Raw genomic sequence first — 71,886 nt, forward strand, 5'->3', positions numbered from 1 at the left:
TAGAACTTTGCCAATCTTTTTAATTATCTTAGGTTTGACCTAAGGTTTAGCGTTGCTTGACTCATTGACTTGACACGACTCAAGGTATAAACTTGATTCACTGTGATTGACTCGACTCAAAGAGTTTGACACATGTGTTAGACTCAAATCAAAGTGATATGACACGACATGACTAAATGTGTACATGACTCGTGTGTGCATTGTAATGTGATCGTGCGACTCGAAAATGCAAAAAAGCAAAAATTTCCGTCATTTCTGTGGAGGGTACCGACTTTCTCCCGAAAAAGAAAGACGCGAAAAAAGAATCGAAGTTTTCGAATGCATGTTGAATGAGCTTAGTCAAATGTTTTTTGATACTATCTCTCAAGGTTCAATGATTAACCCATCCTAGGCTATCTCAATGGTTGACTCAATGATGAAAGCATTTGGGTAACTTAGGCACGGAGGCTAAGCACTTCATACTTCGTGATGCAATGACAATTATGATTGATGAGCGATTTTGATATGATAAGGCATGCTTCAGCGTTGTGTTAAGATTCCATGACAAAGGGTTCCTAAGGGAAGTATTTGGTCATGTATCTATGATGTGTGTGATAGTGACACTAAAGTTAGGCCACAAGAGCTAAGTGTGTGGATAAATATATTGAAAAGAGTCAAATGGTGGTGACTCTTAGGCTAGGTAAGCTAATGATTTAGGGATCAAGCCCCCAAGTCTAGCTCTAAGTGAAAAGGGATGAGCATAGGAAATCCCTTGATATGATCATGGTGTAAGTGTGTGAATGTGAATATGAATGCATGTTTATTACGGCCGCACCTCGATGTGAGGTTTCCTACGTATCCGTTAGAAATCAGGCCGAACGTAGCTCTAGACGAACCTCGCACAAGTGTGTGTATACCTCAAAAAGGTCTTTTTAAGGGTTGTAACGTGGTTAGGCTAAAGGGTTGAAGAAGAAGTAGATAAAGGCTCAAGACCCTAGATAAGCCCCCAAGGTGTGCAACCTCGCTTATGAATCTTTATATTTTTATGCTTGAGTTTCTACTCTTTTTTAGCTCACTTTTATCTTTTTCTTTAGCATCTATTTTATTTTCATAAGTGTGGGAAATCCCGATCATGCGGTCTATCACTCACTTGGCATTCATGTTTCTCAGGCACAGTACCGAGCACTCGATAAGAGACGCAATCTGAGACGTGTTCATATCAAAGACATTGGAACACTTGCCCTTTTTTACACTTTTATTTATTTTTTATTTTTATTTTATTTTGATCTTTTGAAATCACTCAAGCTTTTTTTAGAATTGCATAAGTTACACACCATCCCTCCCAAGATTAGGTAGATGTAGGTTGAAAAAAGAAAGGTGTATCGTTAGACGAGGCTCAAAGTGGTTTATGAAAAAAAGATGTATAATTGAAGGGTGAAAGGAGATATGACGTGGCTACAAGGGGTGCCTCAAATCATTGGTATACCTTGTGCTTGATTCGACATGGATTTTTATTTTTTTTTTTTTTGTTTTTGTTTTTTTTTTTTTTTTGTTTATTTAATGCAATATAAAAATGATCATATATAAGGAAATAAATGCTCATTTTATTAAAAAGGGAGAAGGAAAAAAAAACTACAAAATTAATCTAAAGGAAAAGAAAAGGTGCCTATGCTAGACTTATTGGGGGAAAGGAAAAAATGAAAAAGAAATAGAAAAAGAGGTCATGAAATCTTGTCATTGAAGCTCGCCTCTGTCATGTGTTGTTTGCTCCGACATCATCCAATCTTCTCGCTAGCTAGAGGCAATGGGATCTTATTTGCCTCTATGAGATCTTGAATGAGGTTTTGAAACCTGTAGCATTCATCAATAGTATGACCGTTTCCTTGATGGTACTTGCAATAGGAGTTGGGATTCCATCTCGATGATCAATTTTCTGGTGTTGGATCCTCGCTAGGGCCGATAGGTTTGATTAATCCTCGATCGTAAAGACGTTCGAAAGCAGCATCATAGGTCATTCCAATGGGTGTGAACTCTCTCCTGGGTTTCCTTTTAGATCCTTTATTGTCCATGGCTAAGACACCATTAAGGTCAAAGGCACTAACATTATTACTAAAGTGGGCTTTTTCGGAAGAAGAAGGATTGTCGTTCTTATTTCCTTTCCAGCCACCGTGGTTACTATTGTTAGTAGCTTTTTGCTTTGCGAGGTCGTCTTCGATTTCAATTCCGATGTCATAAACGGCCTTGAAAGTATTCAAGTTGTGTTGATATTTTAAGTGCTTTGAATACTTTTCTTGGAGATTCTTGATAAACATCCTCACAGACTCCTTTTCGGTGGGGACCTCAATCATCTTGGCGGAAGTTTCCCTCCATTTATTAAAGAAAGAAGTAAAACCTTCATTCTCTTTTTGTCTTAGCATCTAAAGTTGTCTATGGTCGGTTTCAACTTGAATATTGCACTTGTACCTATCAACGAAAGCGTTTACTATCGATTCCCAGGTAGAGGTTTTCTCCTTGTCAAGGGAGAAGAACCATTGTTGGCAAACGGTTTCAAGAGATAGCGGGAACAGAGAGGGGAAAACCTTCTTATCGATACCCTTAATGTTCATTATAGTTTCGAAAGCTCTTAGATGAAAATAAGGGTTATTTGTTGCCTTGAATTTAGGGATGTCAGTGGCGTTGAACTTATGCAGAAGAAGTTCCTTGTCCAGCGAGACCTCTTGTGAACTCATGCCTTGAAATCTGTAGTCACTAGATAGCTTGCTCAAACTCTCTTGCATGAGGCTCATTTGCTGTTGCTTCACGGGATCATCGATCTTGAGTGTGAGTAGCTTCAGTGTCTCAGTCACGGTATCCAATTGGTTCCTAAGCTCATTGACTTCTTCTTGACTTGCCATTATCTTTTTAGCCTTCCTCTTTTGACGAATTGGTTTATCAAAAAGTGAGACTTGAATAAAGAGGTTGTCCTTGATTAATCGCCCTTCTTTCCTCGACCAAGTATTGTGGAAAAGGAATTTGGGGATATTTATTGTTAATTATTTGACTCAAACTTCATTCAACATGCAATGAATGGAGGAAGTGAAGAAAGATTGGAATAGAATGTGAAAAAAGAAAAAGATGATGGAGGTGGAGGGATATGAAGAATTAGGAATAGAATGTACCCCCCAACTCAAATGACGGAAAAGACCGACTCATGCATGAACCTAGGACATGGTCATGGTGACATATAAAAAGTGTGTGCTATGACTAGTGAGTGTATGTGACATGTTAAGACTTGTGTCATGACCATGTGGCTAGACTACGTGACTAGACTCAAACAAAGACTAAATTTAGACTTCACGTATATGCATTAAACTGGGCAGACTGTGGTATTTTAGTCATAACTTTTTATCTGTGACTCTGATTTAGATGAAACCAACGCCAAATTAAAGATAAAACTCGGGGCTACAGATCCATAGGTTGTACGACTCGTAACTTTTCCTAGAACTCCGGCTATGACCAAAACAAGTTGACGCCTGTGCAGTATACGGGAATAAAAATCCGGGTTGACTTAAAGGGACTATGACTCGATTTTAGACATATTTATTAGCTCAAATTAATTAATTAATTAATTTTTTAAAAAAATTCCTTTAGTCATTAATTATTTTATTTAGTCTTAACAAAAGTCAAACAAACGGTTAAAAAACATAGAATATATGCACAACAAATAATGCACAATTAGTCAAGTAGGCACAATATGATGCAATGCGTTTGCAACCTAACCATGGCTCTAGTTCTCTAAAGTTCGGGATATGGGTTAGTCAATAGAGGGTCCATGGTTAATTGTCCGGATGCACCGCGCGGAAGCCTAAACGTGAAGGTTCGGCGCGAGTGGATAGGACACCGCGAGTTTTAGAAAAAACTCGCTTCCATGGTTTGGTGAACTCAACATCTCGGATGTACCCTTTGTTGCATGGAGCGTTCAATCGGGTAGATGGAGCATGAATTCCCAGAGGGTTATGTCCATATGTAGAACACATATGGGTTTCAGAAAACTGAGAAAAAATTCAATCAGGAAGTAGGATCGAGCAAACAATACGAAAACCGGTCGAAATTAGAACGCATATTTCTGGCTCGGTATTGGGGAAGGTTGGTGCCAGCAATCAGAGACTGGCACCAGTTTTTAAATGTAGCGCTTGGCGCCAATGCTGGCATCTGGCGCTACGGCTAAAAGTCTGGCCCCAAGCTCTGGCCCCTGGCGCTACTTCCCACATGCCTCAGCAGCTTTCTGTGCTCGATAAAATTTTCCAGTTTCGTGCGGTGTTATTTCGGTTCTAGTTGTGAAAGATATTTCTCAAATTTCCTACGTGTAAAATCCTATGTTTTTAACTCATTACGGATGGTCTTTCCAATGAGATCTTTTTTGTGCATATGACAGTAATGTTAATCAAAATTACGCACATGAAATACTTAGAACGTTTCGAGTCTCATCCACTCATTCTAAATCATTGCCGAAACAAATTCAGGAAATAAAATAGAAATCCTCCCCAGTGGAGTCGCCAAAAACTGTAGGGAATAGATTTCAAGCATTAATCCCGTAGCTTGAACCCCACTGTGATCATACACTAAAGTACGGTGGCGTCCAAAAGGGAAGAAGATAGAGCAAAAGAGTCGCCAACAAGTTTTTTTAGGAACTTGTAAACCGTTCACGAGGTGAAGGTTACACCCCTTAACGATCCAAGAGATCGTCAACTCCATAAGGTCTAGAACCAAATAAGGGTTCGGGGATGAAGGTACAAATCCAACCTAAAAGAGATTGAACCTGCCCTAATAATAGGCCTCTACTTTATTCTGATCGTATTCATGTGCGCTTCCTGATTAACATGCAATTAATAGGATTAACCCTAAACCTGTTTAATCTATGTTGGTTGAATATTAATGCACAAATAAAACTATTATTGGCGATCACTTGAATTATAATCACATTAACCCTAAACAAGATTATTAATTATCTTATTAAGCATGATTACAAGTACCAATTCCCTTTAAACATGCATAAAAGGCGTGATCAAGCAATAACAATAAATATAACAACATAATAATAAATAGTAATAATAATAATCATAATCACGTTAAAGCATAATAGCAATAGCCAGATCCTAGGCATGATACTAATAAGATTAATAACAAAATCTAGCATGTCACTAAGCAATAAAAATCAAAGCTTTAACCCTAACATGATACTAACATGAATATTAGGAAAGAAAATAGGAAGCTTCGCAGGAATCACAATTGTCATATTTAATATTAAAGTTACCCTAAACATGATACTAGGAAGATCAAAACGCCCTAACATGACACTAGGAATCATAATAAGAACCTAGACATGATTTCTATATCATAATAACAATGAAACCAATTAAAGCACTTACTTGGATGTCTCGTACCTCTTTCTAATAACAAAATACACGCGTTAGTAACTTCAAGGAAAATAATAATCCAACAATTAAATTAAATAATTGAAAGAGATTTGGGACCAAACCCTCAGAAATTAAACCTTTCACATCTAGGGCGAAGGCAACTTCGAATATGGCTAGGTGTTTCTAGATCTAATGAATGCGGAATTTTGTATGTAAAAACAAAGTTTAGAGAAAAAAGAATTGATGAATGATTGATTAAAGAGAACGAATTGAATGAAAACTGATTGTAGGCGAATGCTAATTAAAATTGATTGTTGATCAGAATTGGTGAGAATTGGTGTATGAAAACGGAGTTTTTAATACGTTATTTATAGAGAAATCAGCCAAAAAGATAAAATATCAAAACAGAGCACTTGGCGCACGCAAAACGAGGTTGGCGCACGCAAAACAGAGCTGGCGCCAGAACCAGCTAATTGGCGCCAGGCACCAATGGCTGGCGCCAGGCCTGGTTCCAGGCGCCAATGCCTGGAGTCAGGAGACAGGCCTGTTTTGGACGCGTTTTTGAAAATCAGATAAGTTTGCCGTACTGGAGGATAAAATCGTATATTTTCCTCAAAATGCTATTTGATTTTAATTAAAACTCTGAAAAGTCAACAAAAGTCAATTTATCAATGCTAATTGAATTAGGAATGAAAAGAACCTTCTAGAAGAATCTAGATGACTAAAACCATTCCTAATTTCATTAGGAATGATAAATCATATTAGGCCCTCCCCAAGATCATTGGGCTGTATATAAGGCTCAAACCGGGCCCAGTTTAGTAAATTGGCCATAACTTCCTCAATATTCATCGGAATTGAGCTTATAATATATCGTTGGAAAGCTCTTGACAAGCCCCATCCAACTACACTACTATCTGACCCATATCATGGACCAACCAAACTGGATTGGCTCTTTTCTTAAAATAAGTTTTCAAAAACAGAGAGAAGAGAAAAGAAATTAAAGTTATCCGCAACACTAAACTTTCCACACTTTCGCTTCATTCGATTATGATTCGACGTGAAAGGTACTCATCACCGGGTTTGGTTTTTGGGGAGACACAAATGGGTGTCTACAGTTAGTGTTTCTTGGTGCTTTCCCTATATCTTGGAAGACTAAGAAGTAGGAAACTGTTGCTAAGTCTTCTGCAGAGGCCGAGTTCCGTTCAATGTCTAAAACCACTGATGAGTTGAAGTGGTTGAAGGCTCTACTTATGAGTTTGGGATTCTCGCATCCCCACGCAATGAGTTTATTTTGTGATAGTCAATCTGCATTGTATATTGCGCGGAATCCGTCTTCCATGAGCATACTAAACACATTGAGGTTGATTGTTATTATGTTCGCGATGCGATTCAGGACGGTATTATTAGTCCATCTTATGTGAAGATAACTGATCAACTAGCTGATATATTCACAAAGGCTTTGAGTTAAAGCCAATTCATGTATTTACTTGGCAAGTTGGGCATTTGTGATTTGCATGCTCCAACTTGAGGGGGGTGTTAGGGCCTATATTTAGGGTGTATATACACTACTCATACTCTAATACAAGCTACGGAAAATCATTTCCTGACACATAGCTTTCTATATTTAAAGAAGGTTAGAGTAGTGTAAACTCGTGTGATTAGATTATGTTAGGAATTCGGGACTGAAAACAAGCAATAATAAACAACAATGCTAAAGAACAATAAAAACAACACAAGCAATTTATGGGTAACTTTGTTACCCTTCTCAAAACAATCTTACTATTGTATTTGAGCTACAAAACCACAATTACAAACACTCTTAATGAGCTCACAAGCTCTCTAGTATTTGCACTCACAAGCTACTAACAACTACTCACTTTCTTATGTTTTCACTCAAAACCTTAGAGTAAGTATATGATTCTCCAACTCCTACTTGTGCTATTTATACTATTATGCTAAAACTTATATAACACACTACCAAACTTGGCTTATTCTACAAGCCAACTACAAAGTGTACAAAGCACACTACTACAAAAGCAACCAAGTCAACACTTGGCTTACTCAACATACTATTATTGCTTGTCTTATTCTACAAGCTATCCTACTAGTGTTTGTAGTGAGTCTTGAACACAACAAATCTCCCCCTCAAGACCACTACCAAAACCACTTTTCTCTATGATGAACCTTTCATGAATGTCACCCTCTTTGATGACTTCTTCACTTCAACTTCATGGTTGGATATAGCCTTCCGATTCCACTCTTGCAATTCATACAAGTTCCTTCTATTTCGTGATCCTCTCATGACCACTAAATTTCCTCTACCAATCTTCATTTGTCCATCAATTTCTTTGATGGAAAAACCTCTTGCCTCAAGCCTACCAAGTAAGATCAAGTTCTTACCAAACTTAGGAGCATACCTCACACCTCCAAGATTTCTTTTGAAACCATCATGTGTCACAACCTCCACCTCTCCAATGCCTTCAACTTGCACCTTCTCTTCATTTGGAAGCACCAAAACATCCTCACAAGCTTCAAACTTCTTGAACTTCTTTTTGTCATGGCATACATGGTATGAGCAACCCGTATCCATGATCCATTTGCCTTCATTACAACTCCCCTCTTCTTCTAGCAAGAAGATTTGTTCATCATCATCATCATCTTCCCCATCGCTATGAGCAAAAGATGCCTCCCCTCCTTCTCGGTCTCCTTCATCTTCAATGATTTCAATTTCTTGAGGTCTTCCTTCATGGCCTTGCAAGAAAATTGAGTGTGGCGCTTCTTGTGACAATAGTAACACTCCAAGTCATTAGCTATAGTCTTTCCTTGGTTGAGATTTAGACCTTCCTCGTTGGCCATCCTTGTTCCTCTCTTAAGCTCTACCCTGATAAGAGCCTTCCGCAACTAGCCCAAACTCCGATGACTTCTTCTCACCATCAATTTTGGTCATCAATCTCTCATTTTCTCTTAACACCGCAAAAGCTTGATCAAGAGTAATCTCACTTCTTCCAACTAGCATAGTTTGAACAATTGCTCTATACTTTTTAGGAAGAGATGCTAACAACAACAAAGCTTGCTCTTTATCCGAAATCTTCTCATCGGCATTCAACAATTGACACACTAATTGACTAAACATATTAATGTGATCTTGCATACTTGTATCCTCCTCCTTTATGAGTTGATACAACTCCCGCCTTAGACAAAGCTTGTTTGTCAAAGACTTCGAAGCATACACCGCTTATAGCTTCTCCAACAACGCCTTAGGATTCGTCTCACTAAGGTAGTTGTACTTGATTTCCGGCGCAATCGCAAGTCGGATTGTACTCACTGCCTTCTTCTTCTTTGATGCCCACTTAGCATCCTCCATGTTAGTGGGCTTGTGTTGATCTTAAGTTTTGATGATGACTCAAGGAACCTAAGCAAACCCATAAGGGCTTTACCTTTTGTCTATTAGCTTTGATGTACTTGACAGGTTCTTATATGCAACAAAGTTCTAGAGTCAGAACGGAGCATGGAACAAGGTCTAAGGATAAGCTGTGGATGAGCATAGAAGACAATCAGAAGCCAAGTTCCTTTAGTAAGGAACTGAAGCTTCAGAGTCGAAGCTTCACTGTGTTCCATGGAGTCTATTGTATCTTTATTATTTATTTTAGGCTTCTTGTATATATGTTAAGTACATTGTTAATTGATAGGATTTAAGTGGATTTAATTTCAGTTTATAAAGATTTTATTTTCCTTTCTTTAACAAGATTTAATTTTATTTCGGAAAATTATCTTTTAAGTAAAAATATCTTATTTATTAAAAGATTTTCTGTTCTGATTTTATCCTAACATTTTGGAAAATCTGACTTGGTAAAACTATTTTTAAAATGGCTTTTACTTGGTAAAGGAGGTTGAGAAAATAAAGGAACCACTTCCTTTGTGTGCTTCAGCTTGCTGCCCAAGCACCCACAAACTGCACTTCCTTATTTCATGGAAGTTGTGGTGTAGTGGGAGTTAAGGAAAACGTAAGGTTTTCAACTGCTTTCCTCCTGTATAAATAGGATTAGTTTTCAGTTTTGAAAAATACACTTGAGCATTACGATTCTTAGCTTTTCTAAAAGAGTCAAAAATCCACTTAAGTCCTTGAGTGTCTTTGTACTTAGCATCTTAGAAGTTTTATCTTGAGTTGTATTGGGGTAGAGTTTGGGTAAACTCTAGAGTGTGTAATTGCTTTGAGTGAAGCAAGGAGAAAGAGAGAGATTCGAGAGCTCAACTGATTGAGGGATCAGTTGAGGGGGAACTTAAGTTCGTAGAGGAACTTGAGTTTAGAAGTCTTAATTTGTAATAGGTTGTTTGCCCTATTATTATTAAGAGTTGTGATTAAAATCCCTTGTGGTCGTGGTTTTTCTTCTTGATTAGGGCAAGAAGTTTTCCACGTAAAATCTCTCTTGCACTTTAAAGTTTTTGTTTAAGTTTCTTTAAGAATTCCGCAAAAATTACCCTAGTTCCTCAACAATACAATTCACCCCCCTCTTGTATTGTTCATTCGAGTCAACAGCTTGTCTTCTTCAAGAGCATCATCAAGACCTTGTTGCACCAACAAGTCTTCAACCGAACTTTTCCACACTTGAAAATTCATCTTTCCATCAAACAAAGGAATTGAAAACTTTGACAAATCACCCATTTTTCAATACCTAAGTTTACCACAACTTTCCTACACCTTCTCTACCTCAAAGAATGTGTCTTTGACCTTCAAATCGCCCCCGAAACGACCTCTGGCTCTGATACCAATTTGTTAGGAATTCGGGACCAAAAACAAGCAATAATAAACAACAATGCCAAAGAACAATAAAAACAACACAAGCAATTTATGGGTAACTTTATGACCCTTCTCAAAGACAATATCACTATTGAATTTGAGTTACAAAACCACAATTACAAACACTCTTAATGAGCTCACTAGCTCTCTAGTATTTGCACTTACAAGCTACTAACAACTACTCACTCTCTTATGTTTTCACTCAAAACCTTAGAGTAAGTATATGATTCTCCCACTCCTACTTGTACTATTTATACAAGTAGTATGCTAAAACTTATATAACACACTACCAAACTTGGCTTATTCTACAAGCCAACTACAAAGTGTACAAAGCCCACTACTACAAAAGCAATCAAGTCAACACTTGGCTTACTCAACACACTACTAATTGTTTGTCTTATTCTACAAGCTATCCTACTAGTGTTAGTAGTGAGTCTTGAACACAACAGATTAAATGTTATCAATCAATTAGGTTTCATTACTTTGGTTGTTGCAAAATTCAATTCTAGCATATATAACGTAAACTAAATTGAATGATATTAAATGGTTTTGCTCCATTAAATAACTATCTATGGCGCATAATATTGCGGGTAGGTGTCGAAGTAATCTAATTAGTTTCTTGATGTAATTTCGGTTTAGTCACTTTTGTCAACAAAAAAAAAAAGAAATTTAAATGTTATATCATCATATAAAAGCAACCGTAATATAATGTTTTTCATATTAAATTATAGTTTAAAGGATTGATTAGTTCTCAAGTGGAGTTAGAATGTTTTTGTAAGCCATTGCATCTAATCCCAACTTTTGTTTTGGGTTGCTGGGAGTCGGTCCAGCGTGGAGGTGTTGCTAGTTGGTGGCTGGGTTGTTTTGTTTATATTCTTTTTTTTTTTTTTTTTTTTTAAATAAAAAAGTTTTTAAAAATTTTACTCAATATATGGTGACACATGTACATAGTAGGCCTAGTCACTAACTAATTCATGCACGGAATCCGTTAGTTCGGGACTTGAGAGTGATCAATGATAAAAACCCACTTGAATTTTTATGTGTTGGTAAAATAAAACTTTTTATTTATAGTATGGTGGTTATTTTTAGGTGGTAAAAGTTAAAATTTCCTTAAAAACCCCATTGTCATCAAGTCAGACTCCAAGGCCACCTTAGCATAGGGAAAAGATCTTAGAGTAAGTCCGCAAAACATACAATTTTACTGGAATAATCTCAACATACTATTCACCTTGCATATTGTTACCATTTTATAAATACCTAAGGGATGAAGCAACGACAGAGGCTGACAAATAGGCAAAAGCAGCAACTAGGGGAAAGAGCATAAATTGTTTGGAATTAGCATGTAATGTTACATTGACATTACAATGTGGCAAAACTTGAGGATCTTAGCAAGTTATTTAATGGAGCAAAACCATTTAATACTAATGAAGTTTCACTGCCTTGAAACTAAGGTCTATTTGTCTAAGCAAGGACAGACTAAAGACTTAGGAGCAAAGTACCGACAGAGGCGACAGTCTATTGTGGAAGCCTGTGACAATCAAGCTCGAACTAGACTGTATAATAAATGACCGGTGAGCTTCCAAGACTTTCTACCCTTTCGGATTCTGATTTTGTTCATTGTTGGTATGGACCCTGGCTCAACCTAGAAAGATGAACTCCGCCGTGATTATAGTATGACTTGTTCATCAGGACCCAGAAGATTTCATCCTTAACTAATTCATCTTAATGCCAGATTAAGGGAAATTCATTCTAGCACAATCCAAGCAGTGAGCAGCACTTGTTTAATTTAATGATGCTGCTCTTAACGATCAGGAAATTACTAAGACTATAACTCCGCAATGGAAATACAAGCAGACATTTCTAACAAAACAAATGTGCTTTCAGGTGAACCTCCATAATAGATGTAAAAAAAGACTATGAAGTTTAAGAGAGAACTGAATAGGATTAAGATGGCCTATACGTTTCAAGATCAAGAAACTTTTTAATGAACATATCTTTTGGCTTTTGATCTGCACCATATTTTATCAAATTTGGTCTGTATGAATCACTACTCGAATACAGTAGTAACATTACAGTACAAACGTGTCCAAATGAACTAGACCGCGTAAAATAACAAAAACATATGTGCATTTTGTTTGTAACTAAACAACCAAAAGCTACAAATATGAACATCAGGCAAACAAAGATCTGCCACATTAAATCTAAAACACATGCTGCCATTTTCGGACAGGAAAAAAAACCTCAAAATTTTTCCAGCAGCAATTACATGCTATCTCTATAGGAAAACAAAAGAGCCTGCAGCTGTACTAAATAGAACCAGCTTAACAACAAAAGGAAGGCGGTCCAGTGTTGTTTTAAGTAGAACGTTACTTTGTTAGCTACTTCTGTGGAATTTCATCCACTGTTGTCGATGATGTTTCTTCACTTTTAATCATGGCATTCTTTGCAAGCTCATAACCTGCGAAATTCATTGCACCTAGGGGAGCAACCCAGAAAAACCTTGGTAGTGCTCCTTTAAAGAATCCAAGGGGGCCTTCATGGCGAAGAATAGAAAATGCAATCATTGAAGTTGATACTGGTAGGCCATGAGGCGCCGTCATCATTCTAGTCTTTAGCACATCAAATGGTGTTGTGACAACAGCAGCAATCCCTCCAGATAGTGCCCCGACTGTGATCGTCTCCCATGCCTCTAATTCCCGACCCAGGACATGCTGAGCAAGCTATTGAGTAACAGAAACAATTCAGCATTTGATAAGATATAACAGAAATATATAAGAGTAAATTCTGAATATGACCAAATACTGAGTGATCAGTGTGAAAAGTCCATATGCAACACGGATTTATCATCATATAGTTTGTGATCTGTTCAGGTAAGCTTTGTCACAACATTATCCAATGAGATTTAAAAAGTTCTCTAAATCTTTTCAGCTGTGCACATATAATATTAGTATGTACTACCCATAAGATGCCCATTAACAATTGTGAATGCTTAGCATTTCATATAGATATATAATATTTTAATTGCTTATAGAAGAGGGTAGATACCTTTTTGGACTCTGCATATAGCCCCATGCCAGCTACATATAGCGGAACCTCTCGGCAAAGGGTTACACCTGTCCCACGAAAAAATCCCTTGAGACCATCCTGTTGCCAAGTACCCACAATGGCCTCCCCAACATTGTTAAAAAGCCCAGCCTGTAAACGCTGCTTCAGTACCTCACATGGTATTCTAGTTGCAGTGCCGAGGATTGTGCTACAGAATGATGCTAATGATTGGATCTGAACAAGGGGACATAAGATAGGTCAGAAACCATCCGAAAGAAGATTTCTAAATTTTGTGATGATGTATTGCTGAAAGGCTACTTGCTGACATTTTTCTTGCAAGTACTGTTTTGTGGCATGTGACATCAATCCAAGACATAGGCTACAATTGGATAATATGCATACTTGCAGTCTTGCAATTAGAAAGAATATTAAGTCACAAACAGCAGAACCAAGAGCTGTGAATAGGTAAAAGGGACCACAAGCTGGAACCCTTAATCCTAAATAACAGATGTTTCCAACATCAATGCCCCATTTTCATTGTCAGATGCTTCCCCTGATTTTTTTTTTTTTTTTTTTTTTTTTTTGGGGAAGTTTTGGTAAATAACACCCCTTCAAAACACACTATTTAGAACTGACCACCCCTTTTTTCAATATTAAGAAAATAATCCTAACATATAAAATAAAAAAATAAAAGGTTAGACATCACCACTCTTTCTCTGATTCCGGCCAAATTTCCGACCCGGGGGCCCACAAAACAGCCAGTTTCTTTGTTTTTCAAACCTTGGCCTCCACTTTTTTTTCCTCCCCTTCATTTGAACGACTATGCTCCTCAACAAAACTCCAAATTCACCCATAATTCTCCCAAAATTTCCCTTGTAAAAAACAAATCATGCATCATCAATAATTCAATGTCTCCCAGTAAAATGACACTTAGGAACATAATGGAAGTTGGATACAATTCAAGTTTACCACAAAGTTGGACTGTGTGAAGGAGAGGTCATAAGTCATGAATGTGTAAGTTAGAGATCTTGGAATTGAGAATAGAATAGAGTTAATTATACAAATGAGATAAGTAAGTCCAAAAATTATGCATCATTGATGCATGATATGCAGTCAAGGAGGGGAAAAAGACCAACCTTCCAACAAATCACAAAGGAAAATAATCATACACAAAAAGATGTTGAAGTGCGTGAACGAGAGGAATGTTTGTCATGTTTTTCTTGGAAGTGGTGGACTGGACCATGATAACTCAAGAGTCTCTATTGTCCTTCTTTCACGGTCCAAGATTTGTAGCATCCAAATACTAAATTTAAAGACTTTTATTGCTAAGATGCCTCTCATGCAACCAAAAAAAAAAGTGGTTGTCCATAACTCCATAAGGTTGTTTGTCTCTTATCCTCACATGGTTAGACTCAAACACTGGTTACAGGTTGTAAAGTTAAAATATACACAAAAGGTACCTGGTGACTGAGGTAATACCACAATTACCAATAAACACTCTACGACTCAATTCTGTCATTCAAAGAAAATGTATATATATACACAAATCAACAGAAAATATATCAATTCTATATCCATGATAAGCACACTTCAATAACAAAACATAGCATGACAACTGTTTACTTGGAAATATTAGAGTTAAGTTTAGCCTCCAACTGTATATGGTGGTTGTTAGAAGAAAAAAAAAAATAGTCTATATTGTGCAGCATGTGATGCCTAGGATAACATTAGCACCTGCAGTTCAGGCAGATTTGGAGCGACATTTATTAACACAAGCTTAGTAGCTTCAAACGTTCCAGTTCTTAGTCCATGGCTGCAATACAAGAAGTAAAATCAGAGGATGTAGCAAATAAATGGAAGGGATAAGGGTGACAACTGACAAGCAAGCAGTAGTAACCTAGTAAACTGCCCAAGAATTGCTGGGATGGAACCCCGGTATAAGCCTCGAACTCCAATTTCTGGAACTCTTGATATAACTTCGGGAAAAGAGAAAGATGATGTTTGCACACGAGTCTGAAACCAATAAAACATTGTTAGACACAGTGAGTTCAGCAAAGACAAAATTTCTAAAAAATGTAAAACTAATTTTTTTCCCCCATCTTTAGGTTACAAAAAATTATGACTAGTTAGGAGCAGCCGAGCAGGCAAACTAAAGGAAAGAGAGAGAAGACAACAATTCAAAGTTCAAATATGGATAATTGCCTTTATGGTGTCAACTGGATGTAATAAGGATGTTGAGAGCCCAGAGGCAAGGCCACCCGCTAAAGCAGATCGTAAAACACTACCAGTAGGGATTTCCACAGGTGGTGCAACAGGAACTACAGTTGCAGCTTCAAACCAAACATTCCTGCATAGCACACACGAAGAACATAATGAGTTTCTCCAACTCAATTACACATAATTTTTGGAAAAAAAAAAAAATCAAAAATTGGCTAGGGTAATTCATGGACTCTACTAACTTCAAGTGGGAAATCCCAAAAAACACTCAACCAAAGAAATCGATCAGCAAAAAGTCTTAAACCTAACCTGTTTGAAATAGCAGAATATCAAACCAACTTTTAATCAGCTCCCCAACATACACACACACGCGCACACGCAACCCCCCCCCCCCCCACACACACACACACACCCCACTTTTGAAGCTACGGAATCCTAGACAATTGTTAGAGTAGAGAGAGAGAGAGAGAGAGAGTAAAAAGGGCCCGTGTGACCTGAGAAATATAAAGAGAATTTAATAGGTAAAAAGGAAAGTGATGCATCTAAATTGAAACTTCCAATTATAGAAAGTGATGTATCTAAATTGAAATTTCCAATTATAGAAAGTGATGCATCTAAACAAACGGAGGTAGTAAATAAATAAGGGACAAAAATGTAGATGGCCACATAAAGTCTCTTACAGAGTTACAGCCAATAGATCACATCTATCGTAAAGAAAAATCACATAAGGTATCAGCATATCCATGCTTCCATTATAGTTATTTATGAACAGCTAAAAAAAATAACCAAATCAGATCTCCATATGCAACAAGTAACTACAATAATGAAAGGCTCTCTCACCGTGGATCATCTTGCAAACGATCAGAAGGTAGCAACATCATAAAATTGCGAAAATGACCATAAGATATGGACCCTCCTGTGTCTGCATTCAAAAATCTCATCATAGCATCTGCATTATCCTCATTTGCAGGAAGCCCAGCATTATTTAAAGATGCTAAAATTTCACTTTTCTGAAGTGTGCCAGACTTGCTCAGGCATAAAGAGGTATAAGCACGAAGAATAGTTGCTTCCCTCTGTTCCATCAACGTCGAAAACTGCTTCCAGCCAAAAGATTTTGCAAATAAGTGACTTCTAGCACGTCGCAGAAATTCTCTCGCATATCTGCGTGGTAGTTTTCTTTTCCTCATTGCTATCTCAAGATCTTCTAGGTTTACCTGGCCATCCCCATCCCTGTCCAACTCCTCAAAAAATCTCCTTCCTGTAAAAAGTTCATGAAATTTAGCTTACAATTACAACCCCCCCCCCCCCCACCCCCACCCCAAAAAAAAAAAAAAAAAAAAAAAAAAAAAAAAAAAAAAAAAAAAAAAAAAGAATAGCTGCTCTATTATGGTAGGAAATGCAAATAAGGACTCTGTATAAAACACATAAAACAAATGAAGTTGTGTAATATAAGCAACAATAACCAGAAGAGGCATAATTATTGTTTAGTTATTCAATTATATTACATATTTGCACATAAAAGGGTAGACAGAGCCGCATTATAATAGAAGAAATGATACACTCACAATAGTTATTACTCCTAAGTATACATATACTTTGCTGACTTCTACATACCTTGCTGACTAAAACAATGCCTGAAATATAAACATGCATCACTTGATCTTATGTGGAGACTAAGACCATCATCACTCATGGTATAAAAATTTATACCATCCCTCTCTCTCTCTACCACTTTCTCACTCCTCCACATCATCTATACCACAATACAATATACTTTCTCCAAAATTCATCTAACTCATGGTATAAAAAAAAGTTTACCACCACACTTTCTCTCTCCTATTTGTATTAGTAATACACTTAATTTAATTACAATTATATTTCATTTTATTATTAGAAATAACTAATTAATGTTTGTAAAGTTAATTAAATAAAATAAGCAATTTAGGTAGTAAAAAGCAAATTCGAAAAAGTATATAAAACTATATCAATATGGGTGTCTATGTGTAGGCCTTGAAAAATTATGAACAATGGTAATTTTTTCATAATTTTTTTTACTTTATAATTTTTTCTTAAAATGCAATTGAAAAAAAATAAATAAATAAAAGATACATGATAACCAGACCTGGTTGGTTCATGTTTCACGGGGACCAAAGCAAATGTTTACCAGGGGATGGTATATACCATCAAATGGTATAGTTTTATACCACTATTGTAGTAAAAAATTGCAGGTTTTTGATGAGATTTTACACCGTGGTATAAAAATATACCATGAGTGTTGATGCTTAAGGAGTGATAGAAATACAGGGACTGTTCTTCCATGTCAGTCACTATCTTTTGACAACTATATTAGTATTTTGCTTTCTAACAAGACTGTAAGGTCATTGGTGGACTTGAATTAACTTGTATGCATTACATGCACAAAGGCACAACACTAAATCTTTAAAAAAAGGAAAGAAAAAAGTTACAAAAACATGTTGATTTCTTCATTTGCATACCCAGAAGATCCAGAAAATGAACACATTTCCAACATATTTATGTTACTATACTGACGACACAGATACACCCTCCTTTTTTTTTTGTTTTTTTATGTGCAAGTGTAACACTTTCCTAATTCGGCTGTATTTTTCAAGTGTCTAAATTTATGATATCTCTCTCTCCACCATGATACATGGAGTAAGGCAGCAGGCATATAACTGTTCCTTTTTTCTTATACTGGCCATACTTCCTTTCATTCTATACCCTTTTACTCTCTAAGTTGTTCTTTTTAAGAATTAGGACATCAATACAAAATTTCACAAATGAAGAATAAGAACATTACAACAAAGAAAACTAGAGCCCAACAAAGACATACACATAAAAATTAACCATTGGCATTACACAATTGAGATAGATCGACCAGGAAAGGGCACCAGAGTGCGAAACTCAAAAGAGAACAAGAAGGCAGACCTACCACACAGGGCATCCCAAAAAAAAAAAAAAATAAAAAATAAAAACTCTACTCTGGGAAGAGTCTGCCGAATGCTCTCTTCACATGTCCACAACACCCCCAAATTTAAAGTATACATGCCTACTACCAAAGGACTTTCCTCCTTTTATATCTAGATAATGTTGTGAACTTCCTCTATTATTTTTAGTTGTACCATATTGACTTGGCATATTTCTCTATAAGGTAAAAAAAATATTTTTAAAGTTGACATTGTTAATATATAAATTGAGACGAGTTCAATAAAATCCCACATGGCAATATTTCCCTTAATATAAATAATCAAAGATGGTGAATATAAATAGTGAAAAAAGCCCATATGGTACAGCTACAAAAATCGGAGGAAGTTTAACATGCAGTGCATTACACCACCACCTCAAATAGCCGTTTTTATACATGAAAGATGTTAACTTGCAAGTTGCAACATAAAGTACAGGTAATCTATGACATGCTTATTGGAAGTTAACCATTTCCTCAAATAGTCTTTCCACCAGCTATACACAACATGCTTATTGGAGAAAAGATTTGCTTGGCCTATCAATAACAGCAATTTTATACTAAAATTGAGAACGTCTATAACTGACGTAGTTCCACCAACCCCTCATAAGCCTTTACCCTTTCAAAAACCTTTGATTTCAATAAAAGATTAGTAAGTAGAAATCAGCGAGCATTTTTAGTAGTTCACAAAGTCATTATAACTTATATAAGGTTTGGAGGAGAAGGCATAAAATAAATTCTCATCCAATATGTATGATATGAAATGTCTACAAACGAGTAAGACTACTAGACATCCATTAATTATGTGAGCTCCCTAGTTCTTAATCAAAAAGGAATCCCACAGAGCTACAGAGATGTTTTCAAAGAATTCAGACACAATCTCCTAAAGTCTTGATATCTAGATCTCATTCCTCGAGCCTAAACAGCAACAGGCCTACAGATTAGATCCAAATTCACCAAACAATCTGCCATAGGTTCCACACCCTTTATACAAACCTCATGATTTTCCACCCTCTATAAACTACAATGAGTGGTGCAGAAGGGATACTGAGCAAGCAAGATTGAACAAGTATATCATGGTCCCACCAACAATATGTACGCCCATTTCCACTCACTTAACAAACAATATACTTCCATGACTTCAAAAACCATAGAAGAAGCTTCTACAAGTATTATATCTTAAACAGACCTCACACTGAGAAAGCATTAAGAAACCTCACAATCTACCAAGACAGCAAAAAATTTTGATAGTAATCATAGCTTTCAAATTACATCAATAACGACAACACTGTATTCATTTAGAGTTATCTAGGCATATAGATGAATATGAACTAGATGATTTGAAAAACTACAAAACTAATTTGAAATTCCTCCAAATCATTGGATAGGAACAAATGAGGAATCCCCATGCTTCATATAAATTACAACCCTGATCTGCCCCTTCAAGATCACAAAATTCAAAAAAAAAAAAATCACCACATGCCAATAGAGGCCCACTACCTAGGCAGACAATTCATTGACACCTAAAAAAACAATAGTAGCAGTAATAACACTAATTAAATCGCCTTTACCTAGTTTCACAATCTTCATGATCCATAACCTTGTCCAAGTGATACCAAAGCACTTAAGTGTACTTTCATAGTTTCATATTTGCTCCTTCCCTCATCGAAGAGAGGAAATCACCAAACGAGGCAACAAAACTTGTAAATAAGACCAACTTAAGCATCATCCTTTCTCATTGAGGTAACTAAGATTTTTGTGCAGGTTTGTATGTACTAGATCCAAACATGAAAAATAAGAGCTCATATGCAACTATGCATCTATGACTGTCACATACTATAGTTTAACCCTTCGTACACCGATGGGGAAACAAAAAACAACAAAAAAAAGAAAAGCAAAAGGATTTAACATGTGGCTGATAATTGAAGCAGTAAATAGATAATTTAAACATACCTTCAGCCTCAGTGTACCTGAAGAAGTCTTGCACAGAAAACAACTTTTTCTTGTCAGGAATGTCTTTAGAAGAGCGTCCAAGATGAGGCACCAGCTCGATAAGTTCTGAAATCGAAATGGTTGACAGTGTTGATTTCAAGCGCTCGACATTGGAAAGAGGGATATTAAGCAGCCCACTGGCTAGTTTTTGAGCTGTTAAGCCTCCTGAATCCTCACTATTAGTAGTAGACACACTATCATCCCCATCTTCTTTCACTGGAGATGTAACTCCAACAAGGGTAGATGGTGCTCCACCTACTCTTGCAAACTTTAAATTTCCTAAAAAGACATTCATATCTGCCCTCTTACCCTCTAAGATACTAGTCACTGTCTTCCAGTGATCCAAGTGAGAGGGGAATTGAGGTGGGGGTGATGACGATTCATAAAACCTTTCCTCATTTTGTTTAGCAGCATGATCAAGCTTTTGCAGACTCTGTGTTATCTGATCAAAAATGAGAGCTACCACCAGCTCGAGGCTTAAATGCTTCCCTTCATTGCACTTTGTTTCCTCTCTTGGCAACATCATAACAAACATACCCTTTTTCGGTTCATTTGTCTTAAAGTCACATAAATCTGATGATTTTGACGAACGGACACACGAACCCTTTCCCTCATCACTTGTCTTTGAGCACCGTTTCTTTCCTAATTTAAAAGGCGTGGGAAATGCCTGTGCAAAACCATTGAGAGACGTCGACCATGTCATAGCAAACTGCAAACAGTTCAAGCACGATCCGTCCTTTTTTCCCCACTCCCTTTCTTTTGGCTTTTCCTTTAACACATTGACTTTAGGATCAGCATTGGCACAATTTGGCGAAAACATGCCCAATATACTCTTTATCGGTAGCTTTATCGATGGTCCTTTTCTCTTATCCTCATTAGAACTACAATGGGAAGGGGTACTTTTCTTCTTTGACACAGATGAATGAAGTTTACTGTTCTTACTACTAACACCAGCATTGCTAGAACCATTCAACTGCCCTAAAAGTTCAGCATTTCGATTGCCATTCTTGCCCAACCAAGTTAACTCAAACTCCTTAGTTGCCTTTCTAAAACCCGCTTCTAGCGGCGAAAAAGCATCCTTAACAACTTGAATTGAATTAAGTAATGATTCAACAGGGTCGTTCCCAGACACCATCCCTAAAACCCTAAATCTTTAATCCCCTCTATTAATCCAGAATTCAGAAATTACAAATTCAACAATCACAAGTTACAAACCCTTCACAAATCAATAAATTAATGAACTTCAATCAGTAAATACTTTTCAACATCAACATCCAAATACAAGAAATGAGATCTTCCCAGCAAAAATCAAACAAAATAGCAAAAACCCAATTAATTCCAGCAATGGTCGAAGAAATTAATGCAATTCAATCTCAATGTAACAGACTACTGGGATCCATAAACAAAAAACTTCCATTTTTACCGATAAATAATGCTCTAGAACTGCAAAAACCAACTTCTGTTGACAAATCAACAAAATGGGTACACCTGAAATTCAACAAAAACAAAAGGGTATAGCTTAAATCCAACTATTAATTACAGCAAATTGAAGAACGCAAATTATTACAAATTATTACAAATTATCAATTTTTTTATCTACTGTGTTAAAGGAGAGAGAAAGAGAAGTACTTACTAGATAAAGTTGAAGATATGAGAGAGAATATCTTATGATGATAAGAATTTGGGATTTCCCAGAAATTTTCAGACAAAATCAAACAAGCAAAAACAAGAATTGTGGTGGCTGGGAGTGAGAGAGATTAGCCCTTTTTTGGGCGTTAATTTGTTTTTATTTTTTATTTTTATTTCTTTCTTTTTTTTGAAGGAAATATTATTTTATTTTTTCAATTCTATTTTTCTCCACCTTTCTTTTGCTATTTTTCATGCTGGAATAAATCAAAATAGCAAAAACCCAATTAATTCCAGCATGAAAAATATTTTATATTTATGGATAATTGGATAGACATGAAAGTGTAAACATGAAGAGATGACACGTAGGATTGACATGAAAGTGTAAATATTTTATACGTTTGCAGTTTTTTAATTCTCAGCAGCACTCTAACCTCCATGGCTCCATGTTTATCCATTGTGTGATTGATCCATAATTTGATAAGACATGTAATAACTAAGACAAACTTTTAATAAAAGCGGGTTTTCACTAACTTACTGAAAATCACAGCAAACGAGTGCAAATTGGGCTGCTCAATTTGGGCTCACACGTGTAAATTTAAAAAACCAAAAAATTTCTTATTTTCTCTTTCTTCTTCTCTTTCCTGTTTCTCTTTCTCTGGTTTTTTTTCTCTCTCCTCTCGTTCTCTTCGTCTCTTGCTTTTGGCGTTGCTACTTGAATTTCTCTCTTTTCGATCTTTAATTTCTTCACTTTGAAGTTGATTGTTGCTAATTTCAGGTTTGTTTTCTCAATTTTATTTCATTTTATTCAATTTTGAAGTGTTTCGATTTTTAGGGTTTTGTTGTTTTGGATTTTTGTAGTTTTTGCAATGGTGAAGAAGAAGGTTTCTGGTGATGATAATGTTGCTCTAGGTTAGTGTTTGTTCTCATTTTCGCAATTTTTTTTTTGTACAATTTGTGCTATGTTTGTTTAGTTGTGCGTTTTAATCAGTTGCTTTTGCTTAGATTAGGTTTATTTTGAGAATTGCCTGTTAGGTGTTTGTAAAAATGTTTAAATGAAAAATTGCATGTTCATAGTAGTACAATCAAATTGATGAAAGCATTTTGTGTATGAATTTTAGGTATTTTTCTACTATTTTCGTTTACAGTTTAATATATATAAATTAAATGCTGCATTTGATTTTAGTGTGGCAAACATGGTGGATATGTTTATCTTTTTGTGTTGCTTGGTACAATCTTGTCAAATTTTGTCAAAATTTCTATTGTGATGTTTTTTTTTTTAAATTAATTGGTAGGATCTATCAAAGGTTTTCGTTATAGTAGAGCTCAAAAAGCGGTAAATAAAATGGATGCAGGAAGAAAAAAGATGTTGAAAGGTGAAGGAAGTACATCCAAGGGAAATAAAAGGAAGAGGCAAGAAAAAGAGGATGACGAGTAAGATTTTATGTTTTAGAATATTGTATATTTGCTATACTTATGTGAATGGAATTGTGACTTTTGTAAGAGTATAGGTAACTTTGATTAATAGGACTGTTTTTATGTGATTTTTGTGTCAATATATTAAGTGTTACTTTTGTGAGTATATCTTTCACTTTTGTATTTATCAATGTCACTTTTGTGAGTGCAAGTATCATTTTGTGAAAATTTTGATAGTAATCACTTTTTTGAATATTATATCCATGTAATGAGTGTCATGACTCTCATGAGTATCATTTTTTGTGATTATGATTGTCACTTTTGTGAGAATAAGTATAAAAATTTGTATAAATGTTCATAATTCATGTTTAATTTTATATGATAACTAAAATTTCAGTATATAAGTATGTTATTATCATTTTTGAATGGTAAGCATCTTTTTTTTGTTTTTTCAGGCCTGATAGGAAAATTACATGTCGTTGTAGACCTTCTTCATTAGTTAAGGTTATAAGTGGGCTTTCTCCGACTCAAAAAAAAGATGTAGAAGAGGTTGGATTTGGTGGTTTGTTGTCTTTACGTGTGGAGAGTATGGTTGGAGGTATACTTCCTTGGCTTGTTGAGAGTTTTAATGGATATACTTGTATGTTTTGTGTAGCTGATGGTAAGGAGTTTGTTGTGACTAAGCATGATGTGTGTGATGTTTTTGGTTTGCCTAAGGTAGAAGGTCGTGAGGTTCCTGAAATGAAGGGTAGTTACAAAGGTCAATCTCAAGATGATAGTGCATTGAAAAATAAATGGAGAGCTTCTTTTGATGTTGGTGTTAAGGAGTTGATACCTTTGGCTAGATTAGAAACTAGGATCAAGGAGTTGGTGGATGGAGGTGATGAATTTAAGAGGTTATTTGTTATGCATGCTCTTAGTAGTATGCTTGTTCCTACCGCTAATAGGACTGTTAATTTTAGGTTAGTTAATGCTGTGGATGATGTTGATCAGATTAAAAATCTTGATTGGTGTTCATTTGTTTTGAGAAAGTTGATGAATTCTGTTGTTAGTTACAAAAATTCTGAGGCTAAAGATAGTATTAGTGGATGTTTGTTGTTGCTTAAGATTATGTATTTTCATCGTTTGAATTTCCAAGGTGTAGTAGAGAACTCCACTATTCCTCTTATCCAACACTGGATAGATAAAAAAGTGAGGAACAGGGTGTCCTTGGAGTTGAAGGCTGGTGGATTTGGTCAGGGGGTTTTGAATGAATTGACTTATCCAGTTTCTGCTAAGTGTGTTGATTTGAATGTTAACAACTTAAGTAAGGGAGAAGGTTGTGCGGTTCCTATTGATGATGATAGAAGATGTGTGACTTTCGATTTGCCTGAAGGAGTATTAACTGATTCTGAGATCAAAAGTGATGCAACTGATGTATGTTTTTTTTTTCTTAATAAAACATTTGTTCTTGGTCTCATATAATTGTTTGTTAATGTGTAGGATTTGCATGAAGCGTTTCTTTATATGAAAAGGAACATGGAGCTGTTTTCATCTGTGAATTCCAATTGTTTTAGTTCTTTGCAACGGTTGGTGCATAGTCGTTTTGTTGAACATTCTGTTTCTTTGGATGTTGATTCTATTGAGTTGTCTCAAACACAACAGCTTTTATCTAACCCGCATTATCATAAGCTTATTGATGGCTTAATTGATGAGTTTATAAAAATGAAGTCAGTGGATGAGTTACTTAAAGTTGATGCAAGTACTTCATCAAAGTCTACCCTACAAGATGGTGGAGATGGTGGATGTGGTGGAGATGGTGGTGGTGGAGATGGTGGTGGCAGAGGTGGTTCAGTCAGAAGAACGAATAAAAGTTTGTGTTCTTTGGACTGTGGTGAAATTGGTGGTCAGAGTGTAGTGTTTGTTACGCCATTTATGAAAAGTAATTCTCGTGCTTTTAGTGAAAAATTACCTCGATTATATTTAGAAGCTCTTGATTATTGTCTGGTGGAACACTTATTTAATAATAAGTAAGTTCTTTTTTAATTGTCATATTTTTTGAAACCTTTTTTTTTTCTTTTTCTTTTTGTTTTGATATTAATAATATTGTTTGACCTTGCAGTGAGAATCTTGTTACTTATGGATTGCATTTTCTCATTCCAAGAGAGGATATGGTGTCTTTGGTGCATCCTAATTTGGTTCGTTGGTCAGTAGTTGATTGCTACTGCATTTATCTAAATGAATCATGTTTTTATGATACTTGTGGTCTTAAAAGATTCTTTTTTGGTGCAAGGAAAAGTGTAAGCAACTTTCTGTTTTGAGTTATTTGTTTTCTTACTCTTTTCAATTATTTATTTTTTCCTTTTAGTTTGCTTTTTTGCAAGTATCAGAGGGGAACGAAGATAGTTCTGCTAGTTCTGCTGTCTCGGATTTGCATGAAATTTGGGATGAGTGGGTTACATATGAAAATTCTTGTTGTGATGTTATTGGTGCAGACTTGGTATATATCTTAATTTTTAATATATATTAACTCTGTGATGGATGTGCTTTATTCTAACTTTTGTTCTATTTTTTTCAGGTTTATTTTCCTATTCTTGTTGATGAACATTATGTGATGTTTGTGATTGATCATGGCAATGAATTGGTTCATTATGTTGATAATATCATTTGGAGTCATGACATGATTACATATTTTCAAATTTGACTTTTTATCTGGTATGTTATTGTCTATTTTAAAGTATGTTTCTATATTAATCTTATTTTTTTGTTGTTTTTAATATTCTGTTTTTTTTTTCAGTGTTCTGAATTTGGTGATATTCTTGCACGAAGAAATCATCCAAAGAGTGAAAAAGTCCCTTTTTACAAGTTTAAAATTGCTGATTTAGTGTGGCGGAAGAGTAAGGTTGATAATAATGACTGTGGTGTGTATATGATGTGTCATATGGAGCATTTTGTTGGTGATACATCGTTTTCTGTAGATGAACTTAGAACAGTGAGTGATCTTGAAACTGATCCGAATTAATTCATTTGTTATGTTTATTCTAATGTTTTATACATATTAATGCGCCTTTTCTTTTCTTGTTGTGAGGCTGCTGGGAGGAAATTTTTACGTGCTAAGATTTGTGCAAAACTCGTGTTGTCTGACATGAACGAATCAAGATCTGATGTCTTAGCAGAAGTTGAAAAATTTAATGAGAAGAAGAGCGATCTTGCATATGTTGCTGAAATTGAAGGAAGGAGGAAGGCTGCAGCAGCGGAGAAGAAAAAGAAGAAATCTGAAACTGCTCCTCCTACTGTTGACACTGCTCCAAAATCAAAACGAACTACAAAGGCTACACGGAAGTACACTCCTTCTAAATCTTAGCTAATTTTGGAAGTTGTTATTAGTTAAGTACTTTTGGAAGTTGTAATTAGTTAAGTACTTTTGGAAGTTGAAACTAGTGATAAATATCGACACTTAAACTAGTGTTAATATTTTCAAAATGTTTGTACAAATTTTATTTTATATATATATATATATATATATATATGATTAAATATTGGTAATCTGTTGTTCTTATTTTTATTTATTTATATTTCTGATTATAATTTTATAAGTGTATCATATATCATCATACAGAGATATAGTTGATTTAAATGAAAACTTGAAGTTTAACATATATATTACCATGTTATTAATTTTAAAAACGGACACTTTTGTGATAATTATTGTCACTTTTGTGAATATAAATATCACTTTTGTGAGTGACATATTTCTTTTGTGAATATGCAATACTTTTGTGAGTAAAAAGTAACACTTGTGAGAAGATGCATCACTTTTGTGAGCATTATTGTTACTTTTGCGAGTATTAGTGTTACTTTTCTGTAAATGCATCACTTTTGTAAGTGTTAGTGTCACTTTTGTTAGTAAATTCATCACTTTTGCCAGTATATGCATCACTTTTGCCAGTATATGCATTACTTTTTTAAGTATCAGTGTAATATTATATAAATGTTCATAATTCATAAGCAATTCCATATCACAATTCAAAATTCTGTATGAAAGTCAATAGTAGCATTAAACAAAAATAAAATCACTACAAAAAAGTATTCAATTGTGTTTCATCCAAACTCACTACAAGTTCAAAAAAGTCGCACAGTAGGTGTCTTCGATCCAGACTCTGAATTTGGATCTGGTAATGCTTTTTGCTTTGATTTCTTCCCTTTTTCAAGTGCTCCTTTTGCTCTCTTGCTTCTTCCCTTTGTTACAGCTCTCTTAGGGTCTAATATAGTGGGTATGGTTGTACTTGTTGATGAAGAAGCAGTATTATTGGTACTCTGAGCACTCTCTGCCACATTAGAATTGTCATCACTTGCAGCAACCTCCTCTGTAAAAGCTTCGACCGCAAGTAAGTCTTCCACCATTTTCATACAGTTTTTGAAGTTTTCCTCCATGAATGCTCTTGCCTTTTCATTTTCTTGACTCTTTAAGATTAAGTTATAATATTTTCTCATCATTGTATGTCTCCATGGTGTATATGGGAGTTTTGGATCCTTATTTTCCATTCTATTCCATACTTCAGTTTTTGCAAGCTTTGTCCATCTTTTGCTAATGTACTTCTCTGGAATTCTTGTAATAGAATGTAGATGTAAAATTCTGAGGCAGTGATAGCATAGCCAACTAGAAGCTTCGAAATTCTTGCAAGTGCACCATATAGTTTGGCTCTCATGTATGTAACTTACCTGTTGGGAAGACCATGGCTTTTCTTCTAGCGATACTTCATAAAGAATAATGTTTTCTTCAGTTCTCCCTAGAATTTGTACTGTGGTCGCCATTGAGTAGCCAAATTCCTCTTCAAAGTCTCTAAATAGAGACAATGTGTAAACCTGTACATTAGAGAAATAACTTACTACCAGTCATGTTCCTTTGCATGTATCATTTTTATATTTGCTTATATTGTTTGTTTTCAGTTCTTAGATATATGTAATAAAGGAATATAGAATTACCTGAGCAGCATGCTTTAGCATTCCGGATAGTGGCAATGAAGTAAAGGCTATTGATTTGCTACATGTAAACTCATTATACTTCTCATCACTTCTCCATCTTTTTATGGTTCTTACAAAGATTCTATAGAATTCTGTCAGTGTTGTTGATTTATTAGCTCTGAATCCTACTGCATGGTTCATACTTTCACTTCTTTGTGATGAAAGAATTCCTGCCGAGAAGAAATCTTTACTAAATGCTGGACACCACTTTTCCTTTAGATTGTACACCCTTTGGTACCATGCATGATTAACCAAATCAAATTTTTGTATCATTTCTTTCCATCTTTCTTCAAATTCTGTTTCTGTCACACATCCCTTCAAGCATTTGTTGAATATTTTTTTGAACTCATTATCCCTTTTAAGGGCTCCAAATCGTGTTATAGCATTTTGTTCTAAGTGCCATATGCATAGCCTATGCCTTGTGTCTGGCAATACCTGCATTCAGAATGTGATATGTCACTAAACTTGAACACTTATTCTCACAACAGTGATATTTTTACTCACAAAAGTAACATTTATACTCACAAAAGTGATACTTATATTCATAAAAGTTATGAACACAAAAATGACTTAAAATGAGAGTGGAATCAGTGAATATGATATTGTAATAGAAAAAGAAGTACCTGCTCAATTGCAGTAGCCATAGCTTGGTCTTGGTCAGTGAATATGGAGGTTGGAATTCTATTCTCCATAGATTTTTTAAAGGTTTCAAGCAACCACACAAACGACTCTGTTTTTTCATTGCCTATGAAAGCACATGCAAACATACAATTTTTCCAATGGTTATCTATTCCAACAAAAGGAGCACATATAAGTTTATACCGATTTGTTCTGTATGTTGTATCAAATACAAGAACATCTCCGTATATTTTGTAATCCTCTAACATCATTGCATCTCTCCAAAAAATGTTGGAAATTCTACCTTCTTTGTCGAATTTCACTCTAAAATAGAAGTTAGGATCTTCTTTTTGTTCTTCGATCAGAATATTCACTAATGTCTGAGCATCTCCAGCCTCTATTTGTTCCATTCTTAGTCTTGAGCAGAAATTGAGGTGATCTACAACACTATGCCCCAAGTTTTCTTCTCCATTAGCTTCTGTACACATGTAATTATATGTGTCCATTGTTGAAAGTCCAGCAGATTTCATTGTTTTAATTTTTTGCCTTTTCTATTGTTACTTCTCTCTCAGATCGATGCAAATAATGCCACTGCTTTCTAGTTAGTTCATGATTATGCTGTAACACATGTGACACCACCTTAAATTTTCCATCATCATTCATTTTTGCTCTTAGGCTTGCCTTGCAGTTAGTTCTTGTAATGGAGACTTGTCGTGGTTTTCTTTGTTTTAAATCCTTGTTATCTTCATCAACCATTAGAACCATATTTGTCTTCTTTGCAGCAGTATGTCTTTTTCCTTCCGCAGAACACACATAGTACTTCTCTGTGACTATACGTGTGTGTAAGCGATACCTTGTTGTATGCTTTCTTATTGAAAATCCCACTGTAGAAGCATGTAGACTGTACAAGTCATAAATTTCTTGATAAGTGTCTCTTTCCACTCCAACTAATGATCCTTCCATATCTAAACCAGTGGTATCTATTGGTTTTGGATTTGTATCTGTGCATTAGTAGAATAAGAGATATTTAGCATTTTCTTGTAACAATTGTAACCAAAATCACAATTACAGCATGAACAAAATCACAAGCAAGTACCTAGAGGCATGAGAACATGGGAGCATAGGGTTATTCACTTAAGCATATGCATAAAGAATAAGTTATTTAGTACAGAGGTATATAATACAAGTAACTTCTGTATTAATAAAGGTAACATTTGTAATGATATTAGTAACTTTTGTACCAAGAGACATGCATAAATGCTTTTATAAATAAACATATAGTCAATGTAACTTTTGCCATAATATATGTAACTTTTGCCTTAATATATGTCACATTTATAGAATTTTACCTTCGTCTTCATCTACTGGTTGTCCTTCTTCATCTAGTGTGTTCGGAATAACTTGATCTTCATCTTCTAATGTATTTGAAACACCTTGATTTTCAATATCTGCATTAATTATTGAAAATTAAATCAAAATTTTAAGCAAAAACAAACAATAGGTTAGTATTTTTTTAGATTATTACCTTGTATTTGAATTTCTGGAACTTTTGAGTTTTGAATGTTATCAGCATTAAATTCATCGAAATCATCAACGAAATTCTCTGCTTCACCTTCTCTGAATGTTTGATTGAGGTCGAAACTCCATGTTTTCTCTGGATGTTGCGTTAATGGTGGTCGATTTTCTCTTTGTAATTGCAGAAATTCGCGCATTAGGTTTTCGTAATTGGAAGCTTTGGAGGTTTCCGGCATTGTTGATCGAAAATTGTAGATTTCTCTCTCCTCCATGGTTGCTTGGTGAAGGAGCTTTGAATCTGGAAAATTGGAGTTTTCTCTCTCCTCCATTGTAGCTTGCTGAAGAAGATGTTAGTTATTTTGGAAAAAGGAAAAAAAAAATACTGTTCACACGTGCGAAAAACCGGTTGTTCAGTATTTTACTGCACACCGGTTGTATGTAAAACTTTTTGAATAACTAATAAGGGACTATGGGTCCAACAAAAAGAATTGCGCGGATCTGGTCCACAATAATATTATTTATTGTGGACCCGAGTTCTATACACACGCAAGTACGTAATTGACTTTATATTGAATATAGTGACCATTATTTTTAATATAGTAACCTTATTTTTAACCTAGTAACCTTTATTAAAACTACTACAACGTTTAATAATATTGTGAACTTGAAATACGACACTATTAACCTAATTTTAACATAGTGGCCTTTATTATTTATATTGATTAGTATATAAAATATTTCATTACAAAAATAACCACTTAGGCTAGTGATATTTTTTTTTAATTATATTGACCCTTTTTTTTATTAATAAAACAACCATACTTTCTCTAATGTTAGTGGTCCACAATAAATTAGTGTGAACCAAGTCCATTTAAGAATTTGTAATGGGTCCAATTCGGATTGGTCAGTGTCAATTCGGTTGTTTGAATCAAGTCCGATCAAGTCGGGTTAGATTGAATCTATTTCACATTTAAATCATGCTAAATTATTGTATCTTACAAATCGAGATTTAAATTGAGGTTTATTCAGCTAGGTTTCGTATCATGTCGGTTTGACCAATTTTTGACAACTTTAATTATGACAACCACACAATACTCATTCTATTGTTGTCCAAAAATTGTTTTTTCTACCTTTATTGGTTTCAATGCACATGTTTGATTATATATATATATATATATATATATATATATATATATATATATATACTAGTTTTGTGCCCGTGCGATGCCCGGGTTGTTTATTGAATATTAAGATAAATTTTTAATCTATATGTCAAATTTTAAAACATATCATTGATACAAAATTACTTAAGAATTGATGTGTAATGTAGTAGGACTAATAATAATAATATTGGTGAAAAATATTTTTTGACCATGTCCGAAATGACTCGTGACCCGACCCAATTGACAGGTCTACACACAGTAATAAAATTACATTAGATTGTGAAGTATATTATTTAAATTGATTAGAATATATTATAAATGATGGATGTGGTACATTTTGAACTAATTCCTTCTCTCCAAAAAAATATTATGATACAAAAAAAAATATATGATAATTTATGAGCGTTAAAATCTAATTATTTTTTGAATAAAATTATAATTCAATTTGTACATATGAAATATTGGTATTTTATCGAAAATTTTATCTTAAAATTTAATAGAATTCTAAACTAACTTTTTTATCCTACAAATTTAATTCTATATAACTCTATCATACGTGGCGCGATACTTGGCGAAAAATTGGAACGCCAAGTGTCGGTGTCTCATCACCTGGCTAAAAGTTTAGCTTTATACATTAGTTTTTTGCTCCATTGCCAAAATGTGAGTCAAACTTTAAAAACTTTTACCACAAATTCCCGTTGTTCAATAGAAGGAAATTTAGTCATGTGGGATTTTGTTTGGTTCGTCTCATTGTAAAGTTAATTAATATCAACTTTTTACACTACCTCCGATTTTTTTAGCTACAACTTTAGAATATTTTACGGGTTTTTTCACCATATGCCCCAAAGTTTTTAATTTACTCACCATATACGCTTGAACTTTTTTAAATTCATCATATGCCCTTGAGTTTTCACAAAAATACACCATATACCCTTAATGACTAATGATTGTCAATTTGGTCAATCATTAAAGTTAATTATTAACCGAAGCCACCTTAAGTACATTCCCCAACCCCCGAAACCACCCACATTCTTTTTCCCACCCCCAAAACCACCCTAAATTTCCTTTACTTATCCTCAAAATCAATCATATGGTCGATATGGATATAGTTATAGAGATTTGGACAGGTTTCGGGAGCTGGAAAAAGGAGATGAGTGATTTTGGGATGAGGGGGGGGGGAGATTTAAGGTGATTTCGAGGTACATTTAACTAAATTCCACTTATCTTAATTTTTATTAGGGGTATATAGTGAATTATTATAACAATTTAGGGGTATATGGTGAATTTGAATTTTCATGGGTATATGGTGAATAAACAAAAAACTCAGGATTATATGGTGAAAAAAATTCTCACAAATAATACCCCAAAGTTGCAACTAATAAAAATCGGAGGTAGTAATTTTTACGCATATGAAAATGAAGATATAAACATTTTAACATGTATCTTGGACACCGCACAAAGTCAAATAGGGCAAAAATAAAGTGATAGAGGGAGTACAATATAGTTTAAGTAAAAGATCCTACAAAATTAACATTTTGAAAATTCCTTTCAAGACTAAGGCCCTGTTCTTTTGAGCTTCTGGGTAGGGCAGAGCAGAGTAGGGCAGGGGTCAGCAGAGCTAAACAGATTAAATTTCAGCACAGCAGAGCAGATTTCAGGATAGCAGAGCCGAGCCGAGCTGAGCTGAGAAGAGCAGAGCAGAGCAGATTTCAAGATAGCAGAGTAGATTAAATACTATTATTAATGCTGTTAAATACTACTACTACTATGCTACTGCTACTGCTACTACTATTGCTACTACTGCTGCTACTACTACTGCTACTACTACTGCTGCTACTGCTGCTGTTGCTACTGCTACTACTGCTGCGCCGCTGCTGCTGCTGCTACTCCTGCTCTTACTACTGCTGCTGCTCCTGCTACTGCTACTCCTCCTACTACTACTACTGCTACTCCTACTACTGCTACTAGTACTACTACTACTATTGCTACTACTACTGCTCCTACTACTACTGCTCCTACTCCTACTACAAAAAATAATAATAATATACAAGGTACTACTTGAAAACAACCTCTTTTCTGTTTAAAATCTTAAAATGTATGGAAAGATTTGAAAAATAATTAAATTCAATGAACTAACAATCAATACCCACATAAACAATGTGATTCTAACATCAAATGTTTATAAAAGAAATTGTTATTATTATTATTTATTTATTTGAAAGAATTGTTATAATTATTAGAAATTATTAATTAATAATATTATTAAATATTGATTCTTAATAGTTTGAATTATTAAATATTATTATTGATAATTATTATTATGATTAATTATTATTATGATTAATAAATATTAATTATTATTAATATTAATATTTATTAAAATTATTTTTAATATTAATAAGTATTATAATTATTAATAACAACCATAATAATTAATATTCAATAATAATAATTAATATTGTATTGATGATATAATTTATTAATTATTATTATTTAATATTAATTATTATTGTTGTTATTATTAATTATTATTTGAAAATAGAGCAGAGTAGAGCCGAGTAGAGCAGAACAGAGCCGAGTAGAGAAGATCTCTTTTGAGCACAGCAGAGCAGAGTAGATTCGATTTAAGCAGAGCAGAGCAGTGCAGCTCTAACAACGGGGCCTAAAGGTCTGTTCACATTTACTTAATTTCAGTTCAGTTTCGTTCAATTCAGCTCCTAATTTCCCTCTCTCATAAAATATTCATTTCAGTTCAGTTCAGTTCAGTTCCAATCAGTTCAATTCAGCTCAATTCAGTAAATGTGAACAGACCCCTAAGCCAAAAACATCCTTTATATGTGTATAAATAAATAAATAAATAAATAAATAAATAAATAAATAATAATAATAATAATAACATGATACTCCCTCCCCTTATCTAAGTGTTCCGCTTATGCACCACTTTGACCAATGTTTGCGCTTTATTATACATAAGATTAAATGTGGTCATATCACTATATGAGTACATGTTAATTAAATAATCCGTATTAGGGGTAGCAATCGTAATAATTTATCAGTTTTAAGGGTAGTAATTTTGTAATTTGTAATTGACATGGGTCATTATTTAAGTAATACTCCCACTGTCCTTTTTTTTTTTTTTTTTTTTTTTTTTTGCTCCATTTGAGTTTTTACAACCTTTAAGACGTGTCTTAAAATATATGTAACTCAAATTCTATATGTATAAAAAAATATACATATAAAAATATATAATGCGACGAATCCAACAAGACCCCACTTGGCTATTATCTCTTATAGCCTTATAGATTAATGAGAATTTATGCGCAAAGTTTGTAAAGTTGACCAAACAAAAAAATAAGGACAGAAGGAATAATTGACAATTTTTCAAATAAATAAATAAATAAATAAAATTACTAAATTAGTGAAAACTTTTAGGAAACTAGGGCCGTTGTGCGCGAAGTAATGTAGTGTTGCTAGTGTGTGAGATCGGGAGTGTGACTTCTTTTGGCTAATTTGTAAGTTTATTTAGTTAATTATGAAAAATGTAGATTAATTAGTGAACGTACATGTTGATAAATTGAATTGCATTTAAAATTAGAGTAAGTTTCATGAGTAAGTTTATGCGCACTTGGTTATTAAACATTTAGCAATTATATATGATTAATTTAATAATTTCTAATGACTGAGGATATAAAATGGGTAAAAAAAATGATAATCCTGAAACCAAAAATGTGATTTTTTTTAACTCGTAGTTATAACGGAAAGCCAATATTAGTAATCATACTTTGGATTAAAAATCGGTTAGACCCAATATAAAATAAATAACAGCAACATATATTCATTAAGCCCAAATGATCATGATTAGAAGTACTTTTAGCCCATCACAAAGTGACCCACCTCAAGAATTAAACCTTAGAAACGATCAAGTCTGAAAGGATTTTTTTTTAGCTTAAAAACGAATTGAAAATCTATAATTGATACTTGTATAAAAGAAATGTCATTTCTTGCAAATCAATAATGTCATAAAAGTAATCCTAAGGACATGTTAACTATCTCAGTTAATATTTCATTATAGACAAACTGATTCACTCAGAAACCGTAACTCCAAGAGACCAAGAGTAAACATTAAATTGCTAATTCAATAACTACAATTTAAGTTCTGTCATTAAAAAAATCTACAAGTTAAGTACTCCGTAAATAAATATATATGAGATCAAAGAAAAATTACATAGACATAACTCCCAACAAATACATACAAGTATATCTGTACATGTAACAAACCAAAGTCACCCTTCTTTATTAACTATATATAGAATAAAAAGAGAGTACATATCCTGTATCTATCATACGAATAAATACGATCACTCTATGAATAGATAGAATACTATGACCTCGCACCGTTCACAACATCCCTCATCCCTTGCATGTCACTACATGCAGCTCCTCCATGTGGTGTAAGAGTAGAGACACTGGTCCCCTTCGGTCAAAATTAATATGCTTTCATCATAGTTATGACACCTTAACTCAAATTCATTGCACAAGAAAGAACACAAAATCTCAATCATTAAAATGCATTATAAAAGTATACAACAATATGAATGAGAATCCAGCTTAGTCTTGTCTTCTTCTCTTCCATGATGGTGATTAGTTGTGGCTGATAATGCTCCATTATGCAATTTACCCTTTTGTTTGCAGAAAATTTAGTGCGTATGAGAAAATTATTAAATTAATTAAGAAAGCTAAACTAAATTTACATAGATCGAACAATATTTACTACTCCCCTGGTATGAACAGTATTATATAATTAGGACGTTCTAGTGATTAAGAGTTCACGACTTTTGAAATAAGCACATGTTTTTAGAGAAAGACATAAACCTTTGTTAGTAGAAGTTGTTTTGTTATTATTTTTAGGGGAAAGAATTGGGGAAGGGTTAGGAGCTTTACTAAATCATGTAATCAAGATTTGTCAAATTGAACATTATTTAAATTAAAGAAAAATGTGTACCTGTTAAATTCAGGTTAAGTAGGACATATGAACTTTCGGATAAACAAAATAGAAATGTGATTTTATCGAGGTCAGAGAAAGTATCTTAAATGTTGACACTTAATTCATTTTATATTACTTGCAACTTAAGTCTTTACCATGAATTTTGAGAAAGAAATTAGGAAGGCAAATTGACACTTGTAAAAGAGGTTTCTTGGATTTCTTCATTTACTATCTCATACTCCATATCTCTTTCTCAACATGTGTGGGATAGAGCTTCATAAAGTATTAGAATATAAACTTAAAAAAAATAAAAATGAAAAGGTTAAATACTTGTATTGTCATGCATTTTTTACATTACATATTTAGAAATGAATTTAATGGTTAAACACATCAGTTAGTGTTGCATATAAAACTTAAGATGTTTTTTGGACTCTAGTTACCACGATGATATTAATATAGTATCACACATTTATATACCCATTCAAGATGCATAAAAGTTGTTTAATCCCTCCGTATAAGAATAAGTAGTGCAATAATTTGTCTTATATGTTATTTCGTATTTGGTATGTAAATGTGTATTTTCATAATATCAATTTTATTTATAATTTTCTCCAATAAACAATAAATAATATAGAGTATATCAAGTAATGACTTTTTTTTTAAAAACAAAAACAAAATCTAGTGGATTTTCAGATATATCTTTTTCAAAAAAAAAAAAAAAATTAAAAAAACTAAACACTCCCTCGAAAGAAAGGGCACGCTCCCTCGAAAGAAAGGCGATTCTACCATCGAGTGTGGTTGATCTATTGCTTCCATGGCTGACGATTTGATTGCTCAGTGTTCCAATTTGTCTATCGATGATGAGGAGAAGGACGTTGTGGATGTAGGTGGTGTGAATACAAGTGAACTTGATGCTAGGGTTTCCCTATTACTAGTCGGGAGATTATTATCGAACCGCGGAGTTAACCTAGATGCTTTCAAGAAAACTATGATGAGATCATGGGGATTGAATGAACGTGTGGCAATTCGCTCTATTGGGGCGAACAGATTTGCTTTCCTATTCTTTCATTGGAAAGACAAGGAAAAAATTATGGCTGGCAGACCTTGGTGTTTTGAACAAAACTTGTTGATCCTTAAGGAGATCGAAGGGGATGAACAACCAAATACCGTGACGCTTTTAGGGCAGCTGTGGATGATTGCTCGTGTAGGGATTTGGGTTTCAAAGGCAACATTTATACATGGCAGCGTGGAAACTCGGTGAGTACTATGGTTCGAGAGCGACTCGATAGATTTATTGCAGATGATATGTGGTGTTCGTTATTCCCTTACTCGGAAGTGATACATCTCCCCATATGTCACTCAGATCATGTGCCTATCTTGCTGAAATTTAGTGATAAATTTGAAGAGAAGCGGCAGGGGAGAATTTTTAGATTCGAGGCAATGTGGTTATCGAGTGAGGCTTGCGGTAAGGTCGTCGAAAACGCCTGGAATGACAACAGCACTATGTCTATGAAATACCGAGTTGATCATGTAGCTGGGAAGCTCACAGATTGGGCTGACAAGGAATTCAGGGTGGTCAAAAAAAGAATTAAAAAAGCAGAAACTCGGCTTAGTATGTTACAAGGAGGCAGACTTGATGCGACTCGATTGCAACAATGTAATGAGGTTGTGAACGAAATTGATGTTCTTCGCCGCCTTGAGGAGTCTTATTGGCATCCCCGAGCAAGAGCAAATGAGATGCGCGATGGTGATAAAAATACCAAATATTTTCATCATACGGCTAGTCAAAGAAGGGCTCGAAATCGAATTGTTGGCCTTAATGATAAAAATGGTGTTTGGCAAAGCTCGGAAGCAGGGATTACAAAAACTATTGCAGAGTACTTTGATGAGTTATTTAGTACAGGTTCCCCGACAGATTTTGATGAGGCTTTGGCAGGCATTGAGCACCTTGTCACGGATGAAATGAATGACACCCTAGAGCTTGAGCCAACTGATGAAGAGATAAAAGCGGCACTGTTTCAAATGCACCCAAACAAAGCACCGGGCCCGATGGTATGCATGCTCTCTTTTTTCAAAAATTTTGGGGAATTATGGGTGGTGATGTGGTGCGTTTTGTGAAAAGTTGGTGGAGGGGTGATGTTATGTTAAATGAGGTGAATGCTACTTGTATTGTTCTTATTCCGAAGTGTCAAGATCCGAAGAGTATGACGGAATTCTGACCCATTAGTTTATGCAATGTCTTATATAAAATAATTTCTAAGACTCTTGCTGATAAACTAAAACCTTTGCTGGAATCGGTGGTCTCTATCCAACAGAGTGCTTTTGTTCCGAAGAGGTTAATTTCTGATAATGCTCTTGTTGCTTTTGAGGTTTTTCATGCTATGAAGAGAGGGGTTACAGGTCGGGATGGTACGGCGGCTCTTAAGCTTGATATGAGTAAGGCATACGACATAGTAGAATGGATTTTTCTGGAGAAGGTAATGGCAAAGTTCGGTTTCCGGATTGCTTGGATTAATCGTATAATGCAATGCCTCTCGAGTGTCTCCTTTTCTTTCAAGTACAATGGGATGATTAAGGGGTCCCTTATTCCTTCTCGGGGGTTAAGACAGGGAGATCCAATTTCTCCTTATCTTTTCCTATTGTGTGCTGAGGCTTTCTCTACCCTTATTTCCAAAGCTGTGGCTGAGAAGAGTATTAGTGGGGTTCGGATTTGCAGAGGAGCTCCTAAGATATCACATTTGTTCTTTGCCGACGATAGTGTGATTTTTGCTAAAGCCAATTTGCAAGAATGTTCTAAGGTTGCTGATATAATCAGTACATATGAAAGAGCATCGGGTCAGAAAGTTAATATGAGCAAGACTGAAGTGGCGTTTAGCAAAGGAGTTTCTTCTCACCATAGAGGTTTGATTGTGGGTGCTTTGGGAGTTAGAGAAGTTGATAGACATGAGAAATACTTGGGATTGCCGACTATTATTGGGAGGTCGAAAAAAGTGGTGTTCTCTTGCCTCAAGGAACGAATCTGGAAGAAATTGCACGGATGGAAGGAGAAATTGTTGTCTAGGCCCGGGAAAGAGGTAATGATCAAAGCGGTTGCACACGCCATTCCTACCTATATGATGAGCATTTTTAGAATTGCTGATGGTTTAATTGATGAGATTCATGCGCTCTTAGCTCGATTCAGGTGGGGTTCGATTGGATCAGAAAGGAAAATTCACTGGCATAGCTGGGAGAAATTGTGTATGCCAAAATCGATGGGAGGGCTCAGTTTTAGGGATCTTAAATGTTTTAATCAAGCTTTGTTGGCGAAGCAATGTTGGCGGTTACAAAGGGATGGGAACTCCCTTCTTCATGCGACTTTAAAGGCGAGGTACTATAAAAATTCTGATTTTATAGATGCCTCTCGAGGTCATGACCTGAGTTATAGCTGGAGGAGCATTTGGGGGGCGAAGTCTCTTTTGTTGGACGGGTTAAAATGGAGAGTAGGTAATGGGAGCTCTATTCGGGTGTGGGATGAAGCATGGTGTCAAGGGGAGGTTCAAAATCATGTCCCAACTCCCCTGCCTAATTACGATCCGGAGCTTCGAGTGTGCAATCTCATTGACTATGACAGTGGCTGCTGGGATTTGAACGCTATTTCTGCTCAGTTTAATGCTGTCGACGCTAGAGCAATCCTTGATGTTCCCCTCCCAAAGTTGTGGCAGCAGGACTCTCGTTATTGGTGGCCTACAAAGGACGGGATTTACACTGTTAAATCTGGCTATTGGCTCGGCAGAATGGGTCATCTCCGTATTTGGGAACTTTTCAATGGTAGTGACTCTTCTATGCTTTGGAAGAAGGTCTGGAATTTATCGGGCCCCCCAAGCTTTGTCATTTCATTTGGAGAGCATGTAAAGGGAGTCTTGGTGTGATGGAGGTGCTTTGTAATCGCCACATTCGTCCTTCAAAAGCTTGTAACATTTGCAACAATGGTGACGAGTCAATCATTCATACCCTCTTTCATTGTAAGTTTGCTAATAAAATTTGGGCTCAGAGTACTTTTTTGGGTTTAATTGCTGATGCTCTTGCTAGCTCCTTTGTGGATATGTTTTTATGGGTGGCTGATGGGGATGTGTTGAATTTATTTTGCACATTAATGTGGGCTGCTTGGCATTGCCGCAACAAGGCCATTTTTGGAGGAGAGGAGGTTGCTGATCCTGTTGGTGTGGCAGTAGGATTTGTGAAGTATTGTGTAGATTACTGTCTGTATAATGCACGGGTGACAGTGAGCAGAACAGGGCCGTGCCTGGGATCTTCCAATGGGAGCTGGAAACCACCTGCTGCCCCTGCAGTTAAGGTGAATGTTGATGCCCATATAATGAATGGGGTTGGAGTGAGCTTTGGGGTGGTCATTAGAAACGCTGATGGTGAGTTGTTGGTGGCTGCTGTGAAGCGCCTTGATGTTAGATGGTCAGCAGAACTAGCAGAGGCAGGGGCTGCAGCATATGGAGTGCAAAATTTGGTTATGATGACATTGTCCTTGAGTGTGATGCTATAGGGGTTGTGAATGCTATCAACAGTGAGCATAAGGGGGCTGCACCAGTGTTCCATTTCTATGATGATATTGTTAGTAGTAAAATTTATTTTTCATCCTTTAAATGTTTACATGTGAAGCGAGGGGGCAATGTAGTTGCACATAGTGTAGCTAGGTGGGATACTTCGATCTCATCGGAACGAGTTTGTATGTCGAACTTTCCTCAAAGTCTTGTTGCTTTGACGGAGATTGATTTAATTTAAATAAATCCTCGCTTGCGTGTTTCAAAAAAAAAAAATTATCAAGTATGACTTATTTTTCATACATTAACCGGCACTTCATACATAACAGTTAAACTACTGCACTTATTCCAGAACGAGTAAGGGTATGTTCTGATTCTGAACTGAATTGAACTGATTGAAGCTGAACTGAACTGAATAGAGCTAAAATGAATTGTTTATAACAGAAGGAACTTCATAACAAAATTGAACTAATTGGAACTTAATTGAACTAAATAAAACCGAAAATAAGTTGAATACAACAGACCCCGAGAACTATTTTCTTAAATGAGCCCGGAAGGCCAAGAAAGGGATTTCAGGGCCCCGAAAGAGATCTTAATAATTTTTTGGGGCCACACTACTCACAATTGTCACAAATTTAATTGATGCCCATCAAACAGACATTGGTAGTTTGACAATTGACATTGAACTTTCTAGCACAATACTCGAAAAATAAAATCAAATTTTAGGCCTAATTCTGTTTCCCAGAGACACAATATATCAATTTTACGGAGTACAAATTTACAAACCAAAGACTGCAAATCCAAAGCTTTTGTTTGAATAGATTCTATCATAAACTAAATGGTTAGTAATCCTTTTTCATTTAATCCTTTTCTTTTTTTGTTAAATTTTTTAGCTGCTTTTGTTGCAATTTGAATTGTTCGTTCAATCAATTGGTAATGAATTATGATAGATAAATTTGCAGCTGTTTGATAAATTGTTGTGATTGTAAGTTAAAATTAATGGGTACTTCATGAGTTTAACTTCTGCAGAAGATTTGTGGAGGGTTTTGTGTAGTATTTTAACTGTTTGTTGCTTTGTTTTGTAGGGTTTTTGTTAATCGTTTTTTTAGGGGTTATAAGAATTTGGTTGATTTGTTTGTGGAAGTTTTATATTGGGATTGTTCTTCTTCTGTTGATTTGGGTATTTTTGCTCGGTTTTCAATTGGTGTCAACTTGTTCTGTTTTTGTTGATGTGGGGTTTGGGGTTTTCCTTCCCATTTTGGGTTGAATTTGGAATAATTAGTTTTGTGCCTGCAACTTATGTGTAATTTATGAGAATATTATGTAAATTGTACACTTATTTTGATCTTGTCGATGTTATAAGCTGTAAATTTAGCTCTAAACCTCGGATTTTCTGTTGAAGTAGTTGAGGTTTGAGTTGAATGAATTGTGAGCTTCTGCTATAATAGCATCAACCACATCAAGTACAATCTCCACCTCACTACGTTCGATCAGGTAGTGAGGGGTATGCAATATTAGTTTTGGGAGAGGGGTATGGCATCAGTGGATTCGGGTCGGTCAGGTTGGACTGTGAAGGGAATAGAAATCATACCCATAACCAATTCTTTAACAAATGGAGAATAAGAAAGAAGGACAAATCTTGTGAAAGGCAGTATAGGCTGTATGATTCTACAATTGCTATGGGTTTTACTCCTTTATAATCATTTTTATTTGGGTTCAAGGACATAGGAACGAATTGTATACTTGCTATCTTGATTAGCTTAGTACATATTCAGTATATCTGTTCATTCCAAAGTAACCAAAAACTTTGATCGCTGGGTATATTTGCTTAGCAGTATGGTTACTGAACATCTTGTGCTACATTCCCTATTTTGTGATGAAGATATTGATTTTTTTACTTGAAAGACACTTCGACGAAATAGATTATTGAATATTCAGTGTAAGATAACCTATTTAAAATATAACAATCGTTGCTGTTTGATAAAAGTAAGGGTTTCTTGCATTATATAGATCTTTCAGAGTCTTGGGTTTTTAAAAGTAATGTTTTCCTTTTTTCTTCTTATATCATGTTATTAGCATTTTGAAATTTTGTGCTCTCATGTGTGAAGTTTCAAAGCATGCTCCCGAAATTGTTGTATACTATTTATATAGTTTGAAGATTGAACTTGTTGAGCGACTGTGTTGATTAGAATATATGTGTCTGTCATGGATTCTTTGGCAGCTGTGACTTGTGTACTCTTGAAAATTCCATCGTAATGTGAACCTTTTGGACATTGGTTGTTTGAGATCTGAAGTTATTGCCCCTCGAGAAGCATTCTTATTGTGAAATTTAGAGTTTGATATTAAATGCTGAATGTTTCCAGGCAGCTCCTTTAATTGCTGGGATGACTGTTGCCGCTGCTGCTCTTGCTGGTAGATATGGAATTCAAGCTTGGCAAGCATACAAGGCACGTCCACCAAGACCTCGAAAGTTTTTTGAAGGTGGTTTTCAACCCAAGATGACCAGGAGGGAAGCGGCTCTTGTCCTTGGTATAAGGTAGTTGTGATAACTTTTAGATTATTATGCTATTAAAGGTTTGCTTGCATGGGCTAATAAGTTTCTATCACAAATTTTATAATTAAGCAATGGTGCTAAGGTCTGTGCACATTTAGTTAGCTGAACATTAAATCTAATGCAAGTTTAAAAATTAGCTGAAAGACTGAAAACGTACCAGTAAGCTAGATTATTGTAAAAATTACATTGCTAACTAATTGTCTAATGTTATTTACCCTATTTTTCTTTTTTTTTCCCCTTTCACATTGTGAAGTTTTTAGCTAAGCAATGGTGCATTGGTACTAAGGTCTATGCATGACTAGTTAGCTAAAAATCTAGTACAAGTAGAAAAATTAACTAAGCAATGGTGCATTGTCTAAGTTAATGTACTTTGCAAAACTAATTGTCTAATGTTATTGTAAGCTAGGTTATTGTAAAAGCTACTGTACTTTGCAAAACTAATTGTCTAATATTAACTTAACCTAAAATGTAGGGTCCAAAAGGGGCAATAAATTAATTTGCTGCTAGCTTAGTCTAGTTTTGAACTCCCTAGATCAAAGCTTTGCTTTATACTCCCTTCGTCCCATAATATAGTTTTTGTTTTCCTATTTTGGAGAACCAAAATGTTGTTCTTATTTCTATTTTTGGATAGTTTGTAAAGACTATTATACCATCACCTTTTTTTTTTAAAATTTATTCATTGTACTTCCTAATTTACCTTTAAATTTTACACATGCCTTGTACTTTTTCCCACTTTCTCTCTCTAACTTTTGTCTATGATGGTACTTTTCACATTTATTAATGTACTTTATCCACTTTCTTCTCCTATTTCTTAAATACTTTGAAAAACACAAACAAGAACTATATTATGGGATGGAGGGAGTACTTTTTAATATCTACTAGCAGAGCTCAATTCAATAAATTAAAAAAAAATTCTTTAATTTAGCTATGTCATCATTTTACCTCATTTTATATGAGCTCTTGTTACATTGTGAAGTATATTTAGGTTTCTCAAAGCTCTATTCAAAGTTCACTATAAGCTAAGTTCGGATAGGAGAAGTTTAGAGTTGATACTTAATAAGTTCAGAAAAAATAAGTTTGTATAACTTCAGATAATATTAGTTTAGGGCTAATAAGTTTAGAGAAGATAAATTTAGTGAAAGTCAGGTGAAGGAGACATTGCTTTAAGTTATAACAGCATGACTTATCATCATATAGATGTAGAAGATAATGTTGTCAATATAGTCCTTTTATTCATTAATTCTTGCAACAATTTAACTACCACACATACACTCCTTTCTATAAATTTATGCAACTGTATATTAATTAAAACTATAAGCAACATTGATATTAGAAAGTCATGTATTGAGTGAGATTAGTCTAACAACATATTTCACAATAATATTTGGTTTTAATTATATCTATATTAGTAAGAAAATGTAATCAAAAGTTAAACTATTGTAAGTATCTAAGTATACAGGGGGATAGTGTTAGTTATGTACTAAGAATATTCTAATAAATTCACAGGATTGCAATCCCCCCCCTTCTCTCTCTCTCTCTTTTTTTTTTTTTTTTTTTCTTTTTTTTCCCTTTTCCCGAAAGTCAAAATGTTCTTACAATTTATTTTAGGACTGAGAACAATTTCATTGGTATAAGTTTTATGCTTACCTATTGTGCTTGCGCAAAATATCAGTTTCGCAAGATTCGGGGCAGCTTAAATGTTGCAATGTCCCTTTAATTTTGCGATTATAGTGTTTGGTATTTTTAAGAACCTTTACAGTTTGTTTGGATAAAGAAAGGAGAAGGAAAAGAAGGGGGAAGAGGAGGGGAGGGAAAGGAAGGGGAGGGAAGAATGGTGAGTTTTCCTTCCAAATCTCTCCATTGATGGAGGGATCAATTTCCTACAATTTAATCATTCCATTATTCTCCCCTCCATTCCCTCCCTTCCTCATTTGCTATCCAAATGAAAGATACTCCATCTCCCCATTTCTCTTCCCATCCTTTCCCTCCATTTCCTTCAATCCAAACACAGCGTTAATGATGCCAATTCTTCACTTTTGAGCTTTTGCCACGTACTGGGATTCCAAGAAGCTTAATGGCTACTTAGCTTCTCTCCTTAAATTTCTAAGCATCTTTGTCACTTTAAAATCTATTATCTATTTTATATACTCTCTAATGTATATGGAGTATATGTTAGCCTACAATTCTTACTTCTTATTTAATTTTATTTTATAAGTTTTCCTATTTTGTGGAAATTTGGTTATTGTTGCTTTTTTTTTCCTTCCTTCTTTCCCAAGTTTTAATTTTCAACGTACATCTCTGGACCTTACAATGGCAGGGAGAGTGCAGCTGCAGAGAAGGTCAAGGAGGCTCATAGAAAGGTAATGATTGCAAACCATCCTGATGCCGGTGGAAGCCATTATCTTGCCTCTAAGATAAACGAAGCTAAGGACATGATGGTTGGGAAGCCCAAAGATAGCGGCTCTGCATTCTAAATTTGTGTAGGATATTTGTTTTAACCCTCGCAAATAAGATTATTTTCCTGTCCCTCCACCAAAACCTTCAAAGTCGGTGAAGGATTTGGAATTCCTTTGGAAAAGCAAAGGTGAATGAGCATATACAGGTTGTTGTAGTTGGCTGCAATTTTCAAACTTGTACACTATTTGACTGGTGAAACACCAGAACTATTTATATGAATTGCTCTCATTTTCTTGTCATGTCATGATTGTTATTGTAATATTGTATTACTGCTAAGTTTAAGCTATTTGGAACGGAAATCTATATGAAAATTTTACCATTTATTCTTGAGATTTTAAAGAGTGCGTCATGTATCCCTAACCTTGATTGTTTAATGGTAATCAATATACAAGTAATTAATTACTCGAAGAGAATGTTTATCCAAAATCAAAATAATATATAATTCACATAAAAACAAGATTGGTGGATAGGTCCTTGAGAGTAAAGGGGGAGGTAAGGGAGAATCCTCCAACAGTCCTACTCCCGAGCAAATGTAGTTGAAGGAAGTGAATTTATAACCTCAAAGTCAAAGATGACTTTCTCACTAACTTCACCAAACAAAGCTTGGTACATGGTATCAATATACACACGCTTAGCCTTAAACATGTAGACGACTGGGGGATTGTACTGGATTACTCGTATAAAGTAATTGATGCTTTATAATCCTCACCCCTTAAAAAGTTTCACCCATGCACCTTATGAACAGTGTTCAAGCATGGGAATCGCATGTGTGAGAGCATGTGCACTTCGCACTTCACATGCATGATTAATTTTTTTTTTTTCAAGAAAGACACATGTCTTCTTCTACTTCTGCACTTCTCTTTCTTTATTTGATGATTCATGCAACCTTGCTTTTTACTTTGAAATTAGCCACTTTGTTTGTTTTTCTCTTCTCTAGTGGATGATGCTGACAAATAAGGCTTGTGTTGCCAACAAATGAATCTGTAGTTCTTATTCTTCCAAACGTCCTCTTGATCTCCTACTTCCTGCTTTCAAACGTTTAAAGGTTTGATTTTTCAATTTTTTTTTGGGTTCAAGTTTTCGATAAGTAGGGTTTTGATTTTGATTTAGATCAAGATGTAACAATTGATTTCTTTAATTTGATTGATTGTTAAGGGTTCGGAAGCGTTATCGTCGATGGAGGATAAGTCTAACCCACCTGAGGTTGGATCAGCTGAATCAAGGAATCCACCTGAGGTTGGATCCGTTGAATCGCTGGTAATCATTTCAGCTTCTAATCTAAGTAGGGTTTCTTTTAAGCGATGGCTAACCAATTTAGTTGTAACCACCGATCAAGGCAATTCGCGGGTTTCCAGTGTCGTTAACTTGCCTGCTTTCTCTATCTCAGCTTAATTTCGCCGGCTTGTCATCCACAGTCACCACTTTGCACTATCAAACTCCGACAGACCGAGGAATGGAAGAATAAATAGTCGCTGAACCAGGGTGAAGGTGAAATCATCAGTCACAGATTTTTGTTTTTTTGTTACTTGTTACTCGTAATTGCTAATTTTTATTGGGGTTTCAATTGATTAGTCTACTAATTTTGTTAATAGATTTTGATAGAATTGGTCTACTAAATTACTAATTGTCCAAAATTGAGGATTCTGGATTGTGCTTTTAGATGATTTTAAAACAAATACCAGTAGCTGTTTTTTTATAACCTTAATTATCAAAGCATAAGCCCTAATTAGTTTTTGTTTGGGCAGATTCTTGGAAAAGCTGAGTCCTTGAATCCCAAAGGAAGTGTCAAAGACAGGATTGCTGTTAAAATCACATGAGAGGTAATTTAAGTTGAATTTCTTGTTGTTATATTGTGGTTCGTGTGGATTTGAATCCTGTATTTTGGTATTTTGAAAGTTCAAATATTGGCAAAATCCATGAATATCTCAAAAATTAAGTGTGTACTCTACATGCTATTGCTGGATTAAGATTAAGTATAATCGCCCCCCTATGTCCTTGTCTGGATAACAGCAGCCATTGAAGTTTGCGTTTAGGCCTAAGATTTATAAGTTCCTATAATAGACGAAGTATCTTGCAACACTATTTACATTACTTCAATTATTTTAAATAGGTAACTGCATTAGGTCGTGTGGTGATAAGGTCATAAGGATACCTTAGCTTAAGTTATTTAACCAACAATTAGAGCTTATTTGGTTGTCTTTTCATTGGGCTTCATTGTCATGATTAAGATTTAAGAACATTAGAGTTCATATTTCATTTGCTGCGGCTAGAAACCCTTGAATTTTATTACATATGTGTTTTTGGAGCTTCACCTGACACATAATAATATAAGATGGTCAAATGAGGTTTTCCTTAAGGTTTTCCCCCGCATTTTTAATTGTCAAGTTCTTATAATGATCTTCCTCTGAGCAACATGTTACGAAAATACATCACTATTTTGAAGCTTCTATACTCTCTATCCTTGATAATAGGACACATTTGATATGAGGTCAATTACCTTGAACTGGGTTATTATCCCATAAGTATCCATCACTAATTTGAGTTTTACATTTCAACCATTAAGGTAATGTGGGTAGATCCAAAATTTAACGGTTTAAGTAGTTTGTGGCCTGGTATGTTGAGAGGTGTGAATTTGAAATGTTCCGATTGTTCCCCTGCTTGCCTATCCTTTTGTGCTATTTTATTTTGTCAGCTTGTTTCGTCTTATATAGAAATTCTCCAGAATTTTTTCATTCTTTTGGAGCTCTCAAGAATGATTCAACATCTGATCATTTATTAATTTTTTCATTATATGTGACAGTTTCCCTGGCCAAGCTGCCTGTGTGAGATTTTCTTCCCAGGGAGCTCCAGCTGCATCTGCTGCTCCTGCTGAGGAAAACAAGGTTTGTTCTTGAATTTATTTGCACTTCTTTAGTTGTCTTTGAAACAAAGATGGTTGTAACATGTGATGCACTAGGGTAAGAAATGGTACTAATTATACTTGCTATGGCTGTTGACAAAAACAAATAACTTTGTATAATTTACAATTTACTCATCAAAATCCTGTGAGATTCAATTAGTCACTAAATAAAGAACTTGTATGATCTATAGAATTCAAATGATAACAAATGATAAGAAATGGTACTAATTACACACGTATGATTTTGTATATGTTCTCTTCTTTCATGATTAAAAGAAAGTTAAAAAAAAATGGCTTTAAATAATATTGTTTATAAGATAACTGGTTTTAATCTGAAAGCGCTGCAATGTCAATGTCATTTTTTTATGGCCTATGATTTTTCCCCTCTGTCACTGTTTGATAGTATTATGGTTCTCTTATGAAACCCTTTTTTTTGTAAATTTGCAGGAAGCAATGGCTGAAGATGATGACGATGATATGGATCTCTTTGGTGATGAAACCGAGGAAGAGAAGAAGGCTGCAGATGAGAGAGAGACAGCTAAGAAGGCATCTGAAAAGAAGAAAGAAAGTAAGATTTGTCTTTCGAACTGTACCTAAATTGTCTTAGATTTTTGTGCTTTGCTGAAGAGACGAATCATGTGCATTCTATCAGCATTAAATTTTCGAGCGTTACACCTGGATAATGGGTGTTATGCATGATCTAATGCTAAAGTAATATCCTTCTCCTGAGACTTTTATCCTATAGCGGAAGAACTATAGTCTTTCCCTTTAGAGATGGGAAAATTGTCTTTTTTATTTTTATTTTTTTTATGTCATATATATGCAGAATTAATCTTTAGATAATGCTTTATAACACAGAGGTTGGTTTATCAAACTTTTTATCTGGAAAATACTGTGATCGGATAATAATTGAATCTAATTGCAGAAGAGATTATGACCATATGAGTAATACTGTTTGGGAGTTCATCCAGATTTTTTTCTGCTGGACATACATAATCCATGAAATATAGGTATAGCTGAGAGCCTGAGACCATGGACATACATAATTCATACACATTCAAGTTCTGTCTTATAATTTAATTGATTCTTATTATTTTATAGTTCAATATTTTTGAACTTGTTAGTGCTGACTTAGTGAAATCCAAGATCTTAATTAGCACACAAGTTACTGAAGTTTACATGGGAATATGGGATGGTATTCATTATGGTGATTTTCTAGAAAACATTGAACTTCAAACCTGTCTTCAATCAAAGTGTTTCATTAGTCCAATGAACTTAAATTATTTTCAATAGCTTTTAAATCAATACGAAACGACTGCCCTTGTGCCTCTCAATTTCAACTCAGGGCATACAGCTTGCCTGGTAGTAAATACAAGAAGTCTCTGATGTGGAATAACCTATGCTTTTTATAAATTAGAATAGAAAATTATCTGATAAAGGCTATTGTTTCGTATAAGGTGTAAAACAACATACGAAGTATATCATATTATGCACTACTAGGTACTACAACAAGAAAATTCCATCAAATGTCATGAAGTTGTGTAAGCATAGTAATGTCGGCAGATGATATGCTTATGTAATTTGCTATTACATATTCCATGACTTATACATACAGGAAGCTTCTGGGCATTCTCTTCTATTGGTGCCATTGAAGGAATCAACGCGATCAATAAGAAAGAACTCATCACTCAGAGCAGGAGCTTGTAGATTAAGACAAGGATGACGATAGTTGTGATGGGGGTTACATGGACAACGCGTTCAAGCGGGTCATAAACAATGGTTGGTGGTGAAGCTAATTACCCTTACAGTGGAAGTGGTTCTACCTGTACTACCAAGTACCAACAAGGTCCTACTCAGTTTTCTTCACGTTCATGCGATGTTAATGTCAATGATGTGAGTTTTTTGCTAGCAAGCTACATTACTCAGACTTGGGTACCCATGTCAGACATGAGTATCCAAGGGTTAGCTCGCTATATAATTAGAAGTTTGTAGGATATTGGTCCCAAATGAAAAAAGAGAAAAATATAGAGGGATAGGGTCTAGGGTCTAAAGTATAAGGTCTAAGGGAGAGTAGGAAGAGACATGCCTGGGAAGATAGTAGGTTTGGTGGACTGGTGCAGGGACGCAGACAACCTTTCTTTGATTGGGTTATGCAGTGTGTAAAGCCATTGAGCGAGGAAGATAAGAAATGGGTTATGGTAATTTCCCAAGCTACTTGGGGAGCTCGAAACCGTGGGGTTTTTTAGAATGATTGGACTGATCCAAAGGAGATTGTTCAATGTATATGCTTGGTTTAAGCTGGTTTAGTTTGGTTTAAGATGGCTACAAAAGGTTAAGCCTGTCATCCAAGAATGCATTGAGAAGTACTCGAATGGGAAGTAAATGAGAAGTTAAAAGGTCCTTTATCATTGAGAAGTTGAGAAGTACCCAAGTGAAAACTTGGGTTAAGCCTGTATATATATGTGAGAAGTTGAGAGTGGATTTTACAGCAGAATCAGGAACAACATGGGTACCGGAAACACCATACTTGAAGAACTTAACAGGATGCCAGAAAACAGGAACTTTGAATTAGTCTATATATATGCAAGGTTTAAGCTGGTTTGGTTTACTTGCATTGGAAAGTTTAATTTGGTTATGGGAGATGAGAAATCAACAATAATTGTGATGTAGAATAATTACTCCGTACAGAGTTAAACGTTAGCCAATTAGCTTCATAAAAAACAATCACCATCCTTTCTATGTCCACCTAAACGACCACTTTCACAAAGTAGTAATCAACCTTAATAGTGTGAGAGGGAGCATCATACTAAGAAGGTGTTCTATGCGTAGGAATAGGGAAAAGATTACTCGAGTCATGACATAAGATATTTATTGTTGTCAGTTATTGCTATGTGAAGAGAACTGATTGACAGTATCAATGAAGTCTAGGAGATTTGCTTTAATTTCTTTGGTGGAAATGTGTAATGTTCCTCAATTTATAAGTTTTGTTCTTATTTAAATAGACAAAAATATATTTTGATGGATGTTTCACCTATCAAATGGGAATAGGATTCCTTAATTCTTAATTATGTTTCTTAATTTTTTCGCCTTCCAAAACTCTCCCTTTCTCTACCCCGATCTCTGTCTCTCTTCAATTTGCTCTTCTTTTTTTATGTTTCATAACTTGTAGGTATTTCATAACTTGTACTCCCTCCGTTCCTTTATTAAATGCCTATTTTTCATTTGGCACGGTAATCAAGAAAGTTAAAGATTTCTTAAAACTAATAATTGGGAGTATATATATGCATGTGGAGTTAGAGAGAGATAGAGAGAAAGAAGAAGTGGTTGGGAATTAGGAGAGTAAATGTATTGGGAATTGATGTTAAAGTATAAAAAAGAAAAAGAAAAAAGGTGATAAATCATCAAATAGAGAATAATATTGTAAAAAAGTACAACCTATAAATAAAAACATGCACTTAATTTTGATGACCCAAAAAAGGAATACAGACATGTAATAAAAGGACGGAGGGATTATTAAAGAATGAAAGAACACAATTTTAGAAAATCTATGTCATTCATAACTTGGGATTACTTTTTTCTTAATGTGGCTTGTACAAGTTATATCTTTGCATATCTTATATGTACATGTTGTACATAGTAATTGTTATTAGTTTGTTGTCCTTGCTCCAACAAGTTAAGCTTTTTACATGAAAATTTCATTCTTTTACTGTAACAATTTGTACTTATGTGTGTAATGTCTAGCATTTCGTTAAATTACTTTTTGAGGATAAGCTTCATTTATATAGTATTATTTTGAAAGTGAATACGAACACACTCTTCTGATCTCTAACCGTAGAAGTCACTTTGGTTGGTTTATTAGATGGATTTTAGCTCAGGTGCTCTTTAAGAACTCTGTTGTAGATTCTAGAACTATAATTAACTCTATGACTGCAATTCCCATTTTGCACTCATAATGCTTTTGTTGTATTAGTTAATGGTGTGTTAGCTTTGAAAATGCATGATATCTTATGCAAACCTTTGCATTTAACTACAGTAAATAAATCAGTTAATAAAATGTTATGTTTTTTCTTCCTTTAATAGATTTAAGCATTTAATTACGACATAATTTTTCTTATCAACAAAACAATAATTATGCAAGTAAAGTAAAAGGAAGGAATTTGAAAGAGAGGCCAGGATACACGACAATTTTTAATCATTTTTCCTTTAACCATGGTTATCCCTGAAGTCGAGCTACCTATACGAGTTATCTATTACAAACCTATTTTCATGTCCTTGCTTAACATACTTTCTACACCAGACTATATTATGGTTGATTCAGACTATATTATGGTTGATTCATCTTTTGGAATAAATGTGTTATGTATACATGAATAATAACTATGCTAGAGAAGACTGTGCCATCGCCAAAATTGCTTATGAGTATAATAGTCTTTTTCATGTTTTTTTTTTCATAATTTCATTAATTAATCTGTTTCATTCGCTAATTTAATATGTTTATACCGTCTTCGATTTTAAACAATTTGTTATTGAAAGTGAACATTTTTGTTATAAAGCTGAAAACAATTTAAAGTTGTGTTTTTTTCCTTTTGTTGGACCGAGAAATAAGATAAAAAGATGGAGAGGGTACATCATATCATGAGATTGAGATAGATATGTTTTCTCATACCTGTGAAACTCTATGGAAGTAGAAATTTGCAAACCACGAGTGAGTATTCGTTGAAAAGAAAAGAGCATTTTCTTGCATTTCATATACTTTTAGAATAGAATATTTAGCTAACTAGCTAGGTCAGATTTCAACTTAGTCTACTGGTAAGTCCCTTAAGGCTTTGTTCGGTTCAATATTAGTAAAAGAAAGAAAGGGAAAGAAACGGAATGGAAAAAAAGGAAGAGAAGGGAAAGGAAAGGAATGAAAGAAATTGTATCATCCAATGTTTGGTTTTATATTAATAGAATAAGGAAATTGAGATGAATCTATTGTTAGGTATGACATTAATAAAGGGAGGAAAAGGGAAGGAAAAACTAATTTTAAATTTAATAGATTTAAATTCTTTCTTTCCTCTCAAATTCCTTCAATTTTGGAAAGAAATAAAAGGGAAGATTTTATAAAGGAAATTTTCCTTCTATTCTTCATCATTTCCTATCAAATCCAATTTTTTAAAACCAAACATAAGAAACCATATTTTAGCTTTCTTTACTTTTCCTCCCTAAATACCTCCCAACCAAAATGGGCCTAAAGTTCTTTCGTAAAATAATTCAAGAACAACCTATTTATGTTTTTATGTTAGTTAAAAATTAACCGTATAGTAATTGTTTAGCATATATAACTTATAATAATCATAAACTAATTAATTAATACATAATAAATCTACAACAACATCATTTTACTAAATAAAATTTGCACAATTGGGCGGTGTGCGCGCACACAACTAGATACCCCAAAAAAAAAAAAAAAAAAGGTTTTATGGTCTGGACTAGAAAAATCCGGTTAAAACTCAGACCGGACCGAAAACCGGACAGGACCATTTTAGGACCGAAACCAGACTTGAATATTCTGGTCCGGTTTCTTTTTTATTTTTTTTGGTTAAAGGGAGCGAAATATTAAGTTAAGGCATAGCTAACATCAGTACAGCACATACAGATAGTATCAAAAGGCATATAAGCCATTTCATCCTAGGGATAATGCCACGCAGGGCCAAAATGTACAGAATTAGCACCATCAGAATTAGAATTTAAGTTTGGCAAAAGATTAGGCTGCTGGTATAATACAACAAATTTTTCCAGCCAGTTAGGATCTGGGTGCTTGCTAGGATTAGCCTTGGGTAGGAGTCTTGTTGCTTCCTTGGCTTGAGCATCCACTAGCTTCAATTTCGATCTTGGGACCTTGATCAACTTGCATCCCTGAATTTCCTGAATTAGCTCCCTGCATGTAATGTATAAATGACCTGCTTCATCAGTTGGAGTATTCTGATCATTAATGCCTAAGACAGCCCTTTCACAATCAGACCAAATGCACACATTTTCCCAGCCCCTACACTTAAACAAATACAATGCAGCAAGGATGGCAAGAGATTCCACAATTAAAGAGCTAAAAGCTGCACAATGGGAAGCAATCCCTTCCAGCCAAAGACCATCAGATTGCTTACACACACAAGCAAGTCCAGCAGATAGAGATGTCTCTCTGAATGAGGCATCCACACAGATAGTAATAGGAGAGAGAGGAAGGGAAGGTTGGTTTAGAATTGAAAGGCAGGAGAAACTAGAGTGACTGAGGAAAGCTAGTTCATTAGCCAGCCAAGTGGAGTACTTAATACAAGACTCAGAAGAGATATTCACTTTTTGGAAAACCCATTTGTTTCTCCTGTGCCAGATTTTCCAAGAAAGAATGGCAAAACAAGAACTCCAAGAACAAGGAAAAGGGCTAATGATCTTTGAGACAGACAGGTTGTCACCTATCCATGAGTCAACAGATGAATGATTAAAGAAAAGAGGGGGGGTTGGCAGAGAGTTCCATATCTCAGCAGCTCTTGGGCAGTCTCTAAGGACATGTAAGAGAGTTTCTGGTTGAGACGGACAGAAGCAGCAAAAGGGAGAAATTGGAACAAGTTTAGAGTTGAGGAGGCAAGCAGTAGGGATTCTATCCCAAGCAACCTGCCAAAGGAACATCTTGTTTGCAGGAGAGACATCTAAACTCCAGATTTTGTTCCAAATATCAGAGCTATGCATGTTTGAGTAACATTGAAGCCAGAGATGATCATAAGCCTTCTGAGAGTCAAAATAAGAGCCTCTACCAAGAGAACAAAAAGGGGTATCATCTGGTCCGGTTTCTGGTCTGGGCAGTTTATGTACACTCCTAACCAGAGACTGTCACACAAGTTGTGGTGAAATGCTTTGTTTGTGCAAAGCTACTGCTACTGAAAGCCATAAGCAAGACATACATATATTTCAGGGTACATCCTTTCAAGAAGCGCAATTTGAGTTATCTTCCATAAAAATTTGCAGTCACAACATACATCGAATAAACAACAAATTGTGGTTCAGGACAAAATGTGAAAAGAAACAAATTTATATAAATTATTACAATACAAATTTTGACTAAATTAGATGAAACTCCCTAATGATGAGAAATATAAGACACTAGTGGAAAGAGCTCTTCTTATGTGTGTAGAAAGAACAACAAATCAATAACAAATAAAAATAATTGCCAAAACAATCCCCTACATCAGTCCTTTTCTTATTCAATCTTCCTTCCTTTTTGCACTTCAAACTCAGAAGATAACAATTTAGAGAACCTACGTTGTGGTAACAGCCGAATTCACTGTGATGTCTTGATCCTGATGTAATTATCCTATCGGCTCTCACCATTGCCGACAACTATCTCAGTATGAATCATTGGTGTGCTCTCGAATTTCCCAGGGACTGAATGCCTCCGAGGACCTGGAGAGGCAGGGAAAGACAGCCTCTTCTTGGCAGACCCCCCAACCACAGATAGCGACTTCGAATCGGGTGGGGTACCATTACTTTCAATTACACCCAAGGGACTTGGAAGCTTTGTCTTGGCCTTAGCGGATTTTGTTGGTGCCATGTAGCTCGGAACTGCAGGAGAGCTTGCAAGGCTCTCATCATCCCTCACTGATGAGCCAGCAATGCTATGCCTCCTGTATTGTTCTGACTGGATGCTCATCACGCTCCTCGTGTCGTCTTCTGGGGCCCATCCATTTGCCCTTGGGCTCTCGGGTCTTGGTTTTCTGGATCCTGGGCCTGAAGATGGGGCACGCCCAGTGGTTGAAGGAGACTGGCGGCTAGGAGGCCGGCTTGACCTTTGACCAGTTAGGGAAGGCTTGTCGACACTAAGGTCTCGAAGAGCATAAGCTCGGTTTATTTCACCCGTAACTGAGAGTGTACAGAAGCTCTTCACAGAGCCTTGGTCAGTTTCCTTATCCAATGTTGTACTTCTTGCCTCCCATGGTCGGGCAGCCATCCACTGTTCCAACCAACTCCAGCCCCACTGAGGATTGTTTGGGTCCATGAATGTCGGGTTTGAATTTTTGTTGTTGTTCTTCAGTTGCTGCCAAAAGTAGAAAATCCAATTGAGTCAATTAAACCAAAACAATTTAGTAGACTTCTAAACATGTAGAACAAAAGAATTAGGAGTTTTAGGAGGACTATGTTTCTATCTAAATCAAAATGTATTCAAATCCACCAAGACTAAATTCATAAATCTTACATGACATTCCTAGACATCAATGCTTTTCCATTTTTTTTCTCCCAAAAAATAAAACAAGACAAAATTTAACATCCTAACAATTGAAAAATAGTCTTGAATACATTATAATACCTGATGAGTGAATGCGTAAGCTAATACTCTTTCTCTTCGCATAGTAGCCTCCTGCTTGCTCTGTATACTGGCCTCAAGCTGCTCTTTAGACTGAGTGCTATCATCCCATATTTCATCCATCTGTGAGATATAAGTTAGTTGACTTCCAAGCCTCATCAAAAAGAATTTACTCGTCTGACTTTCATGTAACTTCATAAATTCTTTCCTTGAAGGACACAACTCTTGCTAATGTAAAATACATGTCAAACTCGTCGTGAAGAATTTGGAACATTTTTATGACCTCAACCATATTTATTATTTTTTTAGTGTGGAGAAGTTTGAACTTCAAACTTCATTTATTTTTGTGCATGAAATTTGAATCCTTAAGGTGCACAGATTTCCTGTTATCTTACTCCGTAATAAATTAATAATATAAACAGACTTACTCGCAATTTCTGAAGCTCTTTCTCATGCTTCTGCTGTAGTTGCCGTTGAAGAGCCTGGTTCTCCTCAGACGTCCTCATCCTCCTTGCACGAATTTGGGATTGCACATGGGCAAGCATCAGCATGCACCTTAGGGTTGTTGCAGGCTTGCAGCTTGTCTCTTCACAGACTGCCCTTCGATCAATGATTTAAGCCTCACCAACCCTCTCAAAGCCCGTAGTGCTCTCCTTGCCTGGTCACAAGCTCTTTTGATCAGATAAGACTAAATACTGAATATCAACACATGCATTTGATGCACATAATTTCCACATTTAGTTTCAACAAATTAAAATGTGAAATGCCCCATTCTACACATTGCTCGAAACAAATAATATGATGGGAAGAGCATATTTTCTTCGAAATAAATTCTCAATCACACAAAGCAGTAAACTTGCTGAATCACACGAATAATAACAATCATATCACTTACTCTTCATGCATCTATTGGAAACAATATTTCCAGGTTAATTCAACAAACCTTCCAAGCTAAAATCCTACATTACTAACACATCCTTACTTTTGTAAGGTGATCTCAATGATAATCCATCATGAAGTTAAAACATATGACGAAGTCTCAATACTATCCTAGATGCACACCACAATCACTGAAAGCATCCACTTTTAATAAACACAAGTTCGCCCATAAACAGATGAAACCCATAATGATACATCTTCCAATAATTTGGTAAAGTTGAATCATAGAGGCAGGCCAGGGCTAAAAGATTAAACACCATAAAAATAAAAAGGGCAGAATATGAGATGCACAAGAAAATGAGTTATACCAGATATCCTCGGAAGGCAGTTTGAATTTTAATAGCGGCAATTTCCTCTTTTGATTTTCCCGCAAAGCGGGGTACATTAGTTAAACGAACAACCTCAGCAGCAGCTTGGGCTGCTGCAACAGTTGCCTCTGCAGCAGCGGCTGTGGCAACTGCAACCGAATAAGCATGCTTGTTCTGATCATTACCATCGTCGATTTCATTTGATTTAGTCTCAACAGTTGAAGGCAAAGGAGGAGGGGGAGGTACAGATGGAGGAGGAGCAGTAACTTGCTCAGACGAAATAACAACCTCAGAGCTCTTACTTTCCTCAATGAATTTCTTGTTGGTTTTGGACTTCTATTGAGACGAATTCAATAAAATCCCACATGACAATATTTCCCTAAATATAAATAATCAAAGATGGTGAATATAAATAGTGAAAAAAGCCCATATGGTACAGCTAAAAAATCGGAGGAAGTTTAACATGCAGTCACCACCTCAAATAGCCGTTTTTATACATGAAAGATGCAAACTTGCAAGTTGCAACATAAAGTACAGGTAATCTATGACATACTTATTGGAATTTAACCATTTCCTCAATAGTCTTTCCACCAGCTATACACAACATGCTTATTGGAGAAAATATTTGCTTGGCCTATCAATAACAGCAATTTTATACTAAAATTGAGAACATCTATAACTAACATAGTTCCCCCAACCCCTCATAGGCCTTTACCCTTTCAAAAACCTTTGATTTCAATAAAAGATTAGTAACTAGAAATCAGTGAGCATTTTAAGTAGTTCACAAAGTCATTATAATTTATACTCGTATAAGGTTTGGAGGAGAAGGCATAAAATAAATTCTCATCCAATATGTATGATATGAAATGTCTACAAACGAGTAAGACTACTAGACATCCATTAATTATGTGAGCTCCCTAGTTCCCAATCAGAAGGAATCCCACAGAGCTACAGGGATGTTTTTACATAATTCAAACACAATCTCCTAAAGTTGTGATATCTAGATCTCATTCCTCGAGCCTAAAGAGCAACAGGCCTACAGATTAGATCCAAATTCACCAAACAATCTGCCATAGGTTCCCCACCCTTTATACAAACCTCATGATTTTCCACTCTCTATAAACTACAATGAGTGGTGCAGAAGGGATACTGAGCAAGCAAGACTGAACAAGTATATCATGGTCCCACCAACAATATGTACGCCTATTTCCACTCACTTAACAAACAATATACTTCCATGACTTCAAAAACCATAGAAGAACCTTCTACAAGTATTATATCTTAAACAGACCTCACACTGGAAAAGCATTAAGAAAACTCACAATCTGCCAAGATAGCAAAAATTTTGATAGTAATCACAGTTTTCAAATTACATCAATATCAACAACACTCTATTCATTTAGAGTAATCTAGGCATATAGATGAACTCGATGATTTGAAAAACTACAAAACTAATTTGAAATTCCTCCAAATCATTGGATAGGAACCAATGAGGAATCCCCATGCTTCATATAAATGACAACCCTGATCTGCCCCTTCTAGATCACAAAATTAAAAAAAAATCACCACAAGCCAATAGAGGCCCACTACCTAGGCAGAAAATTCATTGACACCTACAAAAACAATAGTAGCAGTAATAACACTAATTAAATCGCCTTTACCTAGTTTCACAATCTTCAAGATCCATAACCTTGTCCAAGTGATACCAAAGCATTTAAATGTACTTTCATAGTTTCATATTTGCTCCTTCCCTCGTCGCAGAGAGGAAATCACCAAACGAGGAAACAAAACTTGTAAATAAGACCAACTTAAGCATCATCCTTTCTCATTGATGTAACTAAGATTTTTGTGCAGGTTTGTATGTACTAGACCCAAACATGAAAAATAAGAGCTCAAATGCATCTACGACTGTCACAACCTATAGTTTAACCCTTCGTGCACCAATGGGGAAACAAAAATAAAATGCAAAAGGATTTAATGTGTGGCTGATAATTGAAGCAGTAAATAGATAATTTGAACATACCTGCAGCCTCAGTGTACCTGAAGAAGTCCTGCACAGAAAACAACTTTTTCTTGTCAGGAATGTCTTTAGAAGAGCGTCCAAGATGAGGCACCAACTCGATAAGTTCTGAAATTGAAATGGTTGACAGTGTTGATTTCAAGCGCTTGACATTGGAAAGAGTGATATTAAGCAGCCCACTGGCTAATTTTTGAGCTGTTAAGCCTCCTGATTCCTCACTATTAGTAGTAGACACACTATCATCCCCATCTTCTTTCACTGGAGATGTAACTCCAACAAGGGTAGATGGTGCTCCACGCCTCCACCTACTCTTGCAAACTTTAAATTTCCTAAAAAGACATTCATATCTGCCTTCTTACCCTCTAAGATACTAGTCACTGTCTTCCAGTGATCCAAGTGAGAGGGGAATTGAGGTGGGGGTGATGACGATTCATAAAACCTTTCCTCATTTTGTTTAGCAGCATGATCAAGCTTTTGCAGACTCTGTGTTATCTGATAAAAAATGAGAGCTACCACCAGCTCGAGGCTTAAATGCTTCCCTTCATTGCACTTTGTTTCCTCTCTTGGCAACATCATAACAAACATACCCTTTTTGGCTCATTTGTCTTAAAGTCACATAAATCTGATGATTTTGACGAACGGACACACGAACCCTTTCCCTCATCACTTGTCTTTGAGCACCATTTCTTTCCTAATTTAAAAGGCGTGGGAAATGCCTATGCAAAACCATTGAGAAACATCGACCATGTCATAGCAAACTGCAAACAGTTCAAGCACGATCCGTCCTTTTTTCCCCACTCTCTTTCTTTTGGCTTTTCATTTAACATATTGACCTTAGGATCAGCATTGGCACAATTTGGCGAAAACATGCCCAATATACTCTTTATTGGTAGCTTTATCGATGGTCCTTTTCTCTTATCCTCATTAGAACTACCATGGGAAGGGGTAATGAAGTTTGCTGTTCTTACTACTGACACCAGTACTGCTAGAACCATTCAACTGCCCTAAAAGTTCAGCATTTCGATTGCCATTCTTTCCCAACCAAGTTAACTCTAACTCCTTAGTAGCCTTTCTAAAACCCGCTTCTAGCGGCGAAAAAGCATCTTTAACAACTTGAATTGAATTAAGTAATGATTCAACAGGGTCTTTCCCAGACATGAGACACCATCCCTAAAACCCTAAATCTTTAATCCCCTCTATTAATCCAGAATTCAGAAATTACAAATTCAACAATCACAAGTTACAAACCCTTCACAAATCAATAAATAACTTCAATCAGCAAACACTTTTCAACATCAAATACAAAATGAGATCTTCCCAGCAGAAAACAAACAAAATAGCAAAAACCCAATTAATTTCAGCAAAGATTGAAGAAATTTATGCAATTCAATCTAAATGTAACAGATTACTTGGATCCTATGAACAAAAAACTTCCATTTTTACCGAGAAATAATGCTTTATAACTGCAAAAATCAACTTCTGTTGACAAATTAACAAATGGGTACACCTGAAATTCAAGAAAAACAAAAGGGTATAGCTTAAATCCAACTATTAATTCCAGCAAATTGAAGAACACTAATTATTACAAATTATCATATTTTTTATCTACTGTATTAAAGGAGAGAAAAAGAGAAGTACTTACTAGATAAAGTTGTGAGGATATTATGATGATAAGAATTTGGGATTCCAAGAAATTTTCAGACAAAATCAAATGAGCAAAAACAAGAATTGTGGATCCATGTTTATCCACATAGGATTGACATTTTGTTGACGTTTGCAGTTTTTAAATTCTCAGCAGCACCCTAACCTCCATGGATCCATGTTTATTCATTGTGTGATTGATACTCCATAATTTGATAGGACATGTAATAACTAATAAGGGACTATGGGTCCAATGGATCAAATTCGGTTTGGTCAACCTAAATAGACAATGGTGTCAATTCGGTTTTCTTAATCGGGTGCAATCAAGTCGGATCTGATTGGATCTATTTCACATTTCGTTATAAATTATTGTGTCCATATAAATCTTGATTTTAATCGAGTTTTATTCTAGTTGATTTTAGTATATCGTGTTGGTTCAGGTCAGTTTTTAACACCTCTAATTATGACAATTACACAACTATCATTTTATTGTTGTCCAAAAATTGTAGTATCTCTTTACAATGATTACACTTTGACCTTTTACACTTTTTAATGCATATGTAAATATGCTTGATTATATATACTTCCTCCGTTTTTTTATTATTGCACCATAGGGGTTGGATACCAATATTTTGATAGTGGAAAAAAGTAAGAGAGAGAAAGGTAAATATACAAAATTGCCCATGTGACATATTGATAAATTAAAAAGTAAGTGTGAAAAAGTAAGGGTATATTGGGTATTTGTAGTGTGAACACAAATAATTTTTTTCCTAAAGAGGAAATGGTGCAATATTTGTGAAACTTCCTAAAAAGGCAAATAGTGCAATAATAAAAGAACGGAGGAATTATATACAATATAGTTTAAAAAAAAAAATCCTTAAAAATTGATATTTTGAAAAATTCATTTCAAGACAAAGCCAACAATATCATACATGATACTCCCTTTGGTTTTGTTTAAGTCCTAAGGTTTGACTTTGACACTAATTACATGCACCACTTTGACCAATGTTTGTACTTTATACATAAGATTAAATATGGTCACGTGAATACTTGTTAATTAAAAACTCTGTAACAAATTTTTTAATTTATACAACATCTAAATGCAGTCTAATCTTCTTGATCATTGTTTCCAAATACCAATTTTTTAATTTATACTTATTGATCATTAATATCATTAGTCAAATTTATACATTGACACATGTGTGGGGTGCTGGTCGAAGTGGAACACTTATATAAAAACAATGGGAATATAAAGTGAAGAGGGGTTTGAATGATAAATTTCACTTTGTCAAAAAAAAAAAAAAAAAAAAAAAAAAAACCTACCTCATCAATTGTATTTTTTTAATAACAATTTTTTTTACTAATATATTTTTTTATCACTAATTTTTAAATTTGCACCCACTAATTCACCACGGAGTAATATTTATTGTTTTTTTTTATATTAGAATAAAGAAGATAACATAGCCTAATATGTTTTTTTATATATAATTTTTTTTTGGTGTTCCACCCGGTTTACCCTTTGGGTTAATCCGGATTCGGGGATCATTTCTAGGTGGTTAGGTTCCAGTCTCCTTTATATATTGTTGTTGCGAGGGATCGAACATGAGTCCTCCCTACCAAGTACATTCCCAATCACTACTACACCAATCGCCAAATGATTAGTATGTTTTTTATATTGCATACATGCACATTAAGGGGTTGTTTGGCTTGCACAAAATAAACAGTGTGGAATGAACAAAGGGAAAGAAGGAGAATGGAATGAAAAACCCTTACATTTGCCATGTTGTTGCTTTGAAAAATAATGGAAATAAGCCACCAGTGCACACAACCACCACATCACCACCACACAACCACCCATGTCTTTCGATTTCCACCTATTTTAGCCACCATCGAGCCAACTCACCACTCACTGCACTCCCCCCCACCACTCACCGCCGGTAGCCGCACCTCCATTGCCCTTCGCTGCCCCTCCCCTACCCCCACTAAGTTGTTCCCGCCCCCGTGAAACTTCCCCAAACCCGTAAAACCCTAAAACCTCCCCTCCTTCCCCGTAAGGGTTTCGAGGGCGGTAGGAGGGTCGTCTGATGGTTTTACGTGGAAGGAGGGGAGTTTTTAGGGTTTTGTGGGGGCTGGGGGAAGTTTTACGAGGGAGGGGAAGGGTGGTGGAGGTGCGGCAAATGGTCGAAGGAGGTGCGGCGAGCTGTTGGGGGTAGAGCGACGGTGCAGTGGTTGATTTTCTGGTGGTGAGTGTAGTAAGAGTGTGGTGGTATGGTGGTGAGATGGTTGCCAATGAATGGGAATGGAAGTACGGGGGGGGGGGGGGGGTTGGAGAATGAACTTAGAGGGATTTAGGGGAATGAAGAGGGTAAAGAGAATGGGAAAAATGGTCTAACAAACAACAACAAAAGGAAAGAGGACAGTTAATTCCCATTCCTTTTGATGATTAACCCCAAGTCCCCAACCAAACGACCCCTGCATGTGTTTCTTAGCTAGCAAAACTAATGGGATGCTTCCATAGGATTGATGAGAATTAACAGCATTTAAATAAAACCTGTTCAAAAATGGAATCCAACTAGACATGTTCTTGTCAAAAAAAAAAAAAAAAAAAAATGGTGCTTAAAATTAGGGAAAGGGATATGTCATAAATAGCTAATACAAATCGTGATCAACATTAAACAACTAAGCATTACCTTGAACTTTAACACCTGCCTTAAACTAAAGAGTAATATATTGATTACCTATCAATCAAGGTTAGGGTACATGTACAATCGTACATGACACACTCTTTAAAATCTGAGAAAATACAAGTTTATCTCCATGATAAACGAAAAACAAGTTTCGTTTATCATGGGGACAAAAGTGTATTTTTTGCAGTAAAAATGAGTAAAACCGCTACTGAGATAGCGGTTATATGGCAAAACCGCTACTTCAAGTAGCGGTTTTACTCCGTGATAAACGAAACTTGTTTATCACAGGTATTAACTGGGCAGCTTCTTATAACCTCAAGAGTAACTGGTGAAAATTCCATAAAGATTTCCATTCCAAATAGCTTAAACTTCACACTTTAACAACAATACAAATATACAATATTACAGCAATACAATATTACAGTAACAAACATGACATGACAAGATAATGATTAATGAGAGGAATTCATATCAATAATTTTGGTGTTTATACCAGTCAAATAGCGTACAAGTTCAAAATTTGCAGCCAACTACAACTTGTATATACTCATTCACCTTTGCTTTTCCAAAGGAATTCCAAAAAAAAAGGGTACTTGAGTTCCTTCACCAACTTTGAAGACTCAGGCGCAGGCATCTAGCCATGGTTTTGGTGGAGGGGTAGGAAAATAATCTTATTTCCGAGGGTTAAAACAAAATATCCTCCCCAAATTTAGAATGCAGAGCCGCTGTCTTTGGGCTTCCCAACCATCATGTCCTTAGCTTCGTTGATTTTAGAGGCAAGATAATGGCTTCCACCGGCATCAGGATGGTTTGCAATCATTACCTTTCTATGAGCTTCCTTGACCTTCTCTGCAGCTGCACTCTCCCTGCCAATGTAAGGTCCAGAGAAGTACGCTGAAAATTAAAACTTGGGACAGAAAGAAGAAGAAAAAACTGACAACCAAATTTCCATAAAACAAGAAACCTTATCAAATAAAATTAAAAAATTAGTAATAAATGCTGGCTTACATATACTCTGTATACATGAGGGACTTAGATAATAGAAAGTGACAAAGATACTTTAGAAATTTAAGAGAAGCTAAGTGGCCATTAACCTTCTTTGAATCCTACTACGTGGCAAAAGCTTGAAAGTAAGGAATTGGCATCATTAAAGGTTCTTACAGCAACATGAAAATGTTTCTAGTTATCCAGAAAATTCCAAACACTACGATTATAGAATTAAAGGGACATTGCAACATTTAAGCTATAACTATGGAAATACAGATAGGAAAAAAATATTCACTTAACTCACTGTAATAGACTAACCTAAAAAGGGGCAATATTAGTATACTTGTATTATTAGGTTAGAGTCTTTAGCCTTAGTATAAATAGAGAGAGGGGGAAAGGAAAAGATAGGCAGAAAATTGTATTGAAGGGAAACCTTAGAGAGTCATGGCCTAAAGCCATTTTGAGAGTGATAGCCTTAAGCTAATAACCAATCCTTTTGTAAGCCTTGCCATTTTTAATCAATATCCAAGCTTTAATCTTTATTTGTTGCATTATAAAATCAGAAATATTAATCCCCAAAATCAGTAAAAATTAAATGAGCAAAGCTTTGATCTGGGGAGTTCAAAACTAGACTAAGCTTATTGCCCCTTTTGCACCCTTAATTATAGGTTAAAGTAACATTAGACAGTTAGTTTTGCAAAGTACACAATTTTTACAATAACCTAGCTTACTAGTACTTATTCTGTCTTTCAGTTAATTATTCCACTTGTACCAGATTATCAGCTAATTAGTCATGCACAGACCTTAGCACCATTGCTTAGTTAAAACTTCACAAAGTAACAAAAAATCATATAAAATGACGTGAAACAATGACATAGTTAAATTAAAGATTTTTTTTTTTTCATTTTAGGTTAAATAACATTAATTAGACAATTAGTTTGCAAAGTAACTTTTACAATAATCTAGCTTACTGATACGTTTTCTGTCTTTCAACTAATTTTAAACTTGTACAAGATTAAATGTTCAGCTAACTAGTCGTGCACAGACCTTAGCACCACTGCTTAGTGATAAAATTTGTGATAGAAACTTCTTAGCCCATGCAAGAAACCTATTGCATAAGAATCTAAAAGTAATCACAACTACCTTATGCCAAGGATAAGAGCCGCTTCCCTCCTGGTCATCTTAGGTTGAAAACCACCTTCAAAAAACTTTCGAGGTCTTGGTGGACGTGCCTTGAATGCTTGCCAAGCTTGAATTCCATATTTACCAGCAAGAGCAGCAGCGGCAACAGTCATCCCAGCAATTAAAGGAGCTGCCTGGAATCATTCGGCATTTAATATCAAACTCTAAAGTTCACAATAAGAATGCTTCACGAGGGACAATAACTTCAAATCTCAAACAACCAACGTGCAAAAAGTTCACAATACGATGGAATTTTCAAGAGTACACAAGTCCCAAATGCCAAAGAATCCAAGATAGGCAAATATATTCTAATCGACACAGTCGCTCAACAAATTCAATCTTCAAAGTATATAAATAGAATACAGCAATTTCGGGAGCATGCTTTGAATCTTAACACATGAAAGCACAAAATTGAGTCAAAACGCTGATAGCATGATAGAAGAACAAAAAAGGGAAACATTACTTTTAAAAACCAGAGACTCTTAGGGATCTACATAATAATTTAAGAAATCCTTACTTTTATCAAACAGCAACACTTGTTATATTTGAAATTAGGTTCTCTTACACAGAAATGACAGAATATTCAATAATCTATTTCATCGAACTGTCTTTCAAGTAAAAATCAATATCTTTATCACAAAATAGGACATGTAGCACAAGGTGTTCAGTAACCATACTGCTAATGATGATTAATAAAGTATTAATTAATCAACAACTTTATCTAGAGTGTATGAATGCAAGATTTACCCTGCTATCAAAGTTTTTAGTTACTTTGCAATGAACAGATATACTGAAGATGTACTAAGCTAATCAAGACAGAAAGTATACGGTTCGTTCCTGTGTCCTTGAACCCAAATACAAAAGATTATAGAGGGGTAAAACCCATAGCAATTGTAGAATCAGACAGCTTGTACTCCCTTTCACAAGATTTGTTCTTCTTTTCTTTTCTCCCTATTTGTTTAGGAAATGGTTATGGGTATGATTTCTATTTCCTACACGGGTCAATCTGACCGACCCGAATCCACTGATGCCATACCCCTCACCCCAACCATCAGAATCCTAAAACAAATATTGCACACCCCTCAGTCCCTCACTACCTAATTGACGTAGTGAGGTTGAGATTGTACTTGATGTGCTTGATGCTATTAGAGCAGAAGCTCACTTTTCAACTCAAACTCAACTACTTCAACAGAAAATCCGAGGTTTACGGCTAAATTTACAGCTTATAACATCGACAAGATCAAAATAAGCGTATAATTTACATAATATTCTCATAAATTACACATGAGTTGCATGCACAAAACTAGTTATTCCAAATTCAACCTAAAATGGGAAGGGAAACCACACATTGAACAAAAACAGAACAAGTTGACACCAATTGAAAACCAAGCAAAAATACCCAAATCAAGAACAATCCCACTTAAAACATCCACAAATAAATCAACCAAATTCTTACAACCCCTAAAAAATCAATTTCTAACAAAAACCCTACAAAACAAAGCAACAAGCAGTTGAAATATTACACAAAATCCTCCACAAATCTTCTGCAGAAGTTATATTCATGAAGTTCCCATTAATTTTAACTTAAAATCACAACAATCTATCAAACAGCTGCAAATTTATCTATCATAATTCATTACAAATTGAACGAACAATTCAAATTGCAACAAAAACAGCTAAAAAATTTAACAAAAAAAAAATTAAAAGATAAGGGATTACTAACCATTTAGTTTATGATGAATCTATGAAAATTAAAGCTTTGGATTTGCAGTCTTTGGCTTGTAAATTTGTACTCCAGCAGTGACGGATCCAACAGGGGTAGCGCAACGTATACTAAGTTAAAGAATGAGCCAAGACAAATTAATTAATACAAAATCAAATTTAAAAAGTACATAGAATGTATGTTATTACATTACTACACAAGTACTTACAAAAAATTTACAAATGTTCACGACGAGTTCGCATATTTTGGAATCGATTTACAATTGCATCAAGACTTACATTCAAGAACAAATCTTTCTCCAAATAAGTAACTAAAGTGTCATTTAACAAACCATCTCCCATGCTATTTGGTGGATTTTGATGAAACAAAGGGCCAAAGGGGGATTTTCATAATTTGGTGGGTTTTGATGGTTGGAAGGATGATTATCAGGTGGTTCTCTTTGTGTTGAAAAAAAAAAAAAAAAAAAAAAAAAAAAAAAAAACTGGAAATACTTCTTTCTTGGGATCTCTTGAATTAGATTTCTGAAATTTGCAGCATTATTATGTTTTATCAGAACATATATCATTATTATCATATTTGCAAGTTCAATCATCATTACAACTTCAATTGAATTAGAAAAAAAAATAGAACTTCAACTAGGCAATAAGGCAGTAGGAAATTAGGCAATTAGCACATATAATTCATCAACATAACAATTAACAAATTCAATTCGTAAAATCATAAATCAGCAAGTTAAATTCATCAACAATTCAACATAGCAAATTTGGTCAATTCAATTATTATATAAACTGGCAAACAACAACATTATACTTGATTACTTCAAATCTTCAATAGTTCAATTAAATTAATCAATTCAATCATTCAATATTTCAATTCATAATTTCATACTCAAATTCTAACCAACAAAAAACAGAACCTTATTGAAACATTGAAACAAAAGAGAAAGGAAAAAGGGAACCTTAATTGGAGCCTTGGAGGAGTTGGAGGCCGAGAACAGTGAGCAGCCCCTGAACACCGTCACTCCGTCAGGTCGCCGAGAAGAACTTGGGTTGTGAGACTCGTGACTCGGTGATTGAGCACTGAGCAGGGAACTTGAGGAGTAGAGAACTTGAGCAGGGGGTTAGGGTTGTATAATTGATGTTTTGTGTTTTCAGATAAACAGAATAATTAAGCCTGAAATTTGATTTAATTTTTGAGTATTTGCTAGAAAGTTCAATGTCAATTGTCAAACTACCAATGTCGGTTTGATGATCAATCAATACTTTATATATAGGGTTTGTTCTCTTCCGTTGAAATTCAGTTCAGTTCAGTTCAATTCAACTCAATTCAATTCAGCTCTTAATTTACGTCTAATGATATTGCTAATGATATAAAGCCAAATTTCATTCTTTTAAGCTCTTATTACAACGACGACGACGACGACAACAACAACAACAATAATAATATTATTAACAATAATAATAATAATAAGTAATAAATAATAATAATAATAATAATAATAATAATAATAATAATAATAATAATAACAATAATAATTGAAATAATAATACTAATAATAATAATCAATAAATAATAATAACAATAATAATAATAATACTAATAATAATAATCAATAAATAATAATAATAATAATAATAATCATCAATAATTAATAATATTAATAATATTAATAATAATATGTACATTTGTATATACACATATGTATAGTAATAAATAATCAATAAATAATCAAAGATCACTAATCCGTAGTTAAAAATCACAAATTAATAAGTTCAGTTCAGTTCAGTTCAGCTCAGCTCAGTTCAGTTCAGTTCAGATGATTTCAGTCAATCGGAACAGGCCCTAAAAGACACACCAGCAATACACCCGGTTTTTTTTTTCTTTTAAAAAATTAAATTTTACATAGTATATTAAACAAACAAAAAAAACAAATCTTATACAAAATAATTCCCTAATTTTATAAAATATAATTACTTAAAATAAAAAAGATTTGACATATCATTGACACAAATATTTATATAGCTATAAATAAAAAGTCTTAACATAATAATAAAAATATTTTACATCATTTTATATCTAGCATATCTTTCGTATAATCCTTTATTTTGATCACAATTTGTCAATTATGTTTTTAGATTTTTTTCGTTAATAAAAAACTAATTATAATGATAGTTTAATAATAGATATACGAAGTGGAAATTACCGTGCATGGCACGGGAACTAACCTAATCAAACAAATTTGAGAGTAGTGTGGCCCAAAAAATATTAAGATCTCTTTTCTGGGCCTTGAAATCCCTTTCTGGGCATTCCTGACTCATTTAAGAAAATAGTTCCTCATAACATAACTTAGTCGTTCTTGAATAATAGGTAAAGGTGAACATGGTCTGGTTTGGTGCGGTTTGAGTCCGAACCAAACCAAACCGTAAATTACGGTTTGGTCAATTTGTCAAACGAAACCAAACCATAATAGTATTAAAACCGAACCAAACCAAACCGTTATAATGCGGTTTGGTTTGCGGTTTGTGATGAGATTGACATTTTTTTCTTAAAAATGCTAAATAATACTACATTAACTTATAATAAAGTTTAAATAATTATCCCAACAGATTAAATTATATTACAAATTTACAATAAAAATAACAATTATTATTTTTAAAAATTTTTAAACATATAATAATTATTTTTATTTATTTAAAAATTATATAAATATTAAAATACGGTTTATTGGTTTACGGTTTGGTTTGGTTTATAAATTTTGAAAAACCAAACCGTAAAACAGTATTTACAAAAAATTCGAAACCAAACCGTATTTTTATAAACCGTAAACCAAAGCAAACCGCTAAAATATGGTTTGGTTTGGTCTGTTTTGGTTATGGTTCAAACCAAACTCTG

The 71,886-nt window shown here is 34.8% G+C and overlaps 5 protein-coding genes, 1 long non-coding RNA gene and 1 pseudogene across 9 annotated transcripts; 3 read left to right on the top strand and 4 right to left on the bottom strand.

The window, feature by feature from the left end:
* Nucleotides 1-12,134: 12,134 nt before the first annotated feature.
* LOC110683717 (mitochondrial substrate carrier family protein C-like) lies at nt 12,135-22,407 on the bottom strand. The gene is made up of 8 exons (XM_021860110.1): nt 22,041-22,407; nt 20,369-21,895; nt 16,276-16,693; nt 15,421-15,565; nt 15,116-15,231; nt 14,953-15,031; nt 13,219-13,452; nt 12,135-12,893 (listed from the first exon to the last, which is right to left on the bottom strand). Exons 2-8 carry the CDS (start codon nt 21,540-21,542, stop codon nt 12,552-12,554), a joined length of 2,508 nt encoding a protein of 835 aa, XP_021715802.1. The 5' UTR covers nt 21,543-21,895; nt 22,041-22,407; the 3' UTR covers nt 12,135-12,551.
* A 346-nt stretch (nt 22,408-22,753) lies between these two features.
* On the top strand, nt 22,754-26,480 carry LOC110683718. 3 transcript variants are annotated; one of them, XR_002503665.1, is made up of 5 exons: nt 22,754-22,811; nt 22,895-22,945; nt 23,329-23,467; nt 23,905-25,458; nt 25,551-26,480. XR_002503665.1 is itself a non-coding variant. In XM_021860111.1 (4 exons), exons 2-4 carry the CDS (start codon nt 22,903-22,905, stop codon nt 24,911-24,913), a joined length of 1,191 nt encoding a protein of 396 aa, XP_021715803.1. In that variant the 5' UTR covers nt 22,754-22,811; nt 22,895-22,902; the 3' UTR covers nt 24,914-26,480. The 3 variants fall into 3 exon arrangements, 2 of the variants coding, with proteins under 2 accessions (XP_021715803.1, XP_021715804.1); XM_021860111.1 differs by having other exon boundaries at nt 23,905-26,480; XM_021860112.1 differs by having other exon boundaries at nt 23,389-23,467; nt 23,905-26,480.
* Nucleotides 26,481-28,175: 1,695 nt separating this feature from the next.
* Nucleotides 28,176-30,640, bottom strand: LOC110683672. Its single transcript, XR_002503651.1, has 3 exons — nt 30,597-30,640; nt 30,421-30,519; nt 28,176-28,294 (listed from the first exon to the last, which is right to left on the bottom strand). It is a non-coding gene; the product is annotated as an uncharacterized LOC110683672 (long non-coding RNA).
* An 11,285-nt stretch (nt 30,641-41,925) lies between these two features.
* LOC110683719 (mitochondrial import inner membrane translocase subunit TIM14-1-like) lies at nt 41,926-46,606 on the top strand. 2 transcript variants are annotated; one of them, XM_021860115.1, is made up of 3 exons: nt 41,926-42,106; nt 43,633-43,801; nt 46,137-46,599. In XM_021860115.1, the coding sequence occupies exons 2-3, from the start codon at nt 43,650-43,652 to the stop codon at nt 46,291-46,293; spliced, it is 309 nt and encodes a 102-aa protein (XP_021715807.1). In that variant the 5' UTR covers nt 41,926-42,106; nt 43,633-43,649; the 3' UTR covers nt 46,294-46,599. The 2 variants fall into 2 exon arrangements, with proteins under 2 accessions (XP_021715807.1, XP_021715806.1); XM_021860114.1 differs by having other exon boundaries at nt 41,927-42,106; nt 43,629-43,801; nt 46,137-46,606.
* Nucleotides 46,607-47,452: 846 nt separating this feature from the next.
* On the top strand, nt 47,453-50,882 carry LOC110683857 (elongation factor 1-beta 2-like). Its single transcript, XM_021860265.1, has 5 exons — nt 47,453-47,533; nt 48,387-48,415; nt 49,077-49,158; nt 49,623-49,743; nt 50,791-50,882. The coding sequence occupies exons 1-5, from the start codon at nt 47,453-47,455 to the stop codon at nt 50,880-50,882; spliced, it is 405 nt and encodes a 134-aa protein (XP_021715957.1).
* A 5,132-nt stretch (nt 50,883-56,014) lies between these two features.
* LOC110683858 lies at nt 56,015-61,932 on the bottom strand (annotated as a pseudogene).
* A 3,499-nt stretch (nt 61,933-65,431) lies between these two features.
* LOC110683720 (mitochondrial import inner membrane translocase subunit TIM14-1-like) lies at nt 65,432-70,241 on the bottom strand. The gene is made up of 4 exons (XM_021860116.1): nt 69,953-70,241; nt 68,995-69,104; nt 67,233-67,405; nt 65,432-65,968 (listed from the first exon to the last, which is right to left on the bottom strand). The coding sequence occupies exons 2-4, from the start codon at nt 68,995-68,997 to the stop codon at nt 65,812-65,814; spliced, it is 333 nt and encodes a 110-aa protein (XP_021715808.1). The 5' UTR covers nt 68,998-69,104; nt 69,953-70,241; the 3' UTR covers nt 65,432-65,811.
* Nucleotides 70,242-71,886: the final 1,645 nt, after the last annotated feature.

This window comes from Chenopodium quinoa, unplaced genomic scaffold (genome assembly GCF_001683475.1).
Source record: "Chenopodium quinoa cultivar QQ74 unplaced genomic scaffold, ASM168347v1, whole genome shotgun sequence".
Taxonomy (NCBI): domain Eukaryota; kingdom Viridiplantae; phylum Streptophyta; class Magnoliopsida; order Caryophyllales; family Amaranthaceae; genus Chenopodium; species Chenopodium quinoa.

Coding starts and splice junctions, on each gene's coding strand:
- LOC110683717 (XM_021860110.1), bottom strand. CDS start 21,542: ATGGTGTCTGGGAACGACCCTGTTGAATCATTACTTAATTCAATTCAA. Junction 16,694..20,368: donor CAGGTACACTGAGGCTGAAG/GTATGTTTAAAT, acceptor AACTTTTTACAG/GAAGGAGATTTTTTGAGGAG. Junction 15,032..15,115: donor ATTCTTGGGCAGTTTACTAG/GTTACTACTGCT, acceptor CTTGTATTGCAG/CCATGGACTAAGAACTGGAA.
- LOC110683718 (XM_021860111.1), top strand. CDS start 22,903: ATGGTGAAGAAGAAGGTTTCTGGTGATGATAATGTTGCTCTAG. Junction 22,946..23,328: donor TGATGATAATGTTGCTCTAG/GTTAGTGTTTGT, acceptor ATTAATTGGTAG/GATCTATCAAAGGTTTTCGT. Junction 23,468..23,904: donor CAAGAAAAAGAGGATGACGA/GTAAGATTTTAT, acceptor TTGTTTTTTCAG/GCCTGATAGGAAAATTACAT.
- LOC110683719 (XM_021860114.1), top strand. Junction 43,802..46,136: donor GCTCTTGTCCTTGGTATAAG/GTAGTTGTGATA, acceptor TTACAATGGCAG/GGAGAGTGCAGCTGCAGAGA.
- LOC110683857 (XM_021860265.1), top strand. CDS start 47,453: ATGGAGGATAAGTCTAACCCACCTGAGGTTGGATCAGCTGAATCAAGG. Junction 48,416..49,076: donor TTAGGTCGTGTGGTGATAAG/GTCATAAGGATA, acceptor TATATGTGACAG/TTTCCCTGGCCAAGCTGCCT. Junction 49,159..49,622: donor CTCCTGCTGAGGAAAACAAG/GTTTGTTCTTGA, acceptor GTAAATTTGCAG/GAAGCAATGGCTGAAGATGA.
- LOC110683720 (XM_021860116.1), bottom strand. Junction 65,969..67,232: donor GCTCTTATCCTTGGCATAAG/GTAGTTGTGATT, acceptor TTACATTGGCAG/GGAGAGTGCAGCTGCAGAGA.